The sequence below is a fragment of the Borostomias antarcticus genome (assembly GCF_949987555.1).
Source record: "Borostomias antarcticus genome assembly, chromosome: 18".
NCBI classification, from domain to species: domain Eukaryota; kingdom Metazoa; phylum Chordata; class Actinopteri; order Stomiiformes; family Stomiidae; genus Borostomias; species Borostomias antarcticus.
The window spans coordinates 14,301,408-14,372,499 of record NC_140251.1 but is presented as its reverse complement, the minus strand read 5'-3'; the positions used below and the strand labels follow the sequence as shown (position 1 = coordinate 14,372,499).

The following is a 71,092-nucleotide window of genomic DNA, read 5'->3' as shown; positions in this document are numbered from 1 at the left end:
ACCCTCACCCACACCCTCGCTGAGGTGTTAACTTTCATCTTTCGATAAGGTGCTGGGTCTGGATTATTGCCTGTAAATAAATTGTAGCCTATAAATGTTCTGTTAGTAAGAGCAGGTTTGATGTCGTTGCTATGGATGACATCGTGTCTCATGAATGAGCTTACTCAGTATGCCTGCAGCAATTGGCTGATAGGGGATGGGTCCCTGTCCATGATTTCAACGCGGAAATACGGTAGCCTATGTAGTAGTAGTCAAGACCACCTAACCCGAGACCAAGTCAAGACCAAGACCAGAGTATATTGAGACCAAGACTTTTAGGGGTTGAGACCGAGTCAAGACCAAGACCATGCGCGGGGCCCTAGGATTTTGGTGACTCTTTAAGATTTTGTTTGTGGCAAAACACTCCCAGCACAACCAACAGACTCTTGTATGTCTGCATCTCGTAAAATTAGCGGATATATATGCAGCCTTTCAATGGACTAACATTATAATAACCATGGCTGATAATGACTTGTGACTATACCGAAAGGAAATCCACACTGAACGCAAGAACAGGTGTTACTTGCTCAATTTGTGAATGAAACAATATCATAAGTTTGGATGACTTCCATAACCAAACAAGCGTGGGAAAAACATGCCATGCAAATGTTTTTGCTAAATTTGCATTTTCTCCTCCTCTCCTCTATTTTACACACTCACTTAGAAACACCCAGGTTACCATACATAAGGCAAACGCAAAAATGAACAAGGCACGTATCTTGCACATTTAAGAGACTCAATCTTTAAGGTGCCTGCACACTGCCCCAACCAACTCCCAACATTCTAAATTGCACCAATAACATTTTGGAAGTTTAAAATTCAGCTGCAAAATCCATCCAACCAACGCCTAGTCACCAACAAACATGGCACACCAATCGTTGGTGTTGGTTGAGACAGTGTGCCGGCACCTTTAGTGCACCCCGGTAGATCAGCTTGGACATTGTATGCACAAGCTAACAGTTTTGCACATGGTTTTACACACGTAAACCCTCTTTGGGGATGGACAGCATGTGGTGTGTGGCGATAAAATAGTATTTCAAGGAGATAAAATTGGCGTTTCTCTCACTGGTTCTCATTAATTCTGATAAAATTGGCGTTTCTCACTGGTTCTCATTAATTCTGATGAAATTGGCGTTTCTCTCACTGGTTCTCATTAATTCTATGTTCTTAGCTAAGAACGTGTTCCGAGTGCGCTCCGTGGATCCATCCCATGGCCAGTCCCACACCCTCCAGGTCAACGATGTCTTCCACAAGCAGCAGTGGCTCAACTGCCTGCGCAGCGCCATTACCCAACACCAGGGGGCTCCACCTAGAGACCATGGTGAGTCCATCCGAATCAAGCGCTGCTCTTCCACCGTCTCCAACAGCATCTCTGATGAAGGGGCAGATGAGAACTGTCCCCAAGTGTCTGATCCCAAACCTAGTCCGCAAGACCCTTATTCCTCAAACTCCACTTCCCACAAGCCCAAACTGTACAGGAAGTGTAGTGGTTCACTTGGGAAGAGGAAGGAGACTGGTGTGTAGGTACTCGACCTGGGCCGAGTCTGGACACTGTGAGACAAGCACTTGAAATTTTTATGTATATCTTGGACTTGTTATTCTTGTCAGTTTTATGTCTGTGGCATGTATATTTTGTAGTGCCTTTGCCTTAGCACATTCCAGCAATTAGTGATGGCACATATTTAGTTACAATGTAAAACTCATCCAATCACTTCTGTCTAGTGAGTGGTGTCAAACGTGGTGTTAAACATATCAAACTGAAGAGAAGTGTACTTAGTTATGTACTTATCCGACTGAAATTAATGTTTACATCAGTTAAGCTTGTGAAATTAGGATTTTACCCGTTTTTGGAATTGTTTAAATGACTAACATAATTGTTTTCATTAACCTAACATTTTCGAGTTATAGCATTGTTTAGCCATTATAACATGTTGATGTATTTGCAGTTGGAATGTAATAATTTGTGTTATGGTCCTTGATTCTTCCTGATCCGTCCTGTACGTGTGGTCTATTGTATTAAAATAAACTATGCAGGCTTAGTAACAGTAAGCCTCTCTCTTTTCATGCTGCCAGTAGACATTGTTTGCATATGCGACATGTAAATATGTCAGTTAAGTAAGGATTGTTTGTGGAGACAAATGTGATAAGGAAAATGTGAATGTTGTGGAAAGGTTTGAGTTGGGTGATGGATGGTTGGGTGGATGGAGGGGTGTGAGGTCAGAGCCGAGTATGGTTTCTGAGAAGGATCTCTTGGGTGTGGGATAAATGAACAGAGCATTGGTAAGAGCAGACACAAAGATTTTACATGAGTCATGATGGGGAAAATATCTGTGAAAGGCTCTAGTATGACATGCAAAACTGCCTGCACTGTATGTGTTGTGGAGAAAAACACCCATTAGATGAGTAAAGGAGAAAATGTAAGGCATATTAAAGGAGATTGCTCGTTTTTGACAACCTGGACCTTATTTACGGCATATTATAAGACATTTGACTCACCGAGATCACTTTGGTGTAATTCAGAGGCCTGTAGAAGAAATTTAAAATCCAGTGCGAGCCAGTATATCCATGTAATGGCAGCGGACGGGGCACTGAGAATGCAGCTTCTAAAAAATCTATTTTCTGCCGCGAAACGGTTGTTTTCATCAATCTGTCTTTATGAATCGCTAGTTGTGCTCACATAGAGCGAGTGCTTGTGGTTTTTCACATGCCTCTGTAATATGATCTTTAGAAACGAAATAGCTTCCCCACTTGCTCCAACACGCATGCGCACAGCGTGCAGACTGGCTATTCTCCGTCTGTAGGCTACACTCGCGGCTCACATTCTCTACTCTACGATCGGCTTGTTGGTGCCTTGAATATTGTGTGCAATATGCCTGAATATTTATCAGATTTTGAGGATATAGAAGATGACTTAGAATATGATGGACGCCGATCGTAGCGTAGAGAATGTGAGCCGCGAGTGTAGCCTACAGACGGATGTGAGCCGCGAGTGTGAGCCGCGAGTGTAGCCTACAGACGGAGAATAGCCAGTCTGCGCGCTGTGCGCATGCTTGCTGGAGCAAGTTAGGAAGCTATTTCGTTCTTCTAAAGATGTTTCTAAAGATCATATTACAGAGGCATGTGAAAAACCACAACAATCCCTCGCTCTATGTAAGCACAACTAGCGATTCATAAAGACAGATTGATGAAAACAACCTTTTCGCGGCAGAAAATACATTTTTTAGAAGCTGTATTCTCAGTGCCCCGTCCGCCACCATTACATGGATATACTTGGCTCGCGCAGGATTTTAAATTTCTTCTACAGGCCTCCGAATTACACCAAAGTTATCTCGGTGAGTCAAACGTCTTATAATAAGCCGTAAATAAGGTCCAGGTTGTCAAAAACGAGCATTCACCTTTAACTTTGAGTTATCTTCAAATCAAAATCTGCATGTGTGGTTGATTGTGAGCCTACATGCACAGCTTACATTCACAGTAACCAGCATGTTGACTTGTTCATGCTGTTAATGTGGCAAATACCTGGTAAAGACACTGAAAAGAATACACCCACTTACCCTCACCAAATCTTTGCCAACACAATCTCAAAACGGATCTGTATTTTAGCAACTTATGTACATATAATTTGAATGTGTGACAATCATCTGTATTATTTACATAATTTACACATCAAAATAAATGTCTTCAAATATTTACAAATACTTACAATAGTCTACTTCACCCAGTTAGTCCCATCAGTAAGATTAACATTTCTATACATTTCAGTAAGACATAAATCATCAACCAAATCTTGAGTTTCAGATTCTTATAACTTGTTAATGTTATGAATATAATGGCTGAACTGAAAGCAATGGTTTGAGAAGACAACAGGGGTGTCCCGAAAATGCCTTGACAACAGTTTCCTCTAGCACTCCCAATATTTGGGGTATGATGATCTTAAAGAATGCCCTCCCTGGGCAGTAACTACACATCATTAAATGGAGGTCTGGTTAGAAGTAGAATTCCAGAGCTGGAGGTGGCATGTAGGAAATGAAGTTTATCAAGCGATTGGGCAACCCCAGCTGGGACACGACTTCCAGAGCTCTTGTGCCCAGTGCGATTCTCAGAGCCACCCTGCTCATCTGCTGTAAACTGAGTGGAGTCTCTAAGGAAGAGGGAGAACAGGCAGATGAGCTCAAAGGTATTTAGCATCATAAGCCCTGTTATAAGGTGACTTATGATCATATACAACAGCCCATCATTTATCATAGATTTTCCAACACATGTACATATGCCCCATTGACTTCCATTGTTTCTCAGTGAGAGCCTGCATAAAAACTGCAGCTATACTGGAATGATCAGTGAAATTATGGTCTCTATGTTTCAGGTTCAAGGTAGACAGACCACAAATACAGCTAAATGTCAAAAATGGCACAATAAATAAACTTACTTTCATAGAACTCAAGGCAGAGATATGAAGGAGACCCTTGACTGGTGTAGTGGACTGGCTTTTTGCCAAGGTTGTCCCTGGCATACACACTCCCTCCAAACTCCACCAGCAGCTCTATCAAGTTGATGTCCTTTACTTTGGCTGCGTGATGGAGCGCAGTCTCATGGAGCTTGATAGCATTTACATTTGCACCTTGGAAAAAAGTTTGCTGTGAAAAGGAAATCTCCGGACTTTCATCACAGAATTACTTAAGTCATAAGAATTATTTTACCTGGCTAAAACAGGTGATTAATAAAACTGAATGAAAACGATTATTTCACAGGTGTTAACATTATGGACTTTAGGAAAAACAAGAAGAGCTCACCTGCATTGAGGAGCACCTTGGCGCAATCATAGTGTTGTCTGGCACATGAGACATGCAGTGGTGTCCCAAAATGACAGTCATGGGCCTCCATATGTGCCCCTTTGTCAATCATAAGCTGAACACAATTTGCATTACCTGTTTACGTACACATAGCACAAAGAAACCCATGGTCAGTCATAATACCAAAGGCTGAGCGATCACTTCCTTCAATACAGGTCTTTTCATTGCAGTGCGTTGTGTTGCTGCTAAACGGTAAGGCCATAATCAAATCACATTACCTCCCATGCAGGCTTCATGAAGGGGCGAGAAGGTGAACAGTGGAGGGTTGACTGTAGCCCCGTGTTCCAACAGCAACTTCACACACTCGAGGTTCCCAGCTGCACAGGCATCACAGAGTGGAGTGCTGCCATCTATGTTACGTGCATCCACCTGTGATAGACACACACACACACCATGGCTGCATGGACACAGTGCCATTGGCTTTTTTCATGGATTCATTAAATCTCTCGCTCTGAGTTTGCATTTCCTCATTCAAATCTTCAGTCTCTCACACCGAGACACTCAGGGCATCTCAAGATGTTCTGTAAGCAGGCGTACCTGAGCACCAGCCTCCAGGAGTAGTCGGACACACTGGGTCTGGCCCTGAATGCAAGCCTCATGGAGGGGAGTGATAGAGTCCACGGCCACAATGTTGACTGCTGCTCCCCCTTGGATCAGCTGCTGCAGCTGGAGGGCTCGGCCCTGCGCTGCGGCCTCGTGCACCGCTGTCCGGTCCGTCCAGAATATAAGACCATGAGCTGCAGTCATGGGCCAGAGGGATAATTAGTTAGACTATCAGGCAGCAGGCTAGTGCATACAGTACTGCCTATGCGTTTAAGGATCTCATGAAAAAAACGAGGTCCATTTCACTGCTAGTCAATTAAACATGAGTGAGTAGCCTGCATGAAAATAACTGTCTCCATGTCTGAAACCCTCGTAAAGAGGTCAGTCAACAAATCACAGCTCACCACATTGGTCATTGTTGTCATAATAATAGGCCTGATCTAGGACTAGCTACCATTCATAATAACAATTTGATAGGCGATACCTAGTAGGCTGTATGTATAGGCAGTTGTGTTGCATAACACTCGTCTAGTGGTTTGAGACAAGTAACAGGTTCTAATATAGGCTTGTAACAAGCTTAAAGGAAAATGCTCGTTTTTGACAACCTGGACCTTATTTACGACATATTATAAGAAGTTTGACTCACCCAGATCACTTTTGTGTTGTTCGGAGGCCTGTAGAAGAAATTTAAAATCCAGCGCGAGCCAGTATATCCATGTAATGGCGGCGCACGGGGCATAGGGAATGCAGTTTCTCAAAATCCATTTTCGGCCGCTAAACGGTTGTTTTCATCAATCACATTGCATGAATCGACAGTTGATATTCCTCTACGCGAGCCATTCTTTCGGTTTTCAAATACGTGGTCTGTAGCCACTGTAATATGATCTTTACAAGCCTCTCCCCCACTTGCTCCAGCACGCATGCGCACAGGCCAGCGCGCAGCCTGCTATTCTCCGGCTCACATTCTCTGCGCTACGATCGTAGTTGGTGCCGAGAATATTGTCGTCGTCATTCGTCAGCAACAATCCGATCGTAGCGCAGAGAATGTGAGGGAGCATAGCCAGTGTAAAGATCATATTACAGTGGCTACAGACCACGTATTTGAAAACCGAAAGAATGGCTCGCGTAGAGGAATATCAACTGTCGATTCATGCAATGTGATTGATGAAAACAACCGTTTAGCGGCCGAAAATGGATTTTTAGAAGCTGCATTCCCTTTGCCCCGTGCGCCGCCATTACATGGATATACTGGCTCGCGCTGGATTTTAAATTTCTTCTACAGGCCTCCGAACAACACAAAAGTGATCTGGGTGAGTCAAACTTCTTATAATATGTCGTAAATAAGGTCCAGGTTGTCAAAAACGAGCATTTTCCTTTAACTAAGCAGCTACATCTCCAATTAGCCTGAGTCTATCATAAGACTACTGAAGTGATTCTCTAAATTCTGTCCTTGTGACACAGATAGAATAATTCCTCAATAAAACGAAGATAAGAGTCGCATGATGTAGCTACATGTCTCTATTTTCTAGGGAGTCACATTTACGTCATCAATTAGTAGCCTAGGAGCTTAATGTGTCGGATTGATAACTAAGAATAAACTTACCAATGTCTCCAAACAGCGATGGTCTAGTGCGATTAATCTCCATTTAACTGTATTGTCTCTCTGTGACTCCCACGTTAATGAAAGAACATTACAAAACGCTAATATTGCCAGAGACAACACGGCTTGAGTCTCAGCAATCAGACCTCAGCGGAACATTAGCTAGAGAATTGTGGGATATGTAGTCTAGTTCGCCGTATTTCGTTTTTTTTTTTTGAAGTCCTGGACCCAAAATGCTATAATTCACCAGGGGGTGCGTTCCGAATCGCATACTTCTACATTTTACAACCAGAAGCCGTTACTGCTGCCCCTAGAAAGTACGTAGGGCCTACTTTGCACGCAGTATGCATCCAATTGGGACATACTAGGCTACCTTGTCATAACATTGCGCATTGAAATTTCACCACATCCGAAGCGACATTTGTCCACAGCTGAGATTCATCAAAACTCCTCGCACATGTGACATAGGCTGTGTCTCAAACGGCTAATTCGGAGACTGCGGTCACGCCATCTACATTTCGGATCATCGCGGTCACGCTATCTCCACTTCATCTCCCATTCCAATCCGACTGCGCTTCTTCTTCGCTTTTTATGGTAAATCATAAATATCCCATTGAATTCTGTATTTGCTTACCTTTACATTTCAATAAAGTGCTCCAAACTCCAAAAGACACTTGTTCAACACATCCTCCTGTACATCTGAGATGAGTTTCATGAATTTTTACTGCAGCATTTTAAATAATCTGATATTACAGTAATAACAATATTTCATTGAGTTCTATATAGGCTCACCTTTACATTAGCATAGAAAGGTCAAATCAAATCGTTTTCAGAAACCAACACCAGATCCTTGTTCAACACAACCCCATGTACCTCTGAGGGGAGTTTGATGAATCTTTACTGTAGCATTTTTGTGCATGGCTGTAAGCCAGCACACCATAGATAGCATTTGTCTAGTTGTCACTCCCTCCCTCCTTCCCTCCCTCCCTGTCATGTTGTTGACCTGCAGTTCTATGTTGCCACCACAAGAGGCAGTAGTCCCAACACAAAAATAAATACACTATGACACCACACATTCTGTAGATCCTCGGTAGTGTAGTGGATAAAGTGCCTGGCCGTGTCCGAAATGCCTGCTACCTGCTATTTAGTATGCGAGAAGTAGCATGCTACTTACTACCTACTACTCCACGAAAACGATCTAGCAGGTGAGAAAATGTAGCATGCTACTCGAGTCAGGTGACGGGAATGCGTGGGTTACGTCGTTACATCACTCTGAGGCGAAAAGGCGCTCAGTTACCTAGACCTCGAACCTGTGGTTAGTTTTCTGTGGTAATTTCTGTGGTATTTTTATTGTGTATCATCGATCAAAATGCCTTTTCCTGTCATCCTGTGTGCAGCTGCTGCCGCAAGGAGAAGACGACGTGTTCGCGCTGCTAGGAGAGCCAGATTTGTTCTCGCCGTGCTCGAAGTTGAGGTAAATATTGAACGTTAGCTAGCTAACTAGATGACAACAGATACCGGCAATTGTGGGGCTAGCTAGCTAGCTAATACTGTAGCTAGCCTCGCAATTGCCGGTATCTGTCGGCATATTATATTGTTACAGAAATTATATGCCATAAGCAGGAGTTTAAAGTCTGCCCTAATAATATTCGCAATAGGTTTGCATGGAAGACAGAGGTCCTTACACCCAAGTCAACATCCATGTCCCCCTGTTGAGGGCCTATTTGGAGGGTGCGGACACCAGAAGGGACTTCAGATTGTCAAGACCGACACTGAAGAACCTCATTGCTACCCTCGGGGATGGTCGGGGAGGATGGGGCAAGACCATGGAGGTGCTAATAGTTAATAATAATAATAATAATTGCATTTACACAAAGCTTTTCTCAGTACCCACACTTTACAATGGTCTTGTCATTCACACACAGGTGCTCGTCTTTGTGCACTGGCTGGCCAGTGCAACCTCCTACCGGGTTGTGTCAGAGGCCTTTGACATGCCCCAGTCGACTGTCTGTGATGTGGTCTACAGAGTCAGCAGGGGTATTCAGCGCATCATAACCCACATGATACGCTACCCCACAGAGACAGAGGTCGGTGCCGGGTTTGCCCACCTGGCCAGATCTCAAGCCTTCAGGAGTGTGGCCGGAGCCATCGACGGCACTCATGTTCGCTTCCTCCCCCCAGCAGCAGAGCTACTTCAACCGAAAGCTCTACCACTCCATCCAGATGCAGTGTAACCACATGGCTGGTCCCCATCACCTCATCCGAGGCTCTGTACCACCTCCAGGAAGTGGCCGATTTTATAGATTTTAGCCATCTATATGTCCAAGATGTGACATTAATAATTTTTGAGCTAGAGCCGTGTGAACACGACCGCTCCACTGGCTGGCTAAATTAGCCGTCAAGTTGTGTTTCCATGGCTACAGGGCTACTAGTTAGCTACGACATCCTGAGTTCTCGAAATCAAATTTTTACCTCACATATAAACACAAAACTGCATTTATAGCTCCGTGTCGTTATAACTACACTATCTATCAAAAATAATAAGTTTTCCATGGACACATTTAGCCAATACTTTTACATTTAAAAACTCCTTCGCTCTGCCCCGCCGAGACCCCGCCTGACAGTCACCGGCGTCGGTCATGACAGCTGTCCTGAAATTTTTGCTGAACAGTGACGTAGCATGCTCCGATTTCCGGAATAGCATGCTCTGAACTATGCATAGATGTATTAGGAACTATGCTATGTTTTTCGCCGTTTTTTGTGCGTGGCTGCAAGACAGCTAGAATAGCAAATGTCCAGTAGTTGTCACTCCCTGCTTCCCTCCCTGGCTTCCTCCCTGGCTGCCTCTGCCCCGTTGTTGACCTGCAGTTCTATGTTGCTACCACAAGAGCACTTAACGTTTTCGGCCACAGGAGGGCAGCAACAGGCTTAGATAGACTGTGTTCCTTGTTCAGTGGGCAGCAACAGGCTTAGATAGACTGTTGCACTGTTCCTTGTTCAGTTTCAGCAATTCAATGACTATTTGAGTTAGGCTATTTAGTTTATTTGTGTAAGTATTTCTGTTAGTTATACATTATATTTCTTTATTATTTCAGAGACCACACTGGTGATCAGAGATCACTGTCTGGTTATGTAAGTGAAGAGAATTGAAAGGTCAAATAATATGTATAAAGGGTTTATAGAGGGGTCCACAGCCCCCGACCCAATATGACGCGAGGGGGTGGAGTCTTGCCACCACGCCACTGTCCACACCACAGACCCCACAAATCAGCCCCTGAGAGGGCTAGAGAAACACAGTCTTCACTGGTGGGGGCAGGTGGGTGGCCCGGAGAGAGGTACACTGTCCACGACCAGCTCTGACCCGAGGGGGCGGAGTCTCGCCATCACGCCACTATCCACGCCACGGATCCCACAACTCAGCCCCTAAGTGGGCTAGAGACACACTTGTCTTCACCGGTGGGGGCAGGTTGGTAGCCCAGAGAGGGGTCCACAGCCCCCGACCAAATATGACGTAAGGGGGCCGAGTCTTGCCACCACGCCACTGTCCACGCCACGGAACCCACAACTCAAAAAAAGGACAAATATAATATAAACATATAGCTCGGATATTGCTAAAAACGCATTTCCCCCTCCTCCAGTAAAAAAAATTGCGTCCACACCAACAGATTTTAGTGGAAGATTGAGAGAATGCGCATTGAGCGTGGAAGGTGGAATGAAAACTGAGGTGTAATGAAAACTATTTGGCACAATATATTTACTTGCCTCCCCTCGGCAGTGTGGTGGGTAAGTACAGCTAGGTTGATTTGAAAAGAATCAAGCCGAGCAACGTGGACCAAACATGTTCACCTTTAAATCCATCCACGGACTGGCCCACAGTTACATCTGTGACCTCATCCACCACCACACCTCCAGCCGGACCTTGAGATCGTCTGTCCAGGAGCTCCTGACAGTGCCTCGGACGCGGCTAAGGACTAAGGGGGATTGGACTTTTGGGGCTGTGGCTCCTAGACTCTGGAACGCACTCCCACAGGATCTGAGAGCTGCTGCGTCTGTGGACAGTTTCAAAGGGCAGCTAAAGACGCACCTATACAGACAAGCCTTCGAGTGCTAGGCCGTCTCTATCTGCCACACTCTTTCCGTCAGCTTGCCTGTTTTCCATGTTTGACTTTTATGTCACTGTGTTTATGTGTATTTATTTTCTTTTTTTTCTTTAATGTATTCAGTTACACATGCACATATGTAACTGATTGGACTCTGATGTTGTTAATGTTTCTACTGTAAAGCACTCTGTGCACTCGTGCTATGAAGGGTGCTATATAAATACAATTTTACTTACTTACTTACTTACTTACTAACATAAAGGATCCTGTAGATAGCCGCCATTGTTCTGCAGTTCCTGACGCATGCACAATAGGCACAATACTTGCCACGCAAAAAAAATGAGTTTTTAAAAATTCCCACCTTGGAAGGCTTTTTCCAAAACTTTGCAGAGACAATACTATGTTTTCAGACATATCCGTGTCCGTGTAGCCGGGGCCTAAGTCGCCAAGGTAGTCTCAACGCCAGACCCATGAGAGCTTTTGCTGATACACTACATAAGATACGCTAACTACGTTACATGCTGCAGATCTCTCTATGGGTCTGGGACAGTTCATGCTAAAATCTGGTGTTCAAATCCTGGCAATTCATTGGTAGCGCCAGAATCCCGGCGACACCAATCAGTAATAACTTTCGTAATCAGGCGTTCCCACTCATAGATATGCCATCGATAGACATCTAACCTGGGCTGGCGTCTCTCATTTGCTGCTACTACCTGTCACTCTTTCAAATTTGACCCATCGATACACCCTGAGAAAACCATCTTAGGCAGCGAAGTGACACACTCTATGTAATATGCGGAGCGCAGCGTCTCAATGTAATATTTCAGTCTGGAGAGAAACTACAGTACATGTGCAGTGGCAAATTGCAGTCAGTCATGTCAGTGTCACTTCCCTTGTCCAAATGAGCACCCTTTGCCTCCATCTACTTTGTAGATTACAAGTGACAGTTTTGTACTGCAGTTTACTGAGTATTTTTATGATTTATGCCCAATCCCAATACTCCACCTTTGCCCTAGCCCCTAGTTTTGGAGTTCCCTTGATTGGGGGGCCTTCAGAATGGAGCCACAAGGGGGAGGGAGTTGAAATCTTTACCTAAGATTTTATTAGTTGCCTGATTTTCTGTGGAGTCCCTGGGGCATTACAGTATGATTACTATTAATATAGTGACAAATCTGATCAAATGTCAGGACAGAACAAGACAGATTAATCAATTGAACAGCCAGGAAGCATGTTTGCACCAAGGTTATAATAGTTTTGCTTTATTCATTAGTTGTTGTTTTTTCATATCATTTTAACTCTTTGTTTTCAATTTCAGTTTAGTTTTAATTAGTTTTTAAAACAGGTTTGCTAGTTCAGTTTAGATTTTTTGAAAATGCTCAGTTTTAGTTTAGTTTTCATTAGTTTCAGTATTAGTTTTAGTTTTTTGTGTGTTGGCTGTAAGCCGACACACCAAGGAGAGAGTATCCTTTTTGTCTGTGCTTCTTTCTTTCTGGCTGTCGTGTTGTTGACCTGCAATTCCATTGCTGCTACCACAAGAGGCAGTAGTCCCAGAACATCAAAACCAAAAGACTCCACAGAATTCCCAGGTCAGCGGTGGCCGAGTGGATAGTGCGCTGTCTATCACTGCGAAGGTTGTGAGTTTGATCCTTGGTATGGACATACCAAGGTACCATGACATATTTTGTCACTGGATGTTGTAGAAGTTATGTAACGAGCGTGGGTCATATTTGTTAATTATAGACCCTTTTACAGCCTAGTCAGCACAAGTAGCCTATGCGCACGCATTCTTGAAACCTGCGTTTGCGGTGCCCATTTTATATCAGGTAAGTTATTTTGACTACCTGGTTTCACTACAGTAGCAGAGGAAGACAGATGAAATCGCCATTATTAAGCGTACAGACTGGACTGAGGAAATCATCAGAAATGCCTGCGTTTGCAGTGCCCATTTTATATCAGGTAAGTTATTTTGACTATCTGGTTTCACTGGAATGTCTGGTTGAAATGTAGCCCTTCTCAGTCCCGTTGTCAACAGTCCTTTGCTGGTCCATTCACTTTTCCGTCAAAATAAATCGGTGTCGGCCTAGTTAGGAGAGGCACTCATATTTAGCGTCAGATAAACATGAAACTTCACTTACCTAAGCAAAAGGGTCTATTTTAACAAATGCTGGGTTGAAGCTTCAAAGCATTGCCACCACCACAGAAGAAGACTACCTCGGAAAAATAATTTCACTCGGACAGAACATGTCTAAATAAGTTATTTATTGGTAGCGCCGAGGCTTCAAAACCCAGCATTTGTTAAAATAGACCATTTTGCTGAGGTTTCATGTTTATCTGACACTTGTAAATATGAGCGCCTCTCCTAACTAGGCCAGACTGTTGTCTGGCATGAGCGAGCGGAATGCAACAACGGGACTGAGAAGGGCTAGTTGAAATGTAGAGTAATATCTGAAATAAACAGTAACCCATAACCTGGCTGCACGCTAAGCTAAAGCTAAGTTCAGGAAATGAAGCCCAATGATAGCTAGTTAACACGCTAGCTAGTATTAGCTACCTAACTCAAGGCCCAAGGAATTGGAGATACTGTGCACGTTCTCTCAAAGTGCTTTGGCTAAGGTTAGCTACTACAAGCTAGCTAGTCCTTGTCACCAACACTTGCCTCACAACGTACGTAGCTAAACTATTCACACAGCAAGCAACGTCAGCTGACTGGGACTGTCTCATGAGTAAAATAACCAGTGTTGTGAAATACATTTAACAACTGGTCAGTTGATATGTTGCACAGCAATCGAGCAGGGCAATATCATTAGGGCTAGGTTAGGTAGCTAGCAAAGTCAACTTGCCCAGCTGGTATGGTTATAGGCCCATTCCTATGGGATAGCTTAGTAGTTTGTGATTTAGCAATGGGTTGACTAATCACTAGATCAATATTTTCAGTTGGTGATAGGACGACATCACTGTGATTTAGCAATGGGTTGACTAATCACTAGATCAATATTTTCAGTTGGGGATAGGACTACAACACCACCTGTGCTGTGGCACCAGGAATCTGCTCTGACAACTGTTTTTATTCACCACCATATCATGTTATTATGCAGCTTAAAGGACAATGCTCGTTTTTGACAACCTGGACCTTATTTACGACATATTATAAGACGTTTGACTCACCGAGATCACTTTGGTGTAGTTCGGAGGCATGTAGAAGAAATTTAAAATCCAGCGCGAGCCAGTATATCCATGTTATGGCGGTGGTCGGGGCACTTAGAATGCAGTTTCTAAAAATCTATTTTCTGCCGCGAAACGGTTGTTTTCATCAATCTGTCTTTATGAATCGCTAGTTGTGCTCACATAGAGCGAGTGCTTGTGGTTTTTCACATGCCTCTGTAATATGATCTTTAGAAACGTCTTTAGAAACGAAATAGCTTCCCCACTTGCTCCAACACGCATGCGCACAGCGCGCAGACTGGCTATTCTCCGTCTGTAGGCTACACTCGCGGCTCACATTCTCTACTCTACGATCGGCTTGTTGGTGCCTTGAATATTGTGTGCAATATGCCTGAATATTTATCAGATTTTGAGGATATAGAAGATGACTTAGAATATGATGGACGCCGATCGTAGCGTAGAGAATGTGAGCCGCGAGTGTAGCCTACAGACGGATGTGAGCCGCGAGTGTGAGCCGCGAGTGTAGCCTACAGACGGAGAATAGCCAGTCTGCGCGCTGTGCGCATGCTTGCTGGAGCAAGTTAGGAAGCTATTTCGTTCTTCTAAAGATGTTTCTAAAGATCATATTACAGAGGCATGTGAAAAACCCCAACAATCCCTCGCTCTATGTAAGCACAACTAGCGATTCATAAAGACAGATTGATGAAAACAACCTTTTCGCGGCAGAAAATACATTTTTTAGAAGCTGTATTCTCAGTGCCCCGTCCGCCACCATTACATGGATATACTTGGCTCGCGCAGGATTTTAAATTTCTTCTACAGGCCTCCGAATTACACCAAAGTTATCTCGGTGAGTCAAACGTCTTATAATATGCCGTAAATAAGGTCCAGGTTGTCAAAAACGAGCATTCACCTTTAACTTTGAGTTATCTTCAAATCAAAATCTGCATGTGTGGTTGATTGTGAGCCTACATGCACAGCTTACATTCACAGTAACCAGCATGTTGACTTGTTCATGCTGTTAATGTGGCAAATACCTGGTAAAGACACTGAAAAGAATACACCCACTTACCCTCACCAAATCTTTGCCAACACAATCTCAAAACGGATCTGTATTTTAGCAACTTATGTACATATAATTTGAATGTGTGACAATCATCTGTATTATTTACATAATTTACACATCAAAATAAATGTCTTCAAATATTTACAAATACTTACAATAGTCTACTTCACCCAGTTAGTCCCATCAGTAAGATTAACATTTCTATACATTTCAGTAAGACATAAATCATCAACCAAATCTTGAGTTTCAGATTCTTATAACTTGTTAATGTTATGAATATAATGGCTGAACTGAAAGCAATGGTTTGAGAAGACAACAGGGGTGTCCCGAAAATGCCTTGACAACAGTTTCCTCTAGCACTCCCAATATTTGGGGTATGATGATCTTAAAGAATGCCCTCCCTGGGCAGTAACTACACATCATTAAATGGAGGTCTGGTTAGAAGTAGAATTCCAGAGCTGGAGGTGGCATGTAGGAAATGAAGTTTATCAACCGATTGGGCAACCCCAGCTGGGACACGACTTCCAGAGCTCTTGTGCCCAGCGCCGTTCTCAGAGCCACCCTGCTCATCTGCTGTAAACTGAGTGGAGTCTCTAAGGAAGAGGGAGAACAGGCAGATGAGCTCAAAGGTATTTAGCATCATAAGCCCTGTTATAAGGTTACTTATGATCATATACAACAGCCCATATAAAAACCTTTGACGAATTGTGCACTCTTGAGATATTACTGCTCATTGCTCATGTCATGCCCATAAAGATCCACTGTGTACTTTGGTATTGGCATACTGCATACAGTATATGCCCACAGTGATCCATTGTGTACTTTGCTGTGAAATGACAGTAATATTTCAAGTCTGTCACAGTCTCTTTTGTTTTTTTATATGGACTGTTATATATTACAATATATGATTGTAAAAAAAACGTATAACCAAGCTTATAATGCTAGATAAACTACTCCTTTAGAAAAACAACTCGTGGATTAAAGGGGTAGTGTGCTATTTTGGACTTTTAGCCCCATTTGTGGTCTGTCTACCATGAACCTGAAACAGAGACCTAAATGTTCTTAGCCGGTAGACAAACATACTCCAGGAGCTTGCTCGATCGCCTCGTTGAGAGGGGTCAGGGAAGAATTTTTACAGCTCACTTATCTGGCCCTCGGGTGATTACTGTTTTTTTGCTTCCCTCTGGAATATGTAGGGGTGGGATGTCTGCCCACCTCCCTTGTTCTCTGTAAAGCGCATTGTGTTGCCTCTGGGTATGAAATGCGCTATATAAATAAAGCTTTGATTGATTGATTGATTGACCATCATTTCACTGATCGTTCCAGTATTGAGCTAGCTGCAGTTTTTATGCAGGCTCTCACTGGGCTACAATGCAAGTCAATGGGGCATATGTAAATGTGTTGAAAAAACTATGATACATGTGCTTTTCCAAGACGAGAAGCACAGGGTGTAATCTCATCAGTCTCAGTATGCTCTCCTGTGAAAAATGAAGCGCAATCCAAATATTTGTACATATTTGACATGGCTTGAACATAAGCAGTCGCCTGGCGCTTGTTTTCACTGCTCCCACAGTGCAAGTCATGGCCAAACACCTAAAAATATTCGGATTGCGATACATTTCACAGGACAGCATACTGAGACTGGGAAGATTACACCCTGTGCTTCCCGTCTTGGAAAAGCACATTTATCATAGATTTTCCAACACATGTACATATGCCCCATTGACTTCCATTGTTTCTCAGTGAGAGCCTGCATAAAAACTGCAGGTATACTGGAATGATCAGTGAAATTATGGTCTCTATGTTTCAGGTTCAAGGTAGACAGACCATAAATACAGCTAAATGTCAAAAATGGCACAATAAATAAACTTACCCTCATAGAACTCAAGGCAGAGATATGAAGGAGACCCTTGACTGGTGTAGTGGATTGGCTTTTTGCCAAGGTTGTCCCTGGCATACACACTCCCCCCAAACTCCACCAGCAGCTCTATCAAGTTGATGTCCTTTACTTTGGCTGCGTGATGGAGCGCAGTCTCATGGAGCTTGATAGCATTTACATTTGCACCTTGGAAAAAAGTTTGTTGTGAAAAGGAAATCTCCGGACTTTCAACACAGAATTACTTAAGTCATAAGAATTATTTTACCTGGCTAAAACAGGTGATTAATAAAACTGAATGAAAACGATTATTTCACAGGTGTTAACATTATGGACTTTAGGAAAAACAAGAAGAGCTCACCTGCATTGAGGAGCACCTTGGCGCAATCATAGTGTTGTCTGGCACATGAGACATGCAGTGGTGTCCCAAAATGACAGTCATGGGCCTCCATATGTGCCCCTTTGTCAATCATAAGCTGAACACAATTTGCATTACCTGTTTACGTACACATAGCACAAAGAAACCCATGGTCAGTCATAATACCAAAGGCTGAGCGATCACTTCCTTCAATACAGGTCTTTTAATTGCAGTGCGTTGTGTTGTTGCTAAACGGTAAGGCCATAATCAAATCACATTACCTCCCATGCAGGCTTCATGAAGGGGCGAGAAGGTGAACAGTGGAGGGTTGACTGTAGCCCCGTGTTCCAACAGCAACTTCACACACTCGAGGTTCCCAGCTGCACAGGCATCACAGAGTGGAGTGCTGCCATCTATGTTACGTGCATCCACCTGTGATAGACACACACACACACACCATGGCTGCATGGACACAGTGCCGTTGGCTTTTTTCATGGATTCATTAAATCTCTCACTCTGAGTTTGCATTTCCTCATTCAAATCTTCAGTCTCTCACACCGAGACACTCAGGGCATCTCAAGATGTTCTGTAAGCAGGCGTACCTGAGCACCAGCCTCCAGGAGTAGTCGGACACACTGGGTCTGGCCCTGAATGCAAGCCTCATGGAGGGGAGTGATAGAGTCCACGGCCACAATGTTGACTGCTGCTCCCCCTTGGATCAGCTGCTGCAGCTGGAGGGCTCGGCCCTGCGCTGCGGCCTCGTGCACCGCTGTCCGGTCCGTCCAGAATCCAAGACCATGAGCTGCAGTCATGGGCCAGAGGGATAATTAGTTAGACTATCAGGCAGCAGGCTAGTAAGTGCATACAGTACTGCCTATGCGTTTAAGGATCTCATGAAAAAAACCAGGTCCATTTCACTGCTAGTCAATTAAACATGAGTGAGTAGCCTGGGTCATTAGGTAACAGTGCATGAAAATAACTGTCTCCATGTCTGAAACCCTCGTAAAGAGGTCAGTCAACAAATCACAGCTCACCACATTGGTCATTGTTGTCATAATAATAGGCCTGATCTAGGACAAGCTACCATTCCTAATAACAATTTGATAGGAGATACCTAGTAGGCTGTATTTATAGGCAGTTGTGTTGCATAACACTCGTCTAGTGTTTGATCCAAGTACCATGTTCTAATATAGGCTTGTAACAAGCTTAACTAAGCAGCTACATCTCCAATTAGCCTGAGTCTATCATAAGACTACTGAAGTGATTCTCTAAATTCTGTCCTTGTGACACAGATAGAATAATTCCTCAATAAAACGAAGATAAGAGTCGCATGATGTAGCTACATGTCTCTATTTTCTAGGGAGTCACATTTACGTCATCAATTAGTAGCCTAGGAGCTTAATGTGTCGGATTGATAACTAAGAATAAACTTACCAATGTCTCCAAACAGCGATGGTCTAGTGCGATTAATCTCCATTTAACTGTATTGTCTCTCTGTGACTCCCACGTTAATGAAAGAACATTACAAAACGCTAATATTGCCAGAGACAACACGGCTTGAGTCTCAGCAATCAGACCTCAGCGGAACATTAGCTAGAGAATTGTGGGATATGTAGTCTAGTTCGCCGTATTTCGTTTTTTTTTTTGAAGTCCTGGACCCAAAATGCTATAATTCACCAGGGGGTGCGTTCCGAATCGCATACTTCTACATTTTACAACCAGTAGCCGTTACTGCTGCCCCTAGAAAGTACGTAGGGCCTACTTTGCACGCAGTATGCATCCAATTGGGACATACTAGGCTACCTTGTCATAACATTGCGCATTGAAATTTCACCACATCCGAAGCGACATTTGTCCACAGCTGAGATTCATCAAAACTCCTCGCACATGTGACGTGTCTCAAACGGCTAATTCGGAGACTGCGGTCACGCCATCTACATTTCGGATAATCGGGGTCACGCTATCTCCACTTCATCTCCCATTCCAATCCGACTGCGCTTCTACTTCTCTTTTTATGGTAAATCATAAATATCTCATTGAATTCTGTATTTGCTTACCTTTACATTTCAATAAAGTGCTCCAAACTCCAAAAGACACTTGTTCAACACATCCTCCTGTACATCTGAGATGAGTTTCATGAATTTTTACTGCAGCATTTTAAATAATCTGATATTACAGTCAATTCTATTTTCTAGTTCTAGTTCTATATAGGCTCACCTTTACATTAGCATAGAAAGGTCAAATCAAATTGTTTTCAGAAACCAACACCAGATCCTTGTTCAACACACCCCCATGTACCTCTGAGAGGAGTTTCATGAATTTTACTGCATCATATTTTAATAATCTGATATTATAGTCATAACAATATCCCATTGAGTTCTATATAGGCTGACTTTACATTAGCATAGAAAGGTCAAATCAAATTGTTTTCAGAAACCAACACCAGATCCTTGTTCAACACAACCCCATGTACCTCTGAGGGGAGTTTTATGAATTTTTACTGTAGCATTTTTGTGCATGGCTGTAAGACAGCACACCATAGATAGCATTTGTCTAGTTGTCACTCCCTCCCTCCTTCCCTGCCTCCCTGTCATGTTGTTGACCTGCATTTCTATGTTGCCACCACAAGAGGCAGTAGTCCCAGCACACCAAAATAAATACACTATGACACCACACATTCTGTAGATCCTCGGTAGTGTAGTGGATAAAGTGCCTGGCCGTGTCCGAAATGCCTGCTTCCTGCTATTTAGTATGCGAGAAGTAGCATGCTACTTAGTACCTACTACTCCACAAAAACGATCTAGCAGGTGAGAAAATGTAGCATTCTACTCGAGTCAGGTGACGGGAATGCATGGGTTACGTCGTTACATCACTCTGAGATGAAAAGGCGCTCAGTTACCTAGACCTCGAACCTGTGGTTAGTTTTCTGTGGTAATTTCTGTGGTATTTTTGTTGTGTATCATCGATCAAAATGCCTTTTCCTGTCATCCTGTGTGCAGCTGCTGCAGCAAGGAGAAGACGACGTGTTCGCGCTGCCAGGAGAGCCAGATTTGTTCTCGCCGTGCTCGAAGTTGAGGTAAATATTGAACGTTAGCTAGCTAACTAGATGACAACAGATACCGGCAATTGCAGGGCTAGCTAGCTAGCTAATACTGTAGCTAGCCTCGCAATTGCCGGTATCTGTCGGCATATTATATTGTTACAGAAATTATATGCCATAAGCAGGAAGGAGTTTAAAGTCTGCCCTAATAATATTCGCAATAGGCTCGCATGGAAGACAGAGGTCCTTACACCCAAGTCAACATCCATGTCCCCCTGTTGAGGGCCTATTTGGATGGTGCGGACACCAGAAGGGACTTCAGATTGTCAAGACCGACACTGAAGAACCTCATTGCTACCCTCGGGGATGGTCGGGGAGGATGGGGCAAGACCATGGAGGTGCTAATAGTTAATAATAATAATAATCCTTCATTGCATTTACACAAAGCTTTTCTCAGTACCCACACTTTACAATGGTCTTGTCATTCACACACAGGTGCTCGTCTTTGTGTACTGGCTGGCCAGTGCAACCTCCTACCGGGTTGTGTCAGAGGCCTTTGACATGCCCCAGTCGACCGTCTGTGATGTGGTCCACAGAGTCAGAAGGGATATTCAGCGCATCATAACCCGCATGATACGCTACCCCACAGAGGCAGAGCTGGAGGAGGTCGGTGCCGGGTTTGCCCGCCTGGCCAGATCTCAAGCCTTCAGGAGTGTGGCCGGAGCCATCGACGGCACTCATGTTCGCTTCCTCCCCCCAGCAGCAGAGCTACTTCAACCAAAAGCTCTACCACTCCATCCAGATGCAGTGTAACCACATGGCTGGTCCCCATCACCTCATCCAAGGCTCTGTACCACCTCCAGGAAGCGGCCGATTTTATAGATTTTAGCCATCTATATGTCCAAGATGTGACATTAATAATTTTTGAGCTAGAGCCGTGTGAACACGACCGCTCCACTGGCTGGCTAAATTAGCCGTCAAGTTGCGTTTCCATGGCTACAGGGCTACTAGTTAGCTACGACATCCTGAGTTCTCGAAATCTAATTTTTACCTCACATATAAACACAAAACTGCATTTATAGCTCCGTGTCGTTATAACTACACTATCTATCAAAAATAATAAGTTTTCCATGGACACATTTAGCCAATACTTACATTTAAAAACTCCTTCGCTTTGCCCCGCCGAGACCCCGCCTGACAGTCACCGGCGTCGGTCATGACAGCTGTCCTGAAAATTTTGCTGAACAGTGACGTAGCATGCTCCGATTTCCGGAAAAGCATGCTCTGAACTATGCATGGATGTATTAGGAACTATGCTAAGTTTTTCGCCGTTTTTTTGCATGGCTGTAAGACAGCTAGAATAGCAAATGTCCAGTAGTTGTCACTGCCTGCTTCCCTCCCTGGCTTCCTCCCTGGCTGCCTCTGCCCCATTGTTGACCTGCAGTGGCCCGGAGAGAGGTACACTGTCCACGACCAGCTCTGACCCGAGGGGGCGGAGTCTCGCCATCACGCCACGGATCCCACAACTCAGCCCCTAAGTGGGCTAGAGACACACTTGTCTTCACCGGTGGGGGCAGGTTGGTAGCCCAGAGAGGGGTCCACAGCCCCCGACCCAATATGACGTAAGGGGGCCGAGTCTTGCCACCACGCCACTGTCCACGCCACGGAACCCACAACTCAAAAAAAGGACAAATATAATATGAAAATATAGCACGGATATTGCTAAAAACGCATTTCCCCCTCCTCCAGTAAAAAAAAATATTAAAAAATTACGTCCACACCAACAGATTTTAGAAGAAGATTGAGAGAATGCGCATTGACCGTGGAAGGTGGAATGAAAACTGAGGTGTAATGAAAACTATTTGGCGCAATATATTTACTTGCCTCCTCTCGGCAGTGTGGTGGGTAAGTACAGCTAGGTTGATTTGAAAAGAATCAAGCCGAGCAACGTGGACCAAACATGTTCACCTTTAAATCCATCCACGGACTGGCCCACAGTTACATCTGTGACCTCATCCACCACCACACCTCCAGCCGGACCTTGAGATCGTCTGTCCAGGAGCTCCTGACAGTGCCTCGGACGCGGCTAAGGACTAAGGGGGATGGGACTTTTGGGGCTGTGGCTCCTAGACTCTGGAACGCGCTCCCACAGGATCTGAGAGCTGCTGCGTCTGTGGACAGTTTTAAAGGGCAGCTAAAGACGCACCTATACAGACAAGCCTTCGAGTGCTAGGCCGTCTCTATCTGCCACACTCTTTCCGTCAGATTGCCTGTTTTCCATGTTTGCCTTTTATGTCACTGTGTTTATGTGTATGTATTTTCTTTTTTTTCTTTAATGTATTCAGTTACACATGCACATATGTAACTGATTGGACTCTGATGTTGTTAATGTTTCTACTGTAAAGCACTCTGTGCACTCGTGCTATGAAGGGTGCTATATAAATAAAATTTTACTTACTTACTTACTTACTAACATAAAGGATCCTGTAGATAGCCGGCATTGTTCTGCAGTTCCTGACGCATGCACAATAGGCACAATACTTGCCACGCAAAAAAACAGAGTTTTTAAAAATTCCAACCTTGGACGGCATTTTCCAAAACTTTGCAGAGACAATACTATGTTTTCAGACATATCCGTGTCCGTGTAGCCGGGGCCTAAGTCGCCAAGGTAGTCTCAACGCCAGACCCATGAGAGTTTTTGCTGATACACTACATAAGATACGCTAACTACGTTACATGCTGCAGGTCTCTATGGGTCTGGGACAGTTCATGCTAAAATCTGGTGTTCAAATCCTGGCAATTCATTGGTAGCGCCAGAATCCCGGCGACACCAATCAGTAATAACTTTCGTAATCAGGCGTTCCCACTCATAGATATGCCATCGATAGACATCTAACCTGGGCTGGCGTCTCTCATTTGCTGCTACGACCTGTCACTCTTTCAAATTTGACCCATCGATACACCCTGAGAAAACCAGCTTAGGCAGCGAAGTGACACACTCTACTATGTAGTATGCGGAGCGCAGAGTCTCAATGTAATATTTGAGTCTGGAGAGAAACTACAGTACATGTGCAGTGGCAAATTGCAGTCAGTCATGTCAGTGTCACTTACCTTGTCCAAATGAGAAGCCTTTTGCCTCCATCTACTTTGTAGATTACAAGTAACAGTTTTGTACTGCAGTTTACTGAGTATTTTTATGATTTATGCCCAATCCCAATACTCCACCTTTGCCCTAGCCCCTAGTTTTGGAGTTCCCTTGATTGGGGGGCCTTCAGAATGGAGCCACAAGGGGGAGGGAGTTGAAATCTTTACCTAAGATTTTATTAGTTGCCTGATTTTCTGTGGAGTCCCTGGGGCATTACAGTATGATTACTATTAATAAAGTGACAAATCTGACCAAATGTCAGGACAGAACAAGACAGATTAATCAATTGAACAGCCAGGAAGCATGTTTGCACCAAGGTTATAATAATTTTGCTTTATTCATTAGTTGTTGTTTTTTCATATCATTTTAACTCTTTGTTTTCAATTTCAGTTTAGTTTTAATTAGTTTTTAAAACAGGTTTGCTAGTTCAGTTTAGATTTTTTGAAAATGCTCAGTTTTAGTTTAGTTTTCATTAGTTTCAGTATTAGTTTTAGTTTTTTGTGTGTTGGCTGTAAGCCGACACACCAAGGAGAGAGTATCCTTTTTGTCTGTGCTTCTTTCTTTCTGGCTGTCGTGTTGTTGACCTGCAATTCCATTGCTGCTACCACAAGAGGCAGTAGTCCCAGAACATCAAAACCAAAAGACTCCACAGAATTCCCAGGTCAGCGGTGGCCGAGTGGATAGTGTGCTGCCTATCACGGCGAAGGTTGTGAGTTTGATCCTTGGTATGGACATACCAAGGTACCATGACATATTTTGTCACTGGATGTTGTAGAAGTTATGTAACGAGCGTGGGTCATATTTGTTAATTATAGACCCTTTTACAGCCTAGTCAGCACAAGTAGCCTATGCGCGCATTCTTGAAACCGTAGCAGAGGAAGACAGACGAAATCGCCATTATTAAGCGTACGGACTGAACTGAGGAAATCATCAGAAATGCCTGCGTTTGCGGTGCCCATTTTATATCAGGTAAGTTATTTTGACTACCTGGTTTCACTACAGTAGCAGAGGAAGACAGACAAAATCGCCATTATTAAGCGTACGGACTGGACTGAGGAAATCATCAGAAATGCCTGCGTTTGCAGTGCCCATTTTATATCAGGTAAGTTATTTTGACTATCTGGTTTCACTGGAATGTCTGGTTGAAATGTAGCCCTTCTCAGTCCCGTTGTCAACAGTCCTTTGCTGGTCCATTCACTTTTCCGTCAAAATAAATCGGTGTCGGCCTAGTTAGGAGAGGCACTCATATTAAGCCTACAAGTGTCAGATAAACATGAAACTTCACTTACCTAAGCAAAAGGGTCTATTTTAACAAATGCTGGGTTGAAGCTTCAAAGCATTGCCACCACCACAGAAGAAGACTACCTTGGAAAAATAATTTCACTCAGACAGAACGTGTCTAAATAAGTTATTTATTGGTAGCGCCGAGGCTTCAAAACCCAGCATTTGTTCAAATAGACCATTTTGCTGAGGTTTCATGTTTATCTGACACTTGTAAATATGAGCGCCTCTCCTAACTAGGCCAGACTGTTGTCTGGCATGAGCGAGCGGAATGTGACAACGGGACTGAGAAGGGCTAGTTGAAATGTAGAGTAATATCTGAAATAAACAGTAACCCATAACCTGGCTGCACGCTAAGCTAAAGCTAAGTTCAGGAAATGAAGCCCAATGATAGCTAGCTAACACGCTAGCTAGTGTTAGCTACCTAACTCAAGGCCCAAGGAGTTGGAGATACTGTGCACGTTCTCTCAAAGTGCTTTGGCTAAGGTTAGCTACTACAAGCTAGCTAGTCCTTATCACCAACACTTGCCTCACAACGTACGTAGCTAAACTATTCACACAGCAAGCAACGTCAGCTGACTGGGACTGTCTCATGAGTAGAATAACCAGTGTTGTGAAATACATTTAACAACTGGTCAGTTGATATGTTGCACAGCAATCGAGCAGGGCAATATCATTAGGGCTAGGTTAGGTAGCTAGCAAAGTCAACTTGCCCAGCTGGTATGGTTATAGGCCCATTCCTATGGGATAGCTTAGTAGTTTGTGATTTAGCAATGGGTTGACTAATCACTAGATCAATATTTTCAGTTGGTGATAGGACGACATCACTGTGATTTAGCAATGGGTTGACTAATCACTAGATCAATATTTTCAGTTGGGGATAGGACTACAACACCACCTGTGCTGTTGCACCAGGAATCTGCTCTGACAACTGTTTTTATTCACCACCATATCATGTTATTATGCAGCTTAAAGGAAAATGCTCGTTTTTGACAACCTGGACCTTATTTACGACATATTATAAGACGTTTGACTCACCGAGATCACTTTGGTGTAGTTCGGAGGCATGTAGAAGAAATTTAAAATCCAGCGCGAGCCAGTATATCCATGTAATGGCGGTGGTCGGGGCACTTAGAATGCAGTTTCTAAAAATCTATTTTCTGCCGCGAAACGGTTGTTTTCATCAATCTGTCTTAATGAATCGCTAGTTGTGCTTACATAGAGCATAGGCCTGTTGTGGTTTTCACATGCCATGATCTTTAGAAACGTCTTTCGAAACGAAATAGCTTCCTCACTTGCTCCAGCACTAATGCGCACAGCGCGCAATCGTTGCTCCAGCACGCTGTGCGCATGCGTGCTGGAGCAAGTGAGGAAGCTATTTCGTGTCTAAAGACTTTTCTAAAGATCATATTACAGAGGCATGTGAAATACCACAACAGACCTATGCTCTAGTGATGCCCTGGTGATGCCATCGCGAATGTTATCTACTCGAAACTTCACCATGTGCAGCCTACAGTAAAAACATTACAACAACTGTTCTTCTTCCGGTCCAGACTGGATGATTATGAGATGCGTCATCGCGCTTCCGCTCTAGACCGGCAAAACAACACCAAACGAGAAAGGCCCCAGACGTGAGCTGGGTTCGGAATCGCTCCCTATTCACTATATAGTGCACTATATAGGGCGTCATCCATTTTGTTTGTAGTGTCCAAATTCTCCACGGAATTTTCGTTCCCTATATAGTCCACTATTTATTACCCACAATTCACCTTGATTTGCAGAGAACAGTGCATGTACCCTACATTTTCTCCATTCCCTAGGTAGTTCACTACATGGTGACCACCATATAGGGAATAGGGAGTGAGGGAACGAGGGAGCGATTCCGAACACAGCTTAGGTCCAGCCAGGGTCCAGCGCTAGAGCTTCCGGTTTTTGCTGGAGGGTCCTGTGGTGGAGGTTTGAAGTCTGCAGCCAGACCCTATTGTGGGAGAAAATCCCAAGCGAGTTGAAAGTATAGTCGAGTAGAGCCGAACAGGTAGCCTACTATGGAAACACACCATAACGTTAGCTAATGTACGTCCACCAGTAGGCTACTGTAGCTAGCTGGATACCTGGCTAGTTTATAGAATGCTAATTTAAAACAAGGCTGAAGTTAGAACCCGTTTCTCAGAACCAGTTTGGAATTATCCGGTCCACCTTAAAAAAAAAAGGTTCAAATCGGGATTGAATCAAGATTAAAAGAAAACTACCCAAAATGTCATGGGTTCTATACTACACAGTGGTAGTAGACCCCCTCCCGGTATGACTCGTGGAGTTTCAAGAGATTCTGATGTGGCATTTCAAAATAAAAGCCTTCTAAAGTCTCTAAAACTGCTTAAATCAGGATTAAATCAGAATCAAAAGAAAACTACCCAAGATGCCACGGGTTCTATGCGACACAGTGGTAGTAGACCCCCTCACGGTCTGACTTGTGGAGTTTCACGAGATTCTGACGTGCCATTTCAAAATAAAAGCCTTCGAAAGTCTCAAACTGCTTAAATCAGGATTAAAAGAAAACTACCCAAGATGCCACGGGTTCTATGCTACAAAGTGGTAGTAGACCTCCTCCCGGTCTGACTCGTGGAGTTTCAAGAGATTCTGATGTGGCATTTCAAAATAAAAGCCTTCCAAAGTCTCAAAAACTGCTTAAATCAGGATTAAATCAGAATCAAAAGAAAACTACCCAAGATGCCACGGGTTCTATGCGACACAGTGGTAGTAGACCCCCTCACGGTCTGACTTGTGGAGTTTCACGAGATTCTGATGTGCCATTTCAAAATAAGAGCCTTCTAAAGTCTCAAACTGCTTAAATCAGGTTTAATTCAGGATTAAAAGAAAACTACGCATAATGCCACGGGTTCTATACTACAATGTGGTATAAGACCCCCGCACAGTCAGCCTTGTGGAGTGTCACGAGATTCTGATGTGCCATTTCAAAATAAAAGCCTTCTAAATTCTCAAAAACTGCTTAAATCAGGATTAAATCAGGATTAAAAGAAAACTACCCATAATGCCGCAGGTTCTATACTTAGTACCTACATCAAAATCATTATATATATAGGCTATATCTTGGCCTATTCCATACTGCGCTGTCACTGTCCTATATAGGATCTAACTCCCGTTTATCCCTCTTACGCAGCTGAAAACATCAACTAGCCTTACTAACTGCAGTAAAAAATGTAAAAGTAAAAATTAAAGGACCATTGATTCTGTGAAATGTGCTATATAGGCTAAATCCAACATGTCAAATTATTATAAAAATAATCTACTACTATACAATGTTAAACACCTGCTGAATCCCAAGAAAAAAGTTATATCAATGTTTCGGATTTACACGTGGCATCTTGGGTAGTTTTCTTTTAATCCTGATTTAAGCAGTTTGAGACTTTAGAAGGCTTTTATTTTGAAATGGCACATCAGAATCTCGGAAACTCCACGAGTCAGACCGTGAGGGGGTCTACTACCACTGTGTAGCATAGAACCCGTGACATTTTGGGTAGTTTTAAAAGGTAGAACCTTTTTTTTTTTTAAGGTGTACCGGATAATTCCAAACGGGTTCTGAGAAACGGGTTCTAACTTCAGCCTCGTTAATTTAAAGAGATAAAGAATGATTTTTTTTGTGAGATTTTGGATCCTAGTTGTTTCACCATTTAGTTTCCTGGGGTGATATGAAATCGCCCTTATTAAGTCTAGATAATCATGTTCTATTCTATCCCCCGGCCTTATTCTGTATTTAGAAAAAACTTGGTCATTACTAGCTGTTAGCCTATAGCCTATTGCAAAATGAGTGCGTAGACAATCATTTATTTTCCACATTGCTCATGCTCAATGCGGAGCAGAGAGACCCCACACCACACAGCACAGAGCTCTTTCAAAATGGAAGCGAGGCGGCTAAGTTTCTGTTTCCTTTTCGAATGCTATTCCAATGCCTAATTAGGGCAGCGGCACGAACAACTTGTTATTTTTCAGATAGTAGTTCAGTTGGCTGAGCATAACAAGACATCGAATTTAATGATCCATTTCGCTTAATTCGCATAGTTATATTTTTGTAGGCTACTTCCTGGTTGCTACTAAAGCTGTTGAGAAGAGAAGTGACTTTGAGCAGAAGATTGTGACATTCCAGCCACACGGAACATCTATATATATATTATAGATAACGTTAGATAGACATATAGATAGATACGGTATTAATTTTTAATCGTCGAGATCAAAGAATTGGCATGTTTCAAGGCATGCTTCCTCTACAATCAAGGGGAAACCGCCCGATTGCATAAGTTTTCAACTATGGATATTGTGAGAGGTGACGTACCTACATCAGATTTCATAAGTTTTCAACTAGCGTTATTATAATTGTGAGAGGTGACATACCAGCATTACTTTTGATATGGTTTTTGATTAACGCTAATCTATTATATAGCCTACTATCTACAGTTGTTGGTTTTAGTAGCTATGAGGCTACTATACACAACACGCGAACAGTAAATGAAAGTTAAAACATGGCTTCGTCTGTTCAGCCAGTGACTAGGCTACGTTACAAGTACATGCATAGGTCCCTGACCACAGTAGGCTACTCGGTAAATCTTTTTGACCTTTTTTTCTCCTCTGTTTACCGTTGATTTTGTTACCTGTAGCCGCAGATGTGGAGGACTTTGACGACATCATTCTGCCTCCACTACAGACTTCATACATATATGAGGAGTCTAGGCAGTCTTTCAGATATACATCTGCTTTCTTGATAAAGAATGGCACACTGCAAGAACGGGTTAGTAGCCTATTCAAGAACTTTTTCAAGGTTGTTTCACCATTTTGATTTGTGCCCACTGTGTATGTCATTAGGCATGTAGCACAACTTCTCCCTGGGGTTCAATAAGCTCTTTGTTGACAGTATGAGACCTTCCGCACAAAGAGAAGAAATATGGGATACTCTGAAGAGGAACTGGAGGAGTCTTATGGCTTCTTGCTGTTTGAGGATAAGAACAAAGTATGGAGATGCATTAAACCACTATACAATGTTAAACACCTGCTGAATCCCAAGAAAAAAGTTATATCAATGTTTCTGATTTAATCTTGTGTTCTTCTGTTGAAAGGCTAATACATTGGCAGAAACGGGTGTAGTAACTGGACACAGCACATGCTCAACACTGGGAGATCCTTCTAAGGGTAAATAACATGTTTTAGTTATCTTAATGGTATTTAGAAGAACATCTTTCTGGCCAAACCATTTACTATTCCTATGGGTTGGCTTAGTACAGAGTGAGAATGACACGATAGTGCTCTGCACAGTAGTGAATATTATACATTTAAGATAAGAGACCATACCATTACTGACATGCTTTTTTCCCTAACTTTTTTCTTATGCGAAGCTCCACTTGGAAATTGCTAAAATACACGTGTATTTATGTAACATGTCCTTAGTGAGCTTTTAGTTATAACTGGTAGATATTTGGCTGTAGAACAGAAAGAGAGACGACCAGGAGCAGAGATTGTTTACTTACCAAGCGCTGAGTTCAGTGCATACTGTGTTCCATGTCCCTCTACCTGAATGTTCCTGAAAGTGAAACTGTTTAATTTATGGTTTCAGCTACCATAGACCAGTGGCCAAGCGAAAGTGCAAGGAAATGTGTCTGACAGAGGGGTTCATTGAAACCTAACTCTTTATTTAGGCCTAATGTTTGCTGGACTAAAAGGTTGTCATTTGCTGGTCCAAAGGGTTTATATTAGCTCAAATTGCACTGTTACAGCAGGATAGGATACCAGTCCTATATTGTTGTTCACTAGTTTGTCTTTGAACATGATCATTGTCAATCATTAGGGCATTAGGACACAACTTCAATGAAGCTAAGCTTCTGTTGTCAAGGCTAAGAGCAGTCTACCGCAGTTGGGAAACTAGTCTCTTGATGCCAGACGTTCAAGCATTTAGAGACTGACTCGTGAGTCTACAGGGAAAGTGGCTGGTGGCTGAGCACTCCTGACAAATGTCAATAAAAGTCTACAGGCACCAAGCCCATATTGAGATAACAGCAGAAGAAGCAAATGATGGTCAAAGTCCTTGTTAGATGCTTTGTATTGATAGTATTGATTTTGTATCACAGCGGAAGGGCATGTTAGAACTAGACCCAGTTAGATCACTGTTTGCTGTTTGTGGGAAGCATTTATGCTGCATCATTACATATGAAGCCTTTTGTGAGAAGACGTCATTCTCCCTATTACTCAGTGACTTGTCTTTGACACTTGAATGTGCATCAACACGTTTTTCCTGCCCGCCCTTCTCATGTCCTATTGTTTAAACTGTAGTTTTCAGTGACCTCAGCAGCAGCAAACTCAGATTAATTGTTATATTACAACATGCTATTCATTCATTATGAAAACGATGTTATTGTATATTGTAGTCAAATGGTTTTCACACCTTTGCAGAAAACCTGACCAAGGTGCCAAAAAAAACAGTATGATGTCCTATTTGAAGCTACTTCCTTGTTTCTTTTTCTTTTTCTTTTTTTTACAGCGAGTCACAAAAAGGCATACAGGGTGTGCTGGTTTTGGTTGCTGGTTTAGGGCAACATATATCTCCTACGTTTAGAAATATGGTGCAAGGCATTCATATGAGGATATAGATTGGATTGTGCCTGTTTTGGGTGTAGCTTGGTGGTGAAACTACAGTATTTTATATAACCTAGATAGTTGTTTGCAACATGGCCTCATGACCTTGACATTTGTGTTTTGAAAGGTTGAATGTAAAACTGGACTGAAATTATTTTTAACAATACCTGTGCCTTATATTATTGCTTTTCATTAATGTAATACAATAATGCTGTCCTGCAAAATGTAATTGACTCATTAATTGATGTCTCATATGATCACAAACCCACCCACCCAACCTATGTGATTTGGCCTGCTTATCAACAAGTTTTTTTTGTTTTGTTAATTCAGGTGTGTACATATCCAAGTACTCGGACTGCTTGGACCTGAACCGCTGGTACCAGGGGAAATCTGGCTATATCGCCATCATCAGGCTGACTAAGGTATTGAAATAGTGACCTGGATGCAGTGTGGTGGAATTTACTGGAGTGGAGCATTCAATTGACTCACTTTGTGGTGCTACAGGGCAGAATCAAAGCGGTGTCAGAGAACTACACTCAGAACTTCACCGCTCCATCCGTGGGGTATGACTGCCATGTGTCAGACCAGCTCTCTGCAGTGTCAGCTAACACCAGCTCTTTCATGGCCTTTGAGCGAACCCAGGTGAGAACTTGACAGCCCACTGGACACAATTACCCCACCCCATATTCTTCTTACCTTTTTAAATCTGCCTTATTTTTATATTCAACTTCCTGTGTAGTGTATATGTGAAAATATTTGTGTTGGCCTTCCAGTACTTCATGTATGAGCTGCTCGATGATGGAAAGGCAACAGCCCAGTCTCCGAGCCACGTCTGCCCATTTGCTATTGTATCATTCTCTTACGGGGATAGTACCAAAGCACCCACCACGGAACATCAGGAGAAAAGGTACATTTACAAAATTAGTGCAAAGTGCCCATGGACCCCTTGTGGTTTGTTCTGTCTATGTATATACTGTACTCCATTCATCCACCCATTCATCCATCTGCGTTTCTGATGGCATGGCCCCTTTAAGAGATTTGAGACGGATATAGTGCCTTGTTTAAAAGCCAACTAATACACCCCACCCACCACCACCTCCAGAATTATCACACAGCCACAGTAATACAAACACACGCAGGCACACACACACAAACATACACTTAGGACTAGGGGTGTCACGATTCTCAAATCCATGATTCGATTTGACTTAAATAAATAAATGGCACTGAAGTTTATGCCATTGTTAGGCTATCAAGTCTTGATTTGTAAAAACATATTGGACCTTCCAACAAAGGTCCCCACTCCAGGTCCATGGCAAACGTCAGCTTTTAGCAGTGGCAACCCCAAAGGGTGGCACCTGCCACCCTGATAAAATTTCTTGCCACCCCTCATGAAATATGTTTCGCTGGTATGTTTTTTTTTTTTTTACATATAAAAACACCACTACTTGCACTTCTGTGTCGGCAGACCCTGAGAAACCTCCCATCATGGTGTGCTTTGTGGGCACATACTGTAAAATGGGCATTTTGGACGCTGCTTCGGTAGCTCTGCCACCTTAAAGCTGCATGTCCACTAGCACAGTCGACGCGCAACGATCTCGAGCCCATTCAAAACCAATGGGGGCCCGAAATCGAAAAGTGGGTAATTCAAGTTCTAGTGGCGATGTACTCGCTTGTGATGTGCGAAGTCTAGACGCTTCAAATTAGCATAAAATGGGATGGATGTCTATTTCATGCAGATTCCCGGCGAATTTTGCATGGTGTGACCAGTTGGGAGAGGGTAAAAATGAAAGGGGAAAACAGACCCTGGCCAGCAATCTTCCTCTCAAGCAAATTGAAATAAGTAAAGTTGAGTAGAGTCAAACAGGTACATGGCTCGGGAAAACCACCATAAAATGAATGTAGTGTGGAAATATTTTCAATTGGAAACCAAAGGAAAAAAATATCGGATTGGACTCGGTATCAGACGATACTCAATATTAAAGCAGAAATCTTTGAATTTATTAATATTGTCAAAACGAATTGTTTCACTGAGTCATAGTGTCCTAATAGCATCCTACTTCAATGACTCATCCCTACCAGTCGCCTGTCTGTTATTCCGGCATTTCTGCCTGTGTTGTCAAAAGCCAGCAAGTGCCTTTGCTCCGCCCCCATGCCTTATATGGCTCTGGCCATTCGTTTTAGCCATTCGTTTGTAAACAAATCTCATACTGCCATCTAGCGGAATATATTGGTAAAATAAAACCACTGATTGCAGCCTTAAATGACTCTGGATCGGATCCGGGCCAAAAACAGGTGATTGGGACATTTCTACTATTGTCCTATTTTTAACTGGTTGAAAACACGTGAGGATAACCACTCCCCTATAATTTCATTTAGCTAGCAGACTAGTGTGCTGACATTATAAATCATGTTAGCTAGCTAGTTTTCTTTCATAAGGACGCTGTGCTTTTATCTTAACTTGGCAAAAATGTATTATTGGATAGGTTCTACTTTTATAATATGTTGTATATTGAGTACCACTGTAGTCTGCCCCATATCATGCTTGCTTAGTAGACCTACATCTACAGTATCATGACTGCCCTAATAATTTTGGGCAGGCACAACCCTCGTGCCTTAGACCAGCATAACCTGTGGTATATTGGCGATATGATCACAAAAAGGGAAATCCACACTCATAAGTTTTAACTGCTTTTAATTTGCATATTATTCAGCAGACAACGAACATGTTTCAGCCCTCCGGCCTTCGTCAGTGTGGATTTCCCTTTTTGTGATCATACATGTTTTAGAATCCTCACTCATTAAGAATTCAAGACTCCCGGGATGAGCATGCTTATTAACCTCTGCACTATACATATGGCCGCGTTGTCTAAGGGAATGATCAGTCGCAAAACAGTCATTTCCTCTCCTGTATTCCGCCCAGGGCCAAACCTATACATATATACAGTTGCACCGTCTTGCTTGTGGCACAGAAATTATAATGAACAAAAGGCCTACATTAACCCACGACACTGACTCTCTTAAAGGAGTAGTAGAGGGAAAATGCATGTTTAGGCCTGTTTTAAGGTTACTTATTATCATATACAATGGTTCAGATCAAAAAGTTGACAAAACTAGCACTTTTGAGAAAGTCTGATAATTGCTCTACCACCGTTTAGGTCATACAATGGATGTGGGTGGGCACCGACAAGAAGCTCACTGAGGGGGTAATTGGTGTCCGTTGGTGTTCTGACATCAAATTCGCCGCAAAGTATGAATCCTGTAGGGTTTTATTGATCATTTCATGAAATCCATTGACTTGTATTGAAGCGACCGTTGTAGATGTGTAGATCAATCCGCAGAGGGGATTCAGGAAGCGGAACTACTTCAAGGCATTGCGCGAGATCGGAATCAGTTCAAGCGGAAGTTTACGCACATATGTGCTGCGACTAAATAGTTCTATGCTAAATATTTTAAAAAGCCTTTCCAGATTAACTAGAATCTTACTTTATGGCGAATTATATGTCAGAACGCCAACTAACACCTCGGTGAGTTTATTGTCTTTGAAATTGAGAGTTTAACAATGTTTTTTTAATTATTTTTCACGGTGCTCACACACATCCATTGTATGACCAAAACGGTGGTAGAGCAATTATCAGACTTTCTCAAAAGTGCTAGTTTTGTCAACGTTTTGATCTGAACCATTGTATATGATCATAAGTAACCTTAAAACAGGGCTAAACATGCATTTTCCCTTTACTACTCCTTTAACTCTGGTCCACGCATTGTGAGCAAGTTCCAACTCCAACTGACAGACGGCCAACTCCTGTATTGTCACACATCCTAGCCCACGCATAGCTGTCCCTCTCCAGCTGGCAGACAGCAGCGCCAGCCCTGGCATGCGCTGTCACTCTGCTTGAGTTTATGTTTTTCTTAAAGTTTCTAAAAGGGTTAGGCTTCACCGGCCATTTATCCATTCGCTGTATCATCCAAACTCACGCTCTCTTCCGCACAAGCAACAAGTGAGTCTCAAGCATTCAAACACGCCACCCAAAGGTCGTGAGGCTACTCACTTCATTACCGAGGGTCGTCTCAATGGGTCTCAAGGGTCGCAAAATAAACATATATCTTAGGCTATTCTATTAGTCTTCCTGAGGCCTCCCATCGTACCCCTCACTGTCTAGGGGTGTTCTCAAATTGGAAAATGGGCTGCATGTAACAGCATTGACCTTTTCTATTCCTACATCAAGCTAGAATGCAGACTATCTGTAGCTAGCTACTATAGCTGGTAGCATTGTAATCCCTTGTTGTCATGGATCTTGGGTTGACCGTATCCTGCCACGCAGAGCTAACCTACTTTTTACCGGACAGCACCCATCGAGAACCGCTGATCCAAACTTCACAGGCAACACTTGTTGTGGAATTTTCTGTGACAAAGGTATTGTTCAGGAGAGATTCAATGCCAACGTTCTAAGTTTACCAAAATGTATTACATATAATACATACAAGCAATACAGTAACCCAACTTGAGAAGGGGCCCTTAAAACTCAGTTGCTTCATGCACACAGCAGTCTGCAAACTGAGAAATGGTGGTCCTGATCTGCAGTTACAGTAAGCTTTATACAGTCAAAATGAGTGTGTGAGTTACCTTTCGCTCGCCCCCACCCCAGGTGCATTCCTGTTTTGTTGACAGAGAGAGTGGGTATGGCGTGGAATTGCGAGTGAAGACAGTCAAGGGTGCTTAGTTCTACAGACATAAGATGGTAGATGCACAATGCTCTTTTCTATGCAGGCAAAAAGAAAATCAGTTCCAACTGGCCAAAACAACACAGTCTGTTAAAGGAGTTCAACTAAGGTCTTGGTTATACAGAATATCCATTACACACTGCATGTTCTTGATTGCTGAGAAACACATCGGCGGAATGTCAACTTCATATGTTGGCCGGTTGTCGAGATAATCGTGGACACTCACCGTAGACATCCACTCCTCCTAATCTGTCATTATAGAGTAGATGGCATGGTTGTGACCAGTCGAATATCACAGTGAATAAGAATGCTTGTCTACAATTATTCCATTTAGGAATTAATCATTGCCATTCAACATTCAATTGAAGAGTTGAAGATTGACGCAAGTGCAAAATGTATTTTTAAAATATATTTAATGAAATGCATTTTTGTCTGTTTTTCAGCAAGGAGGAAAAAGCAGGTGAGCATTCAGAATAGTAATTTGGTGTGGTAAATTAACCATGAATGTAACTATTATTAAATTCTGCAGATATGGTTTGCTAATGTTTTGGTGCAATTTTAATCTTTTCAGTATTTCACTACTGCCCCTGGAAGGGTCAGCTGCAAATTAGCTCCCAGGTCTATCATGTAGGTCTGAAGTCCAGCACTGGTGCCTTGATCCCAGCAAAACTGTAAGTTCAATGTGTAATCCAGTCAAGATTAACTGTATATTAGGGGTGGCAATTGGTAGTGATCTCACGATTTGATTTAGATTCTTCGGGTCATGACTTGTGACGGGTCTCACTGTTTCGATTCAATTATGATAGAATTTCCAATTAGAAATGGTGCTCAGAGAGCACAGACCTCCGCCCCTGAATGTTTGTTGTGGCTTTGTGTGCGTAAAAATTGAATGGGTTATAAATTGACCCATGTTACACCCCTCCACTGAGTTTTATGAAAAGCGGTCTTGAACTTTTTGCATTATCCTAGTCCAAAAAATGCGCCGGCCGTGTTATGGCCGCTCGTGGACCCGCCCTGTGATTCGAATCTGCTCCAAAATGTAATGAGTTTCCCATGCTACACTCCACTGAGTTTCATGAAAATTAGTAAGGTAGTTTTTGTGTAATCCTGCTAACAAACAAACCAAGAAACGGTTCATGGACCCGCCCCATGATTCGGATCCGCTTCAAAATGTAGTGGGTTCTAAGTTGGCCCATGCTACATCACTCCTCCCAAGTTTCATGAAAATCAGTCTGGTAGTTTTTGTGTAATCCTGGTCCAAAAAATGAATGGTGGTGATTGGCCGGCTATGTTTGGGCAGCTTGTAGACCCTGCCTGCAGTAACCCATTAAATACAGGGGGTTCCATAATAGTAGGGGAAACAATACACCCCAGGCACAAAATTATTGTGAACAGGATACAAATTGAAAATACATTTGTGCAAAAAAATATTTAAATGGCAAAAAATAATTATTTGTGAATCAATCAAAGTCCAGCTGAAACTGACATTTGAGATCATCTAACTTCCGTAGTTTGACGTATTTCCGACTCAAACAGGCTATACGGGCGGGACATAACATTTAGAGGAATTTGACTGGAACGTTGTTAAGTTGGCGGGTTATAACAACTTTAGACAGATTCAATAGAGAGATAGCGTTGATTGATGGGTGGATGTCGTGAGATTATTGGTTGACCTTGCTCTTGCATTGCTGACGTAAGCACTCAGGAGATTTTGTTTTACAGGAAGAAACATATCATAGGATTTGATATAAGACTACAACGAAATGGAAATTTTGAAAAAATATTTGCCATATACTGTTAAATAGGTACAAACTATGACCAAGGATGTGATCCAAAATCAAAAAAAGTACATTTTTTATTTCATTTATAAAATCGATACAACAATCCAATGCAATATTTTCTGCGGTACAGTATCGATACAGTAAAAACAAGGACACAAGGAACAAGGAAAATATACAGTACAAGACGGAATAGATATAGAAAATTAAGGATAGTATTCAGTCATATATACATTATTAATGGTTTAAATTGATTTAAAATGTTCTCTGTCTTCAGGATCACCTCCAGGGAGCGGGGGATGGAGTTGTATTTTCAGCTGCATTTTAAAATGTTCAGTAAATTATGTAGAGTATTGCAATGTATCGCAATATGTATTATATCATATCGCAATTTATCGTGATACAGGTACTGTACATATTGTATCGGGACCCATGTATTGTGATACGTATTGTGAGGTCCTTGCCAATACCCAGCCCTAGTTCATATGTAGTTGCAATCTGCCTGACAACTCACTTTTTATCTTTTTAGGTTTTCAACTTGCTCTGTGTTTTTAATGATAATTCTTTCATATTGTCTAATTTCAGGCCAACAGTTATCAAAGTTGACAGAGCCATTACCATGGTGGATCTGAAGCAGTTACTACCAAAGGCTGTTTTTGAAACTTGTTTCACCGGTGAAGGTGTGTTCATGTTCTGATTGTTTAAATTGACACTATGATAACAAAAGGAAGCCAACTCAACAGGCTCTGTCTGTACTGCTCTTCACTCAGAGGCAGAGTTAGATTTTGTTGTGGTGTCTTTCAGTCTCTCTGGATGGTGTGTGCTGCAGTCTGTATGAGCTGGTTCCCTCTGAGAATGAGGACTCCCTCTCTCTGCTCGTCAAGGAGCTCAGAGAGAAAGACCTGGTGAGAAATAAAATAAAGTTAGAAAAATTCATTTCTAATGTTATGTATAATGTTTATGGGATCAAAATGGATGAAATACTGTAAAAGACAGCAAATCGCACCAAGCTCTTATTTCACTGAATGGTATTCTTGTAACCTACAGGCTCTCGCAGTACAACTGAATGATTGTGGTTTTCTTATACTGCTACATTCTTCACAATTCCTCACATATGAAGGTAAGTGTAACATACTAGGGGAACATGGTAATATGCATTTCTTCCATACTACTCAATACAAATGTGTTCATAATGTACTTCGTCATACATGTGTATGTATAAGTTTTAATTTTGGAAGAAAAACGATTCCTTTTTTTTCCAGATGCTGGGTCCAATAGGCCTGAGGTAGTGCAAGGAATGTTTGTGTTTCCACACTCTAGGGCTATACAGAGAGGTAATACAACATTTGTGTATGTTGAATTGATTGTGATTCATATGAATTTGTGATTTCCTGTTTATATTTGTTGTAGCATGTTGTCTTCAGAGATGCATTGTGAAATAATTTGGTTAACCTTGTGGCTTGTCTTGTTTTACCACAGATACAAAGGTTTCTTGGAAAAAGTCCTGCTTTTCACCAGATGTCATTCAGGTCCTGCCAGCCTTGAGCTATGCAGAAACAGAGTTAGAGAAGTGTGTACCTGACAACAGTGGGGAGTTGTGTGGACTAATGGAGCAGCATATTCAGAGCTACGCTGCTCTTATAAACCCAGGACTGGCAGTCAGTCCATCCAGGGAGGCCAGCATCTTTCCAGATCAGTATGATGTGCCTGACGCCGCCAAATATCTTTACTCATCCCCAGCATGGACAGAAGGGGCATGGCGACGTCTTCGGTCATACCTGGATGAGCTGATCCCTTATCAACTGTCGGTTTCCAGGGCCACAGAGCTCCTGGCAGATGGACAAGAGGAGCGAGGAGACGAGCAAGATGATGATGTGTACTACTGTCTATCTTCTCCAGAGGGAGGCCCCAGAACTCCTGCTAGTTGGGGCCCAGAGGAGCAGACAGGAGGGGAGTTCTCTGGCCATGCTGACACACCTCAGGACAGTAACGAAACAGATACAGGGGAGCAGACAGGAGGGGAGTTCTCTGGCCATGCTGACACACCTAAGGACAGTAACGATACAGATACAGGGGAGCAGACAGGAGGGGAGTTCTCTGGCCATGCTGACACACCTAAGGACAGTAACGATACAGATGCAGGAGCAAAGGATAAAGGGACCAATATGCATCCAATGGAGGTGTCAGAGCAGGTACCTGCAGATCTCTCCCAGCCTGCATTAGCAGAGGACTTACAGACACCTGCCACTGCTGTGTGTACCACAGCAGGCGGTCTTACAGAGATCACCATGGGGTCAACTTTACCAATGTTAGATGACCTCCCTACAGAGATAGTGGCCGAGGACTTAGAGAAACCTGCCACTTCAGCATGTACCACGGCAGACCCTCTTTCAGAGACGACAGAGGTGTCAACTTTACCAACGTTAGATGACCTCCCTACAGAGTTAGTGGTTAGCATTACCTCTGCACAAACAACGGATGTGACATGTGGAATGATAAATGCTGAGTCAGCCACCAAGGACTACAGTCTCCAATCCCCTAGTCTTCCACAAGCCAAAATACAAGTGGAGGGTGACAATTCTACTAATGGAGAATTTGATAAGGCCAACCAGCCTTCTGAACTCCCAAAGGTCACCCCTCCATCGAAAGAGGACTGGAGGAGGCGGCCAAGAAAACGTCGAGGTCATAAGAAGTCTAAAGTTTTAAGGTCTGTAGCTCCCCAAGTCAATGACAAAGAAGCTGAACTCCCAAATGTCACCCCTCTATCGAAAGAGGACTGGAGGAGGCGGCCAAGACAACGTCGTCATGGGGAGGTTTCAAGGCTAGCTCTAGCTCTTCAAGGCAACGACAAAGACGCTAAAAGGTTTTTAAGGTCGTCAACACTTAAAGTCAAAGACAAAGAACCAGACAAGGAGGATAATATGGTTGAACCTCTGGTCCACCCGTTGAAAAGGAAAACAGACCAGTGGAACCTAAAGGCAATCTTCACCAAATGTGGGAGAATCTTTGTCCCGCATGGTTCAGGAGATAAAGATATACAGTCTTTGGACGATGGCAGGAGAATAGATCATGAACAGTGTGATTGCAAAATGATGGTTGAAGCTTCTTTACAAGTTCCTCAACCCATGGAAACAGAGAAAGGACCAAGCTTTGCCGTGGAGATGGAACAGAAGAGAGCAATTATAGAGATTCTGGGTGGAGAAAGCAATTCCCAAAGCTCAGAAATAAGTGAGGTTAATTCTGAAAAGAATGTTTTGAAAAAGAAAGATGACAATAATGATTTACTTATTAAGAGGTCAGACACTAACGACAATTCACCAGATGTCAATATGGCACAGGTGGACGGCATGGCCGCATGTGCCACAGAACCAGCTACCTCTCCTTCCAAAGATGAAGGAACGAAGAAGCGTGGATTTGTTCTACTATCCTTTAGCAAGTTTCTTTCAAAAGCGGGGAAAAGGAAACTCTCTCCTCCAGTTGTGGAAGATCAGAGTTTGGTCAAGAAGAACAAGGTGGACACGAACACGGACAAGTCAGAATGTGTCAATATGAGTGAGGCTGACAGCCTCGAAACAACTGTTTGTACTGTTTCAAAGTCACAGCCATTGGACCCAGACCTGGCACGGGCCTTAGGCTTGGCACCCAAGGGGTTGAAAGATGAGAAAATGAAAAGTCCAAAAAACACTCAGTTGAGAAAAGACCCTCCAGGAGAAGTGGATCCAGACACACCTCAAGCCACATCTGACAAAATGTCCCAGCGTTTGACTTGCCCTCTCCCACCTTACACAGGAATGGGCAGATTGAGACCCCTCCAAAAGCGGGGCGTGTCTGCTGAGGCTATCAAAAAGAAATGTAAGCAACCTCATGTCAACTTACATATATATCAAATGTGTAATATTGCAGTCATGGATGAATGACTTTAAATTCTAGTTCACTTTGATTCATTTTCCCTCTCTTCCTCTTTCCCTAACTGCAAAGCAATGTGCATCTGTCAGTCTTGAATCGTGTTAATAACCTCTTGCATGGCTTCCTTTGCTTAGCGCTGTGCTGCTTTGCTCAAGTAGTAGTAGCATCCTCACAGATCACAGTCACGTTTCACTGCTGAATAGCCTCCTTTCTTAAACCTGTAGAACAATTTGTCTTGAAACACAATCCCTACAGCCTTTTAATCGCAAATGCTGCATTTGCATTGGTGACTACTTAAAAACAGTGTTCAATTCAAAAGTAATTTTCATCTACATGTGCAACTATTGTTTTCATGCAATTTCTCTGTCTCTTTCTCTTCTGTTTTGTCTCTACAGGGTGGTTGCATTTTCACACTCCAGATTTTGCTAGTGAAAGACTAGCAAACACTAAATCCCTGCAACTTGCTCATAGCAGTCATTCAGTCAGTAAGGGCGACAGCCTGCAGGAAAGGGCGAGTGGTGCAGACCCACCTACAGATGCCCTCACATTACTTGCTGATTTGGCTCTCAGTGGCAGTAATGAAGAAGTATTACCAGAGCCAGACCCAGCACTTGGTCCAAGTTTGGAGAAGGGTGACTGTTTAAACAGTGCGGGCTCTCTTGAGCCACCGTCAGCTCTTCATGATTTGAGGAGATGTTCTACTGCTAAATCTAGCATCCCCCCCAAGCCCGCATCACCTAAGGTTCTTGAGTGGAGCCAAGAGATCGTTGTCTTAATCTCTTCAGAACATTCTTACTCACTGCCCCCATCATCTCTACCATTGGGTTTGTCAGGTGCACTCCTCCACGTCTCCCCTTTATCCAGTTCTGAGGGACTCCAGCAGCATCGCAAGAATATCTATGGTGATGGAACTACAGCACTACGTGCCTTCCTATGCCAGGGGGACAAGAGCAGAGAAGAACAACTAGAAAAGGCTCCAGATTATCTCAGCAAAGGCATGTCACGCAGCAGAAAGTTCCGGCGCTCACGCAGTTTTGTTGAAAAAGATGGCTCAATTCAAGTGACAAGGTGTTGGAAGGAAAACTATGACTTTCATCTAGACAGCAAGTTTACTAACGACCCCAAGGAAAAAACTGTAACTAGAGCACTGCATGGGTATGTACCTTACAGCAACGCATGCTTTGATATATAAGTAAGACATGTTTGGTGTATAGAAATGCTGGTGGTGAAATGCAGTCAAGTGCAATGGTAGCCTATAGTTACAACACATTTCAGAGATGCAGTTATGACCAATTGGTTGACTAATTTTCTCTACCTGTTTTCCATGTTTATTGTAGTACCTGGAATTTCAACTTCAAGGACACAGATGAGCAGGTCCAACTTATCATCCACATGTGGATTGGTCTGTTCTACAGCAGGTCAACTGCCAGGTTCTTTCACATAGACCCAAGTCATGCCTCCACAATGTCTGATTGTGAAGTTTTGGACCTTAGTAAAGGGGGTCAAAAAGGGGTACCTCTCTTAAACCTAGGATCTGAGGTATTGGACCTTTCAGCTAAAAGTACAGATGTGGTGGATCTCACTGTGGACAGAAAGGACAGCAGGGAGAGTCCACCTGTGCCTCACAAGGACGATGACGTGGTAAAAAATGTCCCAGTAAGCAAACAATTTCACAGAAACACCTCACATCCATATCACGCTATATGTTGCATTTCAGGTTTTCTTTCCAATGCATCTCTTTAATTCATATACATGTTTTGTGAATAATTTATCCTGTTCTCCTCTTTCTCCCTCCAGAGTTCCAAAGATGTGGTGGCTGACATGTCGGACAAAAATCAACTGGATGATGAAGAGAGAAGCAAGAGTTCCTTACAAAATGATGTCAGCCCGGGAGACACTGACTTGAGGTCTCTGGAAAGAAGTAATGGATCATACATTATCTTGTGTGACACAACAGCAAATACGTGCGTTCCTCAAGAGGACACCACAGAGGCTCAGAGCATTGGGGAGGCTATAAAGGCCAAAGACCCACCTGACCCTGAAGAAGGGGAGAGGAGTTGTACTGGAGAACAAAATGTATCTGAAGTTGAGATGGTGCAACCATCTGAAGGTGAAAATCCATCCAAAACCAAGCCATGCACTGAGGTGGAGGAGACCAGTGAAGGTAGCCATGTGGAGCATACAGTGGCGCATGATGAAAATGAACCCAGAGATGATGATCACATTGAGGAGACACAAAAACAAGATCATAAAGAGGATAACTTTGCAGAAGCTGATCCACCTGCAATGGATGTGGATACTGATTCTACAAATGAGAAAATGGCTAATGAAGATGATCATCTGAGTGCCGAGGCAAAACCAGCTGTACATGTTGGGAAGGAATCGATTGATAATGCAGACATAGGGGATGAGGAAGACATGTCCATTGATGAAGCTTATCAACCATCGCATGAAGGAAATGTCTCTAAAGATGAGGTTCAAATTGAAATGCGGCATGAAATTGAGGAGGCTACACCAATGATGGGCAGTGATCCAAGAGACAAAGTCCCACCTGAGCTGTGTAAGGAAAATACTTTCAGAGAAGAGAAACCTATTGCAGTGGGTGATGGGAATGTTTCCATGGCTCAGATACCACCCGAGGAGTACCATGAGAAGGAGCACTGTCATGAGTCACTGTTTGCTGGGCAAAGGGGAAATGATTCACGGGATAAGTCGCTACAGGTTCTTGGTGATAATGGACATGCATCCGTAGGTGAAGAACACAGTGATGTGCAGGATGGAGATGTTTCCATAAATGATGCACTGCCAGTGGAGCATGATGAGGATGTGTGTCTGGGTGAGACCCTATCAGAGATGCTTGATGAGACTACACGTAGACATGAGGTACTACCCGAGAATGAGACGGGTCCTGTGTGTGACGTCAATGACCTTTCTGTAGGTGAAGCAACCATGGACAGTAATTATGGAGATCGAGAATCCAAACTGGTACAGGATGAGAGCAAATTCGATACTGACACAGCTCAAAGTCAGACATACCAGCCCGTGCCTCAATGCTTTCAAGATGAGACACCAGATGCAGTGGAAGATCAGATGGAGAAAACACAGATTGGAGTTGAGGATTTCATTGAGGATAATACACACAAGGTTGGAGTAGATTCCAATAAGGATATTACACACACTATGGTTTCACATCCAGAGTATGAGAAATCAGAAGCAGTGAAAGATCAGAAAGATATATTGCCGATTGGAGTAGATTCCGATATGGATGTCACACACACACAGATTAAAGTAGATTCCAATACAGATGCTTCAAAATCTGAGGTTGGATTGGATTCCAGTATGGATATCACACACTCTGAGATTTCATATCCACTAGATGATACATCAGACCTTGTGAAAGGTCATATTAAAATCCCACTGATTGAAGAAGGGATTTTTAGGGAGGATATCAAAGGCGCACAGATTTCACCATCATATGAGACAGATGAAATAGTCCGACATCGGATAGAAATACCCCTAGTAGAAGAAGGAATTTCAAGTGAGTCTACTCCACTCATCAATGTGCTCCACACCAGTTCAGCTCAAAAAGAGATGAGAGATGAGGCTAATTCAACTGCTGCTGACATGTTGAAAATATGTTACCCCAACCAACAGGTAACTGCAATGAAAAGTGTGTCTGACAAGAGATGCCCAACCCCAACTCTGGATGAGATAGCATATGATTACATCCCTTGTCCTGATAGTGTCAGTGTCTCGGCTGCTTATGGTAGTAGAGTCAGGGAAGTCCTCGACACACAGAAAGATTACGCTAGAAACTCAACACCTACACAAGACGAATTGCCATTTGATCACGAACCTGTGGAGGACAGTCGCACTGCGCAGACTGTTCTGTTGCCAAGTTCTGAATGTGCCAACAACCACAAGCCATGTTCTGACCTTATTTTAGAGAAGGAACAGGTTCATGGACTCGATACTAGAAAGATTCCTAGCCCTGTGGAGAACGAGCTGCATCAATCCAGAGACGACGATGACAAACCCAATAATGTGGAAGCCATTGAGAGGCACTTCTTAATGGAACAAACCGCTGACCCTAGTTTAAAATCTGTCTCCACCAACCCATCTCCCAGCCTTCACTCAATATCTTCAGAGAAAGAAGAATTCTATGTTCATACATCTGCTGAACCTAGACTGCATACTAGCTTGAGTACACAGCCATTGGCTAGGCTTCATGACTCCTCTCTCCTTAACAAATGGACTTCAGAGGGACTACTTTCCATGCCATCAAACCATCTTGAACAGCTCAAAACGCACAGAAGAACATTTACTGAATACCATTCGACCAGAGCCAGTAACTCTACTGAAGTCTGTTTGAAGGGAGATGCCAGCATTTCCACAGAAAGAACCTGCAAGTCGGCAGAGCCCATGCAACCAGAGCCGATACAACCAAAAGCGACATTTGTCAGTGATAAAGTAACTTCACCGGACCTTGTAACTCACAATTCTAAGGAACCTCGCCCATACAGCCAGCGCCCTGTGATGGCTGTGAAACCCTCAAAAAATGAGGAGAGTAAAGGAGACCTCTGCGAAGAAGGACAAATTAAATACCCTCTGACTCCAGATGTTTTAAAAACTTTACACTTCACCATTCCTGTCCACGCAAACACCACTGTACCCATTACTAGCACATCATTGGTCACTGAGATGATGACAAGACCGAGTGAGAGCTCCACTGGAGTCTCTGAGGAAATAAATGAAAACGAGGAAACCGAGAGAGATCAAGATGATATTGTATCTAATCAAGAGGATGAATGGCTGCCCAAAGAACAGCTCATCGTTAGGACAATCCACTTTAGTAAGACAAAAGACCTGGACTCTTTTGATCAGTATGAGGAGGAATGGGACACACAAGAAAATGAGGTTTTGGATTCCAGCAAGCCAAGCACATCCTCCTACTCTGTCACCTTAAACTCAATAAAAACAGGAAAAAGTGGAAGAAGTGTATCCCAAACACAAACAGACTGGTACAATTATTGTCATTCTGAAGAGAGTGGGAGGACAGTCGAAAGTTGGATTGATGAGAACGAGGAAGACTTCTCAGGTTCGATGCCCTCCATAGTTACAGTTTTGGATCACAAAGGAAACAGGGTGACATATGAAAATCCCATTGGGAATCCCTCACCAAACATGCACACCAGGACAATTCATAACTCAAACACTATGGGCTCAAACCGTTCTTTGGAGGAGTTCTCTAATAAGTTGAATCAATCTGACCTCACCCAATCCTCTATGGACCAAGAATGTCTCATCTTCTCAGAAAAAATGAACCACACGCTAAAAGCTAAAAGGAGGGGTAGCAGCCACGACAAGACTAGCAGTTATAGCAAATTGAGGCACAACAGGTCAAATGAAGAGACTCCTTCTGGTGGTAGCCCTGTGACCGTGAGCTTCTCTAATCTGAAGGAACTGGATGGCTCAGAGGAGCACTGGGAGGCACTACCGTCACTTATTGGGAAAACAATCAAAGTGGTCATGCCTGAAAGGAGTGGTATGGCTGACAAAACAGGTAGAGAGACGCACTTGCATCTTCAGAAATTATCTTGTGCAAAGGGTAATGAAGTAGCACATGCTAAGGTTTCAGACATGGCTGACGAATGTGCTAGGTCATACAGTTCCATGATGGATGACGTTTGTGCGGGCAAACACCTCCTGTCCAAACCAGAGAAGCTAAAAACTGACAGTGATTCACCCAAGTCCAGACCAAGTAACAACACCGACTTATGTGGTCAGATGAAGAGGGAAATGGATGACAATATGCATGATAAGCTGAATTCTGTTGTGAGACAGTCCTGTAAAATCAAGTTCAGGTTCTTCATGTTGGTGACATCAGCTGATACCTTCTTCAACGAGACCAAGGTAAGAGGAATGGAAACAGAGAGAGACCCTGAAGGATATGTAAATAATTTTTAAAATGTCATGGTATCACTGCTATTTTTACATTTTATTTGAGGTTATTTCCTGTAATCTAGTATTATGGTATGTTTTGCTCTGATTGAGAAGAATATTTCTCCAACAATTTCAGGCCCATGAAGTCATTATTTGAAAGTAATTTTCAAGTGCATTTTTAGATCCTTGGCTTTTGAGCACAATTACAGTTAGGTCCATAAATACACTGCTCAAAGAAATTAAGGGAACACCAGTCATCAATCATCATCACAGATCTTCATGAACGAAATAACCGAGTTGAAAATCTTTATTGATTACATTGTGCAATTTGCCGAGAACAAAATGACGGTCAATGGAAACCAAAATCATTAACCCACTGAGGGCTGGATGTGATTAAGTGTGAGTAAGTGTTCCCTTAATTTTTTTGAGCAATATATTTGGACATTGACACAATTTTCATCATTTTGGCTCTGTACCCCACCAACATTCAATATGTCCAACGGTGTAGGAATTATTACTTTTTTTTGTATATGTGGTACCCCCATTTTTAAGGGACCAAAAGTAATTGGACACTAACATAATCATAAATCAAATGGTCGTTTTTAATATTTGGTTGCAAATCCTTTGCAGTCAATGACAGCCTGAAGTCTGGAACTCATAGACATCACCAGATACCAGGTTTCGTCCCTGGTGATGCTCTGCCAGGCCTCTACTGCAACTGTCTTCAGTTCCTGCTTGTTCTTTGGGAGGTTTCCCTTTAGTTTTTGTCTTGGAAAACTTGTTTGCTCCGGGTCACTATCTTCGGGTCATTGTCCATCTGCATTCAGCGCCGTCCAATGAGTTGTTGGCTGAATACGAGCAGATAATGTTGCCCGTAACACTTCAGAATTCAACCTGCTACATTTGTCATTATTCACATCATCTATAAATACAAGGGAACCAGTTCCATTGGCAGCCATACATGCCCATGCCATAACACTACCACCATGCTTCAGTGATAAGGTGGTGTGCTTTGGATCATGAGCAGTTCCTTCCCTTCTTCATACTCTTCTCTTCCCATCATTCTGGTACGTTGATCTTTGTCTCATCTGTCCATAGGATGTTGTTCCAGAAATGTACAGGCTTTTTAGATGTGTTATGGCAAACTCAAATCTGGTCGTCTTGTTTTTGAGGCTCACCAATGGTTTCCATCTTGTGGTGAACCCTCTGTATTCACTCTGGTGAAGTCTTTTCTTGATTGTTGACTTTGACACAGAAACGCCTTCCTCCTGGGGAGTGATCTTGATCTGGCCAACTATTGTGAAGGGGTCTTTCTTCACCTGGGAAATAGTCCTTTAGTCATCCATCACAGTTGTTTTCCGTGGTCTTCCAGGTTTTTTAGTGTTGCTGAGCTCACCAGTGTGTTCTTTCTTTTTAAGAATGTACCAAACAGTAGATTTAGCTACACCTAATGTTTTTTCATCACTCACGGGTATGTTTTGATTTTTCAGCCTAATGATGTCTTGCTTCACTGATAGTGACAGCTCTTTGGATTTCATTTTGAGAGTGGACAGCAACAGATTATAAATGCAAGAACCACACTTGAAATGAACTCTGGACCTTTTATCCTCTTCTTGTAAATGAAATAACGAGGGAATAACACACTTGGCCATGGAACAACTGAGCAGCCAATTGTCCAACTACTTTTGGCTCCTTAAAAAGTGGGGGGGGGCACATAAAATTGTAAGTAATTCCTACACTGTTTACCTGTTTTGGATGTAAATACCCTCACATTAAAGCTGAAAGTCTGCACTTAAGGCACGGTTGGATTTTAAATGAAACATTGTGGTGGTGTACAGAGCCAAAATGATGACAACTTTGCCAATGTCCAATTATTTATGGACCTAACTGTCTTGTCATTATGCAATCTTTTAGATCATTAATGATTTGAAATAATATGGCACACCTAATGTAAGCTTGTGCTCTGTCACTTTACAGGAGCTATTGGAAGCAGAGGGTCACTGTGAGGTAGGACCAGCTCAGTTCTTCCTTGATGAGGATGGTTCTTCATCACCTTTACTCATCATCCTAAGAAATGAAGACATTGCTGAGCATATTTGTGAGGTAAGGCAGTACGTTTATATAATAAAGTCCAGTTGCAAAACCATTGTAGGTTGGAATAGAATAGAAGGTGTATTTGCCATGTGTAATAAGTACGGGTACAGGTACATTGGGATTCTTGTAATTGCTTGTCCTCACAGTATCTTATCAGTGCTAATCAGTTCCTCATTCCAGTCCTACTGTAGTTACTCAGCTAGACAGACAAAGTCCGTACATCCCTGATAGAGTTAATGCATAGAGCCAAGCATAATAGGAATCACAGGCAGAGGTGTAACGGTATGAAAATGTCATATCACGATTATAGTGAGCAAAATGATCACGGTTATCAGTATTATCGCAGTATTATAAAATGTGCTGAAAATTTTCAAAAACCTCTGATACACAAATCATTTCTCTGAGTTTTATATTGAAAACCACAAATAAACGTAGCAGCACTATGCACTTTTTGTTTGAATAAAAACTAAAATAATGTGTCTTAGAGACTGTTGCTAACTTTGGTTGATGTTTGACAGCATTTGCAAGTGAGTTTTTCAAGGCACGGAAATCAAACACGGTTTTAGTGATAATTTTATCACGATAAATGTAATGGAAATTCACTGCGTTTGATCATTATACCGGTTATCGTTACATTCCTAATCACAGGCTTTTTCTACCCCCAGGTTCCTCACTTGCTGGAGCTGAAGAAATCGGCAAGTGTATTGTTTGCTGGTATTGACCAGCCAGATGACATTGTGAACCTTACCCATCAAGAACTCTTTAGCAAAGGCGGTTTTGTAGTGTTTGAAGGAGCAGCGCTGGAGGTCCTCAGCCTTTGTAAGGACTCAAGACTTGAGTATTATTATTTTAACCTTCAAACATTTTTAGTCATGGTGCAATTCATTAAAATTTCTCCTACCATATTTGTGATTTTCGGTCTGTTGTCTCAGGCAACATGAAAAGAATGTCACGTTTTTTGGAGGAGATGAGTAAGAAGGGGAAATGGAAATGGATGTTACACTACAGAGACAGTCGCCTGCTAAAAGAGCAAGCACGGTAGGCTTACCCTTGAAAATGACCATACTTCTGTTACTCCATCCCTAAGCTTACACAAAGATGAGGGGTAGAGCTAACTTTAAAGAGCTAACTTCCAAAGTGATTACTCTACCTGCAGGTTGAGTGCTGAGGCACAGGAAAGGAAGCAATTCCTGGATTCTTGCCAAGAAGCTGGAATGGTGGAGGTCTTGCCTTACCATGAATGTGATGTCATTTCAAAAGAGCGACCCAACTACCTCCACTGCCTGGTCCGCTTGCAGGTCCAGAATATATCAGCCCGTTTCCCTGTATTCATAACTGGTGAGAAACCAACTTTTCTTTTCTATAGTTTTGCAAGCTTGATGGAAACAATTTTCAAACATCCAATCCCCTACCCATACTTCCCCTTTGTCTTTACAGAATTGATTTACAATAGTTGCGGTTTTTAAATAATTTTCTAATTGTTTTTTTTGCAGACACCACAGCAGACAGTGCATTTGGGAAAAATGGGATCATGACAATGAATATCAACTCTTTCCTGCTGATCTCGCAGAATGACTCGTGCACAATTTCATGAATAGCTGAAAACATGTTTGGAAATTATTATAAGGTTTTGCTAATCACAGCTCCTGATTAGAGTCACTGACAATGGACTCCAGTCCAGACCCATTTTGAGAATTGAATCAATGTTTATTTATCGGTTCAAAATACAGTATGTCCCATTTTAGACATTTAGGCAACATTTCATGCAATTTTATGTAGATTTTTATTTTATTTAATATGAAGAAAATGTGTATAGAATTTTGTATTAATAAGAGATCCTGATTAGAATCATTAACATTGGAATCCAGTCCAGACCGGTTTTGAGAATTGTGGCCATCGGTTCACAATACAGCACTGTATGTCCCATTTTGGCAACATTTCATGCAATTTTATGTAGATATTTATTTTGTTTGATTTTATATATAAAGAAGATATGTATAGATGAATGTTTGTATACAACATGTTCACTGTATATTTTGATATGTGCTTTCAGTGTTCACTGATTTATGGTGTTTTCCTTGAGGGCCCAATTGAACTAAAATAAACTACTTTTTCTGTAAGTGAATGCATGAAATCAAAATAATTTCACATTTAAAATGTACACTCAGCCTCTGCATTATGAAACATAATTAGGTTACACAAGTCATTGTCCCCCACCCAATGAAATGCTAGGGGGACAATTAAAATGGCCTCTCTCCATGCATGTCAGTTATACGATGTACCGGATCCCACCACTAGGCGTGCTAACCACAGTTCATTTTTCCCATTGCCAATACATATTGCTTTGTATACAAAAAACTATACCTTATGTCTCGGTACAACTGTAGTCCATTCTACTCAACCTAGCTGCTTGATTTCAGTGTCAGTGACATTAGGGTACCGCTAATATTTTACAAATGTCCAAAATATAGTGCTGATGTTATAACATATAGATATATTTGCCCGACAAAAAATTTTAGCGTAGTTTTGTAGTGTGACTGTCACGTTCACAGAGCATTGTGGAATTTTTCTTTGTGCGCTCCTATCAAAGTTTCCATCAATGTACAGTATTATCAGCAGAATAAACCTGCAAATGACTCCTAAATATTAAATGTTAAACTTCCTTCCACTGCTTCATTGACACAAAGGAGCAATACATGATTGGTGGGGCACATGTTTACGTACTGCACTTGTTGATTATAGATTAACTACTGCACTTGGTGATTAAGGCTTAAGTATGTCCAGAATATATTTCAGACATGCTTGTTAAGTACATGCCCAACAGACCACTCAGATCCTCAGGTACTGAACTTTTAACAGTTCCAAAAGCCAGGACCAAGAAACACGGAGAGGCAGCTTTTAGTTTCTATGCCCCCAACCTCTGGAACACCCTACCGGAGTGCCTAAGAAGGGCCGAAACAACGGAGGTCTTCAAGCGAGACCTCAAGACGTACCTTTTCGACCTAGCCTACAATCACTAGCTAGGACCTTGAGACACAGAAAGGCAGCCTCAAACCTACCTGTGAATCCTCTGTATACATTGGTATTTATCCTGCTATGCAATGTATGTATATCAAGTAGTGTACAGAAGCTGGTTATCCTGAAACAGGCTTGTTCTGTTCTGACAGCTGTGTTGCTTCAATGACTTAGTGTGCTACTAACCGTTTTCTCCCTCCCCTAGTGCCTCTCTCTCTCCCTCCTATCCTCTAACCAGGTCCAGTGTCAGCTGTGGATATCGTAGTATTTAGTACACACAGACACACATCAGTCCACATCCGGCTTGGACCTGATGCTCTTAGGCTTTCTTGCTCTGAAAATTTAATTTAATGTAATTTATTGTTCTTTAAATGTTCTTAGCCATTAGACAAATATATTCCAGGAGCTTGCCCCAGGTTGCCTGTTTCAATATCTGTGTGGTCTGTATGGCTCTATGTGCTACTAACCCTGTTCTGCCTTCCCTCTCCCTAGTGCCTCTCTCTCTCCCTCCTATCTTCTAACCAGGTCCAGTGGATGCCCCACTGTCACCAGCAGACCTCCCGGAGTCAGATAGATACCCCCGTGTCTGCTGTGGATGTCGTAGCATGTCCGTAGAATGTTCTCTCTCCTATGATGCTTTTAGCCTCTCTTACTCTGAAATGTAATATGTAATGTATTGCTTTATAAATGTTCTTAGCCGGTAGACAAACATACTCCTGGAGCTTGCTCGATCGCCTTGTTGAGAGGGGTCAGGGAAGAATTTTTACAGCTCACTTATCTGGCCCCCAAGTGATTACTGTTTTTTTGCTTCCCTCTGGAATATGTAGGGGTGGGACGTATGCCCACCTCCCTTGTTCTCTGTAAAGCGCATTGTGTTGCCTCTGGGTATGAAATGCGCTATACAAATAAAGCTTTGATTGATTGATGTCCAACATGTTACAATAGTTAAAAAATAATTTCACTTGGGTATCGGTTGAAGGTATCTCAGCATGTAAAAATGCACAGAAAGGTTGATTGAAATCAATTCCTTGGCAGCTTTGAACAACATTCATGTCAATGAGAGAAACCTGAATGGTGGTACAAAAAGTGACCCTTTTAAAGTCATATACCAACAGAATCAAAACATGCAGCCACCTTGACCTTTCTGTTTGTCAGTTACTTTGCTTTCTTTAATTTTGAAGGGTCAACAGATGAAGGGGCGGCTGTGGCTCAGTGGTAGAACGGGTCGTCTAATGATTGTAGAGTCGGCGGTTCCTATCCCGCCTCCTCCTGTCCACATGTCGAAGTGTCCTTGGGCAAGACACTGAACCCCAAATTGCTCCCAATGAGCAGGTTAGCACCTTGCATGGCAGCTGCCGCCATTGGTGTGTGAATGGGTGAATGAGAGGCCATTGTAAAGCGCTTTGGATAAAAGCGCTATATAAGTGCAGTCCATTTACCATTTACCATTTACATGAATGTAATAAAGAACAAATAGCAAATAGGCCTGCATACACTAATTTTTTAACCAACTTGACTAACACTGGCAATTTGCTTAGACATTCACAGATCACCTGCATCTCCAAAGATATTGTTCTTCTTGCGCTCCATCTCTGCAAAATCAAAGTCTATTCCTGTCGTGCGCCTGTACATGTCCTTGATGTCATCACAAGTAGCCTCAAAGTGGGTTGTTGCATCATATGTACGGGACACAAATATCTGCATCCCCACAAACATACCAGATAAAGAAAGAGCATGCATGCATCAATATCACAAATAATGCAGGTTCAATATTTACAGTGTGCATATGCTTCAAGCTACAGAATTTGCTGTATAAAAATAAAATTGCATATGATACAATTTTAAACTACTTTATTTGGGTGCTGCTATAAAAAATCCATGTATGATTCATTCACCTGGCTGTCTATCCCCATGTCAGTTGGTGCATACTGATCACTAATGCTCACAAGCTTGAGAACAGAGGGCTTGAGGAGATCAGGTCACATCAAAGTACAGAGAGAAAAATGATTACCACCAATAATGTAATCACAAAATGATGAGATTCACTAAGACCGTTCCAGCTCTGATGTGAGCATTGTGCCGTCTCAGAGGCAGAGTAAACACCATACTTATCAAAATGGTCTGAAAAGCCATACTTCCGTTCTACAGGCTCCAGTAGACCCAGGGCTGGTTTCAGTTCCTTCTCTGGGTCATTGGTCTCCACGTGCTGACTAGGGCAACATATTTGCCCTGTGCTGCCACATTGTGTGCATAGGAGATCATGCACACATATATGTCAAAGAGATTAGTACTATGCATCAAGCTCCATGGGTCAAATTGAAAAGCTAAATTCAATTTACATATAATTTCATTTCACATGGGTATTCTATGTTATTACAAACCAATAAAATACTGAGTCTCAAGACTGATGCCCTACATCGCCTACTGTAACTCTCACCGTGTTTCCTGTTGACCTGGTTTTGAGGGATGATGATCCGACAGGAGTTGGCATCGCCAGTGTTCTTGATGGGGTGGCCCATGATGCAGATGACCCGGATTACCTGGCCCACTTTGGCCGTCCTGTCCATGACGTAGCTGGGGTCGCAGATGAGCTGCTTACAGTGGGCAATCTAGATACAAAAAGAGACAATCTAAAATTCTTACAGCATCTACTCCCAAAATCAACATCATCATAACTAACCCGCTGAGTTTGTGGCTGCTATTTCACATTCGCCCTGGCTTCAGCCTGGCTGCAATAACGTTATCGCGAACGGAATGAATACCATCTACTAGCAAACAAAACATGTTCAGCTATAATTAACCTGTTAAAACTAAGATGCCTGGATAAAAAAACAATGTCTCCAATGGATATATTTGACAAAAACAGGTTAATATGCAAGCCAGTTTTCATTTCATTGCATTTCACATAAACGTGAACTTGTTCGTGGACGCCCGTAGGACAGAAAAGCACAACTGCGCAAATACAAAAGTCACCAGAAGACCAGAAAAGCACAACTGCGCAAGTACAAAAGTCACCGGAAAGCCAGAAAAGCACAACTGCGCAAGTACAAAAGTCACCGGAAATAGCCAAATGACTACAAATCTAGCCAAGATGGCGCGGTTCAATAGGGCTTCACTTTAGATTTTGAATCCTGGGGGCTTGGGTGAATAAGGCGAATGGGAGTTTACATTGAAACTGATTTTCCATTGGAACGCAACCGCTATGGGCGTAGGTTTTCACTTCCCCTCCCTATGAGTGCATGACACTGATAGTTAACAGTGCGGCACAGGTTGCGCAAACAACTTGACAGTTCAAAATGGCGGCGGCCCGGGCTCAGCAGCTGGTTCCTGTCTATGAGTGAACAATGTTGCTACGAAGTTCGTATGCGCAAAATAGCATAGTTCGTTGTCATCAACTGGTATTGCTAACAATGGCTAACAATAGCTAACTTGCCTAGAACTACAAAAATGGGGCGAAAGTGGGGGTTTTTCGCGTTTTGTTTCAGGAACGCATTCAATTGGGATGTGACGTAGTCCCGGGCACCAAATCCCGCGAGCTCTGATACAAATGGAACGCAGCATAAATGCGCAACGATTCCTGTGAACAGATCCGTTCTCATGGGTCGGCTTATGCGCATGCGCAATCGTAGTTTACGGGGATGGGTTTGTCGAAGCGAACAAGATGGCGACTCTGGCAAAAGCGCCAACATATTGACTGGAGTAGATGTTAAAAATAACACTAATCGAGGGCTTTATTCGCAAACCTTGTGGGTTTTCATGCATCATGAAGACCAGGATCATGTTTTGCTATAGGAATTGATCAGACTACGGTTAAGTTGATCCAGCGAGATGTGCGAGAGTTACGCCCGCTCGCTGCTGCGTGTGTCGGTGGCGCAGATCTGCCAGGCGCTCGGCTGGGACGCGGTTCAGCTCACCGCCTGTGACCTCCTATCCGATGTTCTGCATCGATACATCCAGCAGTTGGCCAGGGGCTGTCATCGATACTCCGAGCTCTGTAAGTGCTGTATTTCCACCTGAATTACTGTAGTTTGCTTACTGTAAAAGAGTAGATGAGGATATGATCATGTGTAGCTTCCCCTGGTGAGGCCTAACGTTAGCTAGCAATCTAGCTAGCAAGGTTTGGTTGTCAGAGGTACAGTAGATATCACTGCTCAATCGAAACCTTGTTTTGAATTATATTTGTGAAACGTATATTTCCAAACTCGTTTAGCTACTTAAATATACCCATTGTTGTTTATGTATTTAAACATAGGCTGAGTTAAACTGGTCATGCTGACTGAGAGCGGTTCTGTTGCTCCAGCACAGATCATGTCAACATGGGGAACACTGGCATTTAGTTTACAGATTTATTAAATCTATTAAAAGGCTTCATATATTGCAGCAGACTCTTGTCTGAAACAACTTGTTATTGATTCAAAATGAAAAATAAAATGTTTTTGCATATTTTTTTTCTCTCAAATACTGTTATTACAATGCATTAGATCATGTTAGCATACAGTGTAAAGTGTAACCCCTTCATACTAGATAAAAGCACATTTGGAACCCAGAGAGCTCTCTGTTACATGTTCATAGTGAAGGTATGATATATTTGACAGTGATTTCTTGTCTTTTACCAAGATGGGCGAACCGATCCTGTGTTGGATGATGTTGGCCAGGCTTTCAGGCTGCTGGGGGTGAGCCTGAGTGAGCTGGAGGACTATGTCCATAATCTGGAGCCTGTAAGCTTTGCCCAGCAGACCGCACTCTTTCCCGTCAGCAAGAACAATGTAATGCAGTTCCCTCATCCTGGGGCCCGCGATGCAGAGGAGAGGAAGGACTACATTCCAGATTATATGCCACCCCTGGTCTCCTTAGAAGAAGGTACGGGTCCTTAATACTGCTCTTTGTGTGTGCACGGTGTGTAAAAGTTATTTTTTTCATGTACTCGCATCCCTTATTGACCGTGATTCTCTTTCTCTGCTGTGTTTCTGTAGAAGAAGAGGAGGAGGAAGAGGCCCTTGCTGACATGGGGACCTCAGCTGAGGCTATGCAGGTCCCACTGGATGATGACGAGGAAGACATGGAGGATGACGAAGCAGTCAACGACGAGAACTACCCAGTGAAGAGGCATCTGGACAGTCCTGACGCAACCATGGGCATGATGCCTACCGCTAAGAGACCACGCATGCACCCTGGCTTCAGCCCAGATTGGGGAATCGAACCCCGGGAGCCCCTCACGTCCCTCAACCCCCAGCGTGTTCCCCCGGGTGTACTGGCTTCTCAGGATGGCCTGGGCTCCCTCTCTCTGTCCCCTGAACCCCCCCCTGGAACCCCAGCCTCCTTCAGAGCCCAGCCAGTGATGCCCAGACATTCAGACCACAAGTCCCATGGTACACCGGCCCGAAAGCCCAAGGTCTCGTCCCCTGGAAGGCCCCGGACTAAGTCCCCTAAGGGGGTCAGCGCTGGAGCAATTGGTGGCAGCCCCATCTGCTCTCCTAAATCTTCACAAAAGGAGAGGAAGAAATCACCGGGCAGGACCAAGAGCCCCAAAAGCCCTAAAAGTCCCAAAATGGGTCCTGCCAAGGCATCGCACCTGCAGGGGAAGCCTGAGGCCCTGCAGAGGCTACCCTTGTCTGCGCTGAGTGAGAGGATGGGCAAGGAGAACATCCACGTGCGCCTGGGTCTGGAGGACAGGGAGCTGGCTGAGGCCCACTTCAGGAAACTGGAACCTGAAGCAGCTGACATCGATGACTCCATAGATGCAGTGATTGCCAGAGCATGTGCCGAGCGGGAGCCTGACCCATTTGCCTTCTCGTCGGGTTCTGATTCTGAGAGCGACGGGTTCTCAAGCCCCAGGAGGCTCACCATCATGGAGCCGTCCACACCCAAGCTCATGCTAGGGCCCAATAGCTTTGGTAAAGACACGTCAACACCGCTTCAACTCAATGCTGGCCCAGGAAACTGGACCATGGACGACTCCATCAATGAGGTCCTACGTAAGGTCAACCAAGGGGGTCCCTCAGGCACTCCCCAGAACCAAGATTACGTGTCCTCAGCATCCGCCTCACCACCGACTCCCGAGCCCCTCCTCAAGGTGTTTGAGGAGAAGAACAAGATGGTGTCCTCGGCAGATATCAAGAAGAAACTAAAGAAGGAACTCAAGACAAAAATGAAGAAAAAAGAAAAAGACAAGCCAAAAGATAAGGACAGAGATAGGGACAGGGGTAAGATGAAAGAGAAGAATAAAGATAAGAACAGGGACAAGAGCAAAGACTTATCCAAGGAGGGTAAGATGCCCTGGAAGGACTTTGGCAGTAAGGACGAAGACCTCCGAGACCACTTCCGTCAGCGGGACTTTGTTGGGCCTGAAGGTTCCATGAAGATCAAGTCCAGAGATGGAGGGGACGGTTCCAGGAAGGAGAAGGACAAACACAAAGACAAGAAGAGGGACAAGGAGAAGAGCAAGAAGGACAAGGACAAGCGAGACAAAGGAAAGGACAGAGGGAGAGACGAAAGGAAACTTTCCGCCCTCACCCCCTTCGGCCTGGGTGATGTCCCAGCCCTGTTCAGTCCCTCCACCTGCCTGCGCATTCCCTCCATGCTGCCTCCTCTTCCCCCCATCCTCCAGGATAAGGATGTGAAGACCAAGGAGAAGGACAAGAAGAAAGACAAGAAGGAGAAGAAGAAGAAGAAAGACAAGGTGAAGGAAAAGGAGAGGGAGAAAGCAAAGGAGAAGGAGCGGGAGAAAGAGGAGAAACGCAAAGAGAAAGAGAGGGAGAAGGAGAAGCGGGAAAAGGAGAAAGAGAAGGAAAAAGAGAGGATCAGGCTTGAAAAGGTAACCTTTCCTCTCCCACATTGATCAGTCCCTCCAGAAAAACGCGATTATGCAATCGCATAATTCATTGCATAATCAGGCAAAAGACGCAGATTATGCAAGGGTCACAATTTTAGAAAGAGCGCATTTTCACCGCGATTATCACTGAACTCGTGGATATGCGGGGCTCGCTTGATTTCATACTTCCCGCATTTTTCTGCTTCAAGTTTTAAGGTTTTTCACCTCGTTTGTAGGGTTGCCACCTTCAATGGGGAAAAATAAGGGACACCTTGCCAGCAGTCCCATGCTCACAGAACACAAATCAAGCTGGTGGTCCTCCCCCATGAGATTATGAGTGTCAGACATCTCATTTCCTGCATTCTAGTGAATTGCACCAATTTATGTTAAATATATCAAGTTCAAAGTCCTCTGCTATTCTCATCATGAATGAAGGAAATAAATAACCAATAAGAGTAGGCTAAAGCACAGCTGCATCGATTATATTAAGATCAAATCAATAAACATCAGATCATAGACATGGGCAAAATGTTTGGTCTGATAAACTTGGAAATAGCAAATGACCTGGACGACCACAGAGACCAGACATCACGGGTTGTTTATAAGTTCCCAGGCTGCCTTTTAAGGCTGCCTTCAATCATGACGCCGGTCTACACCGTACCTGGTCTAGGCGCTCTCGCATAGGCTATGGTTTTGTTATTTCTCGTATCATTCCAAGCATGTGAAGACGTAGTGTAGGCTATATGCATTAGAGTGGGGGTGTGCACGAAAATACAGGACAGGTTCTTGCATTTTTCGCATATTCTCGCAATATTCGCAAGTTCCTGCAACTTCAGAAAATCCCCACATTTTCAACGCATAAAATCACATAAAAACCCTGCATATTCCATTGCATAATCAAGGATTTTTGCCTGCATAATCAAGGATTTTTGCCCGCGTTTTTCTGGAGGGACTGATTGATGTGACTGACTTACAGAACATTCTTAAGTGCCTTTACAGAAATTCTATAATAATAATTATTAATTATTATCTTATTAATTTTAAGATATTCTATATAAGATATCTTATAATTATAAAATATTATCTTATTAATTATAAGAAATAATTATTTATTTCCCAGGTTAAGGTGGAGACCTCTCCAGCTGTTCCATCTCCAGTTATCCCCAGGCTCACCCTCAGGGTGGGAGCTGGCCAGGACAAGATGTAAGTTGATTGTGATTCCGGGTTGATTGTGATTTTAAAGTGCTGGATTTTACACACCAACATGGTAACCTCAGTTTATTTACGTATGAGTCCGTACTCTAACAGTTCTTTCTATCACTAGTGTTATCAGCAAGGTGGTCCCTAATTCAGAGCCTCCCAAAACTCTGGCACCGAAGATCCCCGCTGCCAAATCTGGACCAGGAAATCGCCCTCGGACACCACCACCTCCCCCTATACTCTCCCCAGTTGCACCCTTGCTGGTCCCGCCTGCCTCTCCCCTCCCCCCTGCTATCGCCCCTCCACCAATACTGTCGCCCGCCTCCATGCTCTCAGCCGGAGGATCCCTCAAAACGCCTGTCCGCAGCGTGGTGACTGAGACTGTCAGTACCTACGTGGTGAGCCTCCTCTCTGTCTCTCATGGCTGTCTTCTGTACAGCATCTATGTAGCCAATTGCTTATAATGTGTCTTGGTCTTTCCCTCAGATCCGAGATGAATGGGGCAACCAGATCTGGATCTGTCCTGGATGCAACAAGCCTGATGATGGCAGTCCCATGATAGGGTGTGATGACTGTGATGACTGGTACCACTGGTAAGTGGCATGGTTTCACTCAACTACTGTAGTTCAACAGGGTACTTGTTTTTCTCCTGCCTCACCGGTGCATTTTATCATGTCTCTGCTATAACTTAACAATAAGATTGTAGTAGCACAATGGTGACCAGTAATTGATACAACAATTGATATACTATAACGGTTTGTTGATAAATGTTTTTACCTAGGACCCACCTTTGTACAGCACTTTGGTCGACTGCTGTCGTTTTAAATGTGCTTTATAAATAAATTTTGATTTGATTTGAACTATAACTTCTACCTACTATATAACTCTGATTCATCTTTATGCCAAATTGTGGAAATCTGATCTTCACCCTTACTATGCATGAATTCCCAGCTAACCCTCCATCTACTCTTTCTCAGGCCTTGTGTTGGCATTCATACTGCTCCGCCTGAGGACCAGCAGTGGTTCTGTGTGAAATGTGCCAGCAAGAAGAAGGACAAAAAACATAAGAAGAGGAAACACAAAGTGCATTGAGACTATGCAACAAAAAAGCACATTTTGGACTCTTTCCCCCCCCCCCCGGACTGCTTCAAGCCATCCTGGAACACTCCTGGCACTGTTGTGAGAAAGAAAAAACAACAACTCATGACTGATGTTTGCGCCTGATGATTTTAGTGAATGAAGAGCCCATGCTAAGTTGTGATTATGTAAAAAAAAAAAAAAAGGAAATATACAACAACAACAAAATACTTAAACCAGCACATGTCCACCTTAAGTTATCCTGTGGGCTCCATAGTTACCCTTCCTATCTGTTAATTTGGGGCTTTTGTTGACATGGAAGTCCAGCCATCAGGAATGTTGAGGTGGTCTGATTTCCTAGAGATCATGCCTTTTATCATGGTTGCAAACGACTGAGTTCAGTTTTGTCACAAAGTATCTAGAGTCTACAAACATCGTCATATTATTCCTGTTGTTCTGTTCATATTGCCAGAAAAGGAAGGTCAAAATTAAACTGACAGATGGCTGTTCAAATCTTCCCAAGTTTTCTGCAGTATCACTAATGTCATGTATATAAAGATGACTGCTTTTTTGTGTATAAATGTGTAAATACCAAATTCCAAGTCAAGTGCATTGTGTTCTTAGGATTCTGACTTGTTAAATCAATTTCCAGATATTGGTTTTAACTTGAATGATTCTCTGTAATTTCTGTACATTTTTTTAAAATGAAAATTTGTATTTTTATTTTTCTTCATATGGATTGTTCTGGAGTTATACTGTAGCCGTGCTTGTTGTAATGTATCATTTTGCTGATATTTCAATATTAAAGCCTAACAGTCTATGTTCTCAAATGTAAATCTCATTGCCATCCAAAAATGTACCCCCGATTGTGTAAACAAATTGTATCATTTAGTTATCACTGGAGTGCGCACACACTTCTAGTTTTTTTTTACATTGATTGTTCTGTTTACAATTTTCAGCAAGATCTTTTTCATTAGTTGTTTGTTTTTGATGCATTCAATTCATGAAATACAGTGGACATATTTTAACAAACCCTTGATTTGAAAAGTTGAATTTGTTCAGCAGTCTGTGCTCTGGACTAGAATTAAAGAACGGCTTGGCTGTTGCAGCCAATAAAAGCTAGACCTATGTGTGAAATGTTAGAAAAGACTAGTTTCTAAATTTTTTGTATTTCTCTCAATGACCACATGGTGTCATTCTTACTGCAGGATAGTTTTTTTTTTTGAAACGCTAAATCATGAGGAGCTGTTTTCAAATGTTTGTATTTTGGGGGCGTGAATTTAGTATGTAAATGTATTTAGTGCATAGCATGGTAATTAAACACCATGTGCTACCAAACACTGAATGTATAGGAACTAGGACAAAGACGTGTCTGGGTTTGTTTTCAGAGCTTCGCAGTCCTCTGCTTGCCAGCTAGCTTTTCAATAGGCATAGCCTAGTCATGATTCAGTGGTCTTCAGTGTGCTTTTGTGGTTTCCCCTCTACCCCCCACCCAGTTGCTCAATAAAGGGTAGCCTCACGTCACCAGTCTCTCCTCGGGGAGGAGCTGGTATCTATTTACTTCACTGCCTTAAACCCGCCCCACTTGAGCCTGTAGAGCCCGCCTCCAACATCCGCTTGCTTTATTTTTCCTTAACCGGTAGTTCTCTTCGCATCTTCTTTTACAATGTTCGTCGGTGTTATGCCTGGTGATGCCATCGCGAATGTTATCTACTCGAAACGTCACCATGTGCAGCCTACAGTAAAAACATCACAACAACTGTTCGTCTTCCGGTCCAGACTGGATGATTATGCGATGCGTCATCGCCGGCATAGACCGGCGAAACCATAGAGCGAGAAAGGCCCCAGACTAATGGTGCGTTCGTTTATAACTGGGAGGTGGCAAATTGCGACTTGCTACTAGGAATGATGAAATAAAACACTGCATGAACTCGCACTTCCTCGTCGCAAATTCGGATATGTTTCTCAGCCCCCAGTTGCTCGAATGCACTAGATATAACTAGGTAACTGTGATATAATGGTATATAGCTCGAATGCACACAGGTCGGAGGTGGGTATTTTGCCACTTGCGACTTGCCACCTCCGACCACAAACGAATGCACCATAATGGCGCGTTCCAGGCAACCCGTAACTCGTGTTTTTCCGACCTCCTACACGTGAAAATGCTCTGGAATGGCAGTCAAACCCGTAACTTCCCACCCGTGAACTCGTACAGATCGATTTACTCCCAGTTGCCGGGTGGGAAGTTACGGGTTTGACTGCCATTCCAGAGCATTTTCACGTGTAGGAGGTCGGAAAAACACGAGTTATGGGTTGCCTGTAACGCACAGGGCATGTGGGATAAACGAACGAGGATGAATAATCGATGAAGGAATGTAGGGGGAGCAAGATTATCCGACTGGACTCAAAGGGTGAAAAGATGTAGCCTGTGTGAGCGAGCACGTTAGCCTAAACCTATTTACCAGAGCAATGAAATTGCTAGAACAACGAACTAGAATTGTTGCCTTTTTGAGTAAGGTTACAGTAGGAAGTGGGTGTAGGCCTACTGGATCAGCCAAGTCTTTCATCCTTTGTTGCGTATCTTTGCCAATGATGCAACGTTTTAACACCACGGGGAATCATCTGGGTTACATCACAAGCAATACTTACACTTGTAGGCTAGGGTGGGGGAATATTTTCACGTATGATGAGAAATGATAGCCCCGCCATGCTGAGCATTTTAGACTACAGTTAAGCAACATGAATCGGATCTCGGCTCTATCTTGGTTGTCGAAATCTGGTAGCGAAGGAAAACGGGGCTGATGCACTTACGACATGGGCTGTCTGGGTCGGGTTAGTGTGAGTGCTAGAAAGGAGTGCATAGTGAAGCAAGAGATAATGGAGCTACTGCAGATGGCCTAGATGGAGAATAGGTTCTCAGGAAATCAAAGAGGAAGTGAAAGGCAACAAGCCTTTAGTAAACGGGAAGTGAAACGAGTCTTGCAAATATAGTCTCGCAGATAAATAGCTAGAAAATTAGGAGTGACCATTCTTAGGAGAGAATTACTGAGACAGTTAAAATTTGAAGTGGAAATAAACTCACAAGCTTCAGTGCCCAGTCAAGTCATATATCCTCTCCTGTTGAGGCCTAGATAGCAGTCAATTGACCACGAAAATCTTGAATTGTCAAATAGCAATTATGTTATATTATTTTGTTATCCTGCTTATGAGTACCATGCATTTATTTTCGATTTGATTTGAAATCGAATACAGCGTGGGCAAGTGAGGATGGATAGGCCTACTGATGTGCGACACTGTGAAATCAGTGACAGTGGTGCCGTGACCCGGATACGGCGACCAGCTGGGGTCGCTGTTGTGTGTGCTGAGTTTATTTCTACTCAGTGTGAATACCGCCCAACCACGCCATCAAATCACCAGCTTTTCGGTGGCGTAGCTGGCTCAAGTGCTGTTTATGTAGTTGTCATGTGCGTTGGCAAGTCAGAGGATCCGAGAATGAACCCAGAGCAGACAAGTGAGGGCGGAAGCGATACTGACATGTGACGCAGTGAAACCAGTGACACGTGCACATCCAAGAAAGGCCTTTGTCAATTTACAATTTAGCCTACATATTGGTGTAGTTGACTTGTGTATGCTAGAACATTATAGTGTTAGCATCTCTTGGGGCCATCCCATCAAACATGCATTTTCATGTAGGCCTATTAGCAAGCTGGTGTTGATATATTTACATTTCAAACAAGACAGTATAGCTTGTAAGACCTTGTAAAATGGTAGTGAAGTACATGATAAAGTTATGGAAAGTGTTGCATTCGGTACAAATTAGACCTATTGTATTATTTTACATCAAATCGGTGGCCACTGTGTTAAATACGTTTTTCAAAATAATTGTTTCAACGTATGATCATAAAAGCTAATTTGGATCCCCAATTGAACCACCAATGGGCCAGGAAAAAATTATAGGGGAAACATTGAAGCTCTTGGGTAAAAAAAAATATTCCTCTCTCTCTCTCTCTCTCTCCCTCCCTCCCTCCCTCTCTCTCTACCCCACATGGTGGTGTCATGTCTCATAGAGTGCCAGCTTGTTGCTAGCATCTGTTAGATCATAAATTGTTTCTGTGGGTGTTTAGATTACCCAAAGCTTAGTTGGAGCCAGCCCAAGATTGATAGGCGGGTTTAAGGACCTTCATAGAGGAGTTCAACATATCAAACTCACATGCTCTGTTGCAACAGAAAACAATGATTACCAGTGGTCGGAAGTTGTTACCATTATACATAAACATGACCTCTTGTGTGTGTTCTGACCTGTTGGAAAACTTCAAAATGCATTGCAGTTGCTGCTCCATATCACCAGGACATATCACCAGGACATTTTCTGTAAAATGTTTATTTGTTCAAAGCTCACAGGCTACAGATAGTACTTTCATAATCTGCTAGTACAAGTCTCATGTGTATACGAGCCATAAAAAGAGAAAGCTGCTGGTGGCTGTTTCCAGCCACCTGCAGTGCCGTGAGCATATGGAGTCACCAGACTGTTACAACTCTCTAACGGGTGTGCTGAGACACTGAAACAAGGTCTCAGTCAAACTCTGTCACATATCTTTCAATTCCATTACTCACAATACAAGCACAGGATGTGGTTCAGCTGAATATGTGGGTTTGTGATCTACATGTAAAATAGATCTGTGATCACTGATCTACATGTAATGTAGATCAGCAAGCTGTTACAGTACATGCATAGGGAGGGGCTTTAGGATCAGCCCGAGAAGCATCCATGTACAGTATGTTACTCTGTGCTCTGTATAAAGCCTTCATCATACAGAGACTCAGCAACACAAAGAGTAGGATTTCGACCTCATCATTGAAATATTCATGTTAGCAGAAAGAGCAGAGCTGAAACCAGTGGGATTTGTACTCAGATCACAGGAAGAAGATCCGCTTCATGTTAAGTCTCATCTCCTATGATATCCGCATGCTCTTATATGACCAGGTTTTGACCATGTTTTGATACCCGAATGCTCTTATACGACTATGTTTTGATATCTGCATGCTCTTATATGACCATGTTTTAGATAACTTTCCTACTTAATGTCAAGTTGCTCTAAGGAGAGAGAACACGTTTCAGGGACTGAGGCCTAGATTATTATTTCTCTTGGGCTTGCAGAGGATTCAAAATAACAAATATTGTTGTTGCACCGAGACACAGGGCAGGATGTTCCTATAACAAGAGGAGATACCCTCCACATGGTTAACATCTACAGGATGTTCCACCTGCGTGTTATAATCCTCTCCCTGAGTAAGCAAATGAGCTATGCAAATGGGGACTGAAAAGTAGTTCCTGATTGGACATCAGGTTTTGTCTCTATTGGTAGTTGATGGGGGGGGGGGCAATGGCCCCAGGGACTGCTGTGAGGCTATATAGGACATCTGGTTCAGGAACCTGTTTTGATCGACTGTATATGCATCTACATGCCCATGTGTATGTTTAAACTATGTGACGAAGTTGATGGGAACATTTGTCCAACAACTAGAGATCTATACAGGCGTTCAGCCTACTATACTTATATATATAGTATAGTATAGTATAGTATAGTATAGTATAGTATAGTATAGTATAGTATATATATACTACGTAAGGTGGCTCAACTGCAGCCTGAGATGACAAACAACATACCAGAGAGCAGAGACTGCTATAATCCCTCCTTTATTAAAAGGTATCCATACAACAGCACACTATCTTCCTCCCTCTCTGCTTGGCAGTAGTGAGGACAGGGGGTAGTCTGGGATTGATCCGGTTCCCTCCCATCCACTGGGTTATCATCCGTCAGCCCAGGGAATGTGGAGAATGTGACATATGCACATCCCTCTGTCCAGGAGATTATACAGGAAGTGATGGTATGACTTGAGAGTGTTATTGGACAGGAGTCAGGCTCAAATATTTGTTAAATATATAGGCCTTTGCAGTATTTCAAATTGAAAACGCCTCAAATCTTCAACCCTTCCCAGCTACTGATTTGACATAAGATGAAATCACTAGTTAATTCAGTACTATTATTGAGGTAAAAAAAAAAAATACAAAGGAATAAAGCAGCAATGTTTCCCCCTGAATTCCTGTGAGGAAAAAGGACAGCACAAGGTGTTTGTCCTATTGTTTCCCCTGTTGAACCTCACTTGATGAGCTCTATCCCAAGAGCACCAGTGTTGAGCCTGTACTCGGGTACTAAAGCATTCAAATGCATGCAAAAGATGAACAGGAGTGTGCCGTGAAGCACAAGACCTGAGGAGTTCCACTGGCAACTGTGCCGATGTTTCCCTTAATTTGCCCCAGTCTGACAGTAGAAATAAATCACCCATGTCCAATTCCCTGGACTCTTCCTAATATGGGTGTCAATTAGTGGAAGAGTGCTACTGTGGCCACAGCTTTACAGCCTGAAAACTGGGCTGCCGCAGGCGGCACAATGCATTAGCGCACGATGAGCTGTCAGAGAGGATTATTTCAGCCACGCCAGTCAGCGAAGGGGGTGGGCGCCGCTCTGCTGCACTAAACCGTGGAGAAAGAGGGGGGCGGTCGACAGAGAGAGAGAGAGAAAGGCAGAGATATACACAGAGAGAGGAGAGGGAAAGAGAAGAAAGTGGCCATTATACAAGGTGGATTTTTCCCGAGCACCGATGTTGGAACACTCCTCTGAGCTGGCCCTGGTGCAGAGCTTGTATGTCAACAGCATGCGCTGCCCCCCCTCTGCGACTGGGGTCTCTGTCAGGAATGAAGACCTGCCTATGAGGTACGTTGGGTTGGTACGTTGGGTTGGCCCCTCAGTCACATCTAGCCTGGCTTTTGTGGGGCAGGCAGTGTTTTTAATGCCTCTTTGTCTGTGGGGGATATTGTTATAGGGGCATTGTTTCCAGTTGAAGCATGATCATGCTGTGGCTTTGAGTATATTTCTAATATGTATGTTTTTACTGAGCAGACACTCCCATATCTGTGTTCTGGAGAAAATTTCCCTGCTCAAATACATTGTCATCTTTACAAAAAAGAGAGGACTCATATATTCACATAATCAATGTTGAATATTTGGTCAAAGAACCCTCCAGACATAGAGATTTGGTCCACAACCTATGGATTGTGTTCCATGCTAATGTATTTGAATCTGATTAAAAAGCATCACCTTGCAGTCCCACAGGGATACAGATACTCACATTGACTCCAAATGAAGAAAGATGAGTCGGTCAGCAATGCAGGGTTTTCACTCTGAACCAGAGCCAGGCCACTGGATGAGACTGGACTGTAGTGAGAAGCCCATCATACCCAGGCCCTTTCACCAGGCCCGACACTAAACCAACCCAAAATATGAGTTATCTTCTAATAACAAATACCAAAACCCCAACTCAAGTGCAGGGTTTTTATTTATTCTAGAACATCAGATATGCTCAAGGCCTCCCTCTCCATTTTGAGTGCTTGAGTTGGTCGCCATTCTGCAAAGGCTTTCAGGAAAGGCAGATCTGAAAGTATGTCAGCAAGTTCATGGTGATGTATACAAATAGGGGTGATGTAATTCATTTTGCAGTTGGCCTATTTTTACTTGACCTGCTCCATCATTGGTTAAAAAGGGGTGCAAATCAAATGCTAGATGAAGTGATTTGTAGATATAGTCCCATACTATAAATGTAAACAACAAAGGCATGGTACGTGTGGGGGATTACAATAGGATTATGATGACAATAATCTGAGATTAAAAATGTGAGACGCCAACAACTATGCAATCCAATCCAAGAAATATGTCTCCTTTTTATATCCCTATCAAAGATGTTTCATATAAATAGATGTGCGTATTAGGATTGTGTGTTTTTTTTATTTTTTATATTTCAACGGTATATTCTTTACCTTATTAAAGCAGCCCATTAAGTTGAATAGTCGTACATGTATGTTGTACTATTGAATCTATAGTAAAATAGGTCACATCACATTATGCATACGGACCACTGAAACTAGCCTAACATACTCGGCTGTGTAGTCTGTGGTATTACTAGGCTGTCTTTAAATTGCTATGGATACAAGGGTTAACTGTGATTTCACAAATGGCATAATTCTTTACACTCACATTATATAATATTTTTGGACTGTGCAGCTGTTGATGCTGGAATGAATGGCTGAAAAACGATTAGGCCCATCCCCACGTTAGGAGACCTCAACTCTGTCCAGCAAGTCCAGCTCAACAAAGAAGATAGGCTCCCCCTCCCCCAGAGGAACAACAGCAAAAACACAAAAGGGGAACATGACCTGTGACCTCTGCAGAGAGACAGCTCAGGATGCCTGGAAAACTGGATTTTAATGATCTCACTAGTTTTCAGGGTGCCACTGCCACCACCAGTTTTGTATTACCGATTAAGAGTATATTTCTCAACATGCACCCAATTTAGGTCAAGTCATCAAGATAGCTAGTTGGGCTTAGCTAGACAACTTGAGATTGTGAAACATTTACATACTTGACTAGAAGCCACGCCTCCCCTGCAGTTGACAGTTGCTTGCTTGCTTGCCTGCCTGCCTGCCTGCCAGTGTTTCATTCACTTGAGAAGGAAAAATGAAGGGGTAGACGACGAATGTCAACGAGTCCCACTATTCGCATGCACTATTGAGAAGAACCCCTTGCACCTGTTCCGCTCAGTCCCGTGGTCGGCTGTGGAGTTGAACCCACCGAACAGGCATTACTCTCATTGTTGAGTGCGGCGTGAATTGAACATGACTTCAGCATATAATCTCGATTTTCTTCCGGATAGGATGGTTGAAAGCAGGTTGATGAGTTCAAGCGATTCAATGTAAGTATGGATGGGGTGTTTATGTAACAATTTTAAGTA

The 71,092-nt window shown here is 43.0% G+C and overlaps 6 protein-coding genes across 16 annotated transcripts in view; 4 read left to right on the top strand and 2 right to left on the bottom strand.

Moving 5' to 3' along the window:
• LOC311320925 (neuroepithelial cell-transforming gene 1 protein-like) overlaps positions 1 to 1,563 on the top strand; it is a gene marked incomplete at both ends in the record, with an annotated part of 9,734 nt that extends 8,171 nt beyond the window's left edge. The window contains one exon of the mRNA XM_084452791.1: positions 1,211 to 1,563. Within this exon, the coding sequence (XP_084308917.1) occupies positions 1,211 to 1,563 (353 nt within the window). The remainder of the gene's footprint in view (positions 1 to 1,210) is intronic.
• Positions 1,564 to 4,025: 2,462 nt separating this feature from the next.
• On the bottom strand, positions 4,026 to 7,171 carry LOC311320924 (ankyrin repeat and SOCS box protein 13-like; the record flags this gene model as incomplete). The annotated part of the gene is made up of 6 exons (XM_084452790.1): positions 7,036 to 7,171; positions 5,427 to 5,626; positions 5,108 to 5,258; positions 4,830 to 4,964; positions 4,466 to 4,657; positions 4,026 to 4,180 (listed from the first exon to the last, which is right to left on the bottom strand). The coding sequence occupies exons 1-6, from the start codon at positions 7,076 to 7,078 to the stop codon at positions 4,026 to 4,028; spliced, it is 876 nt and encodes a 291-aa protein (XP_084308916.1). The 5' UTR covers positions 7,079 to 7,171.
• An 8,627-nt stretch (positions 7,172 to 15,798) lies between these two features.
• LOC311320923 (ankyrin repeat and SOCS box protein 13-like) lies at positions 15,799 to 19,071 on the bottom strand (the record flags this gene model as incomplete). The annotated part of the gene is made up of 6 exons (XM_084452789.1): positions 15,799 to 15,953; positions 17,234 to 17,425; positions 17,598 to 17,732; positions 17,876 to 18,026; positions 18,197 to 18,396; positions 19,029 to 19,071. 6 exons carry the CDS (start codon positions 19,069 to 19,071, stop codon positions 15,799 to 15,801), a joined length of 876 nt encoding a protein of 291 aa, XP_084308915.1.
• A 10,023-nt stretch (positions 19,072 to 29,094) lies between these two features.
• Positions 29,095 to 52,224, top strand: tasor2 (transcription activation suppressor family member 2). Of its 10 annotated transcripts, XM_084453174.1 has the most exons (22): positions 29,095 to 29,399; positions 29,731 to 29,861; positions 29,985 to 30,080; positions 30,187 to 30,259; positions 32,027 to 32,118; positions 32,201 to 32,338; positions 32,470 to 32,603; positions 36,865 to 36,881; positions 36,993 to 37,092; positions 38,785 to 38,879; positions 39,004 to 39,104; positions 39,247 to 39,319; positions 39,462 to 39,533; positions 39,679 to 42,051; positions 42,501 to 43,260; positions 43,443 to 43,761; positions 43,903 to 48,018; positions 50,026 to 50,151; positions 50,808 to 50,961; positions 51,075 to 51,180; positions 51,299 to 51,480; positions 51,636 to 52,224. In XM_084453174.1, exons 1-22 carry the CDS (start codon positions 29,384 to 29,386, stop codon positions 51,734 to 51,736), a joined length of 9,375 nt encoding a protein of 3,124 aa, XP_084309300.1. In that variant the 5' UTR covers positions 29,095 to 29,383; the 3' UTR covers positions 51,737 to 52,224. The 10 variants fall into 10 exon arrangements, 2 of the variants coding, with proteins under 2 accessions (XP_084309300.1, XP_084309301.1); XR_014630876.1 differs by lacking the exons at positions 50,808 to 50,961; positions 51,075 to 51,180; positions 51,299 to 51,480; positions 51,636 to 52,224 and adding an exon at positions 49,539 to 49,770 and having other exon boundaries at positions 50,026 to 50,153; XR_014630877.1 differs by lacking the exons at positions 50,808 to 50,961; positions 51,075 to 51,180; positions 51,299 to 51,480; positions 51,636 to 52,224 and adding an exon at positions 48,679 to 49,770 and having other exon boundaries at positions 50,026 to 50,153.
• A 4,697-nt stretch (positions 52,225 to 56,921) lies between these two features.
• taf3 (TAF3 RNA polymerase II, TATA box binding protein (TBP)-associated facto) lies at positions 56,922 to 62,455 on the top strand. The gene is made up of 7 exons (XM_084452408.1): positions 56,922 to 57,151; positions 57,775 to 58,017; positions 58,131 to 59,971; positions 61,089 to 61,171; positions 61,293 to 61,566; positions 61,655 to 61,761; positions 62,146 to 62,455. Exons 1-7 carry the CDS (start codon positions 56,986 to 56,988, stop codon positions 62,258 to 62,260), a joined length of 2,829 nt encoding a protein of 942 aa, XP_084308534.1. The 5' UTR covers positions 56,922 to 56,985; the 3' UTR covers positions 62,261 to 62,455.
• Positions 62,456 to 70,818: 8,363 nt separating this feature from the next.
• celf2 (cugbp, Elav-like family member 2) overlaps positions 70,819 to 71,092 on the top strand; it is a 29,741-nt gene continuing 29,467 nt past the window's right edge. For both annotated transcript variants that reach the window (XM_084452990.1, XM_084452988.1), the window contains exon 1: positions 70,819 to 71,053. In XM_084452990.1, the coding sequence (XP_084309116.1) occupies positions 70,977 to 71,053 (77 nt within the window). In that variant the 5' untranslated portion in view covers positions 70,819 to 70,976. The remainder of the gene's footprint in view (positions 71,054 to 71,092) is intronic.

What these genes read in the sequence shown, in the direction of transcription:
- tasor2 (XM_084453174.1), top strand. An exon ending in TGTTTGAGGATAAGAACAAA is followed by an intron (nt 30,081 to 30,186) that starts GTATGGAGATGC and finishes TTCTGTTGAAAG; the next exon opens with GCTAATACATTGGCAGAAAC. An exon ending in CTGCTAAAAGAGCAAGCACG is followed by an intron (nt 51,181 to 51,298) that starts GTAGGCTTACCC and finishes CTCTACCTGCAG; the next exon opens with GTTGAGTGCTGAGGCACAGG.
- taf3 (XM_084452408.1), top strand. Translation starts at nt 56,986, where the DNA reads ATGTGCGAGAGTTACGCCCGCTCGCTGCTGCGTGTGTCGGTGGCGCAG. An exon ending in CCTGGTCTCCTTAGAAGAAG is followed by an intron (nt 58,018 to 58,130) that starts GTACGGGTCCTT and finishes GTGTTTCTGTAG; the next exon opens with AAGAAGAGGAGGAGGAAGAG. An exon ending in TGTGATGACTGGTACCACTG is followed by an intron (nt 61,762 to 62,145) that starts GTAAGTGGCATG and finishes ACTCTTTCTCAG; the next exon opens with GCCTTGTGTTGGCATTCATA.